A 72,089-nucleotide genomic window follows, 5' to 3' on the forward strand; every position below is an offset into this window, starting at 1 on the left:
CCAGCTCTTGCTTCTAATTTGGCTGTGCACCGGTCTCCCACGCATTCGATATCTGCTTTCAACCATTATCACCTAGCATACAGTGCTTCCACTGCAGCAAGGGAAGCACTGTATGCTGTGATAATGGATAAAGGAATTCCCTTGCTGCAGTGGAAGCACTGTATGCTGTGATAATGGATAAAGGAATTCCCTTGCTGCAGTGGAAGCACTGTATGCTGTGATAATGGTTGAAAGGCAGGGTTGCAGACCTGTCTAAGGCCTTGGTCCCGCTGCATCCGGCGGCGCTCGTGGCCGCATGCGCGTCACTTACCAGACCGAAGTTCCTCCCGAGTTGGCCCCAGTCTCTCCCCGCTGCAAGCAGGCAAAGATAGGAAAGAATTCCAAAAACCGATGCGCAACTGTAGAGAATCATTGTAATATAATAGTGTCTTAAGTGATACAAGGGTTAAAATGATATTGGAGGAACCACATAAATCCACCCTTTAGCGTGTATCAAAAATCCTGTGTGTCTGTATGAGTCTCCTAGAATGTGGGGGACCTGTAGTGCATAATATCAAATCTTCGAGTCAGCAGTATTTGCATAACACCATGAAGAACACCACTGTATACAACCGTGTCCCTGGAGAATAACACACATATGAGTATCATGGGAGTCCACTCCATGTCTGAAGGAGAGGAGGTCCTCACAGTTGGAGAGTGGTTGGTCCGTCAGCGTGCATCACGCATAGTAAACGAGATAGTGAAGAGCTTCCACGAAGGAGTGAAGCGGAGCACAGCCATGAAGTTGGGGGCTAGACACCGGTAAGTGAAATGTTAAAAGTCCTTTAATCTATGGTTGACGTCATGTTACAGGGGTGGGTAAAACTCTAACGCGTTTCGGGCCGTCGCCCTTTGACTAATTAAGCCATGAAACGCGGCTTGGGGACGATGATTCAGTCCTCCTCCTCAGGATCGTCTCTGATGGAATAGTCAGGTACTGTATACTGTAACATGGAAACCCTTTGCTGCCACTGGGCATTTTAACCTCTTGACCGTTGTGCTTATTAACAAAACAAAAAAAAGATCCAGTGTCTATCACCTTCTATTTCATACAGTGATACATACAATAGCCTTTGTCTTTTTTGAAAAGCAATAGTCATTCTCTGATTGAGATCTGTAGCAAACACAATGGTGGAATATGTATCGGGTGTCGCAAACTGGAGCATTGCTCGAAACACAGGTGCAAATTGCATCATTTTGACTCGCTTTGTAGCAATGTATCAAGATGCTTTTGCGACAATTTTGCTCCGTTTGTGTCATGGTCATTTTGTGGTGTGCTTACATGAAGAGCCAGGGGAGGCGACTGTTAGTGTAATTGTTGATGATGCATGCAGAGGTAACGGACAAGAGACTTGCATTTGGAAAAGTAAACAGGTTTTTATTCAGCAAAAGTTCAGCAATACAAAATACAGCTTTTCCTCAGCCAAAGTCCAGCAGCAACAAAAAAAAACCACAGCTTTAGCAAGCAAAAGTTCATACAGTATATACAAACTATAACACAGACCTAATGTCTCTCTGCAAACCAGGAACTGGCAACCGTGAGCTGTATGCTACCTGCCTTTTAAACTTTAGCAGCCCAGTTGAGCTCATTAATCCTCCGGCCTCCTCCAGGCAGAGATTAACCCCTTGCTGGCTGACATCCAACAGTCCAAGCTTTTGATAACAGCCTGCGCCATGTTACAGTAATATTATAAGGAGATTTTAGCAAATGTTGCGCCCATATCTGGTGCCTTTTTTCTCTCTCTCTCTCTCTCTTAGCGTCAAATAAATCCGCCAGGCTTGGGTTTCGTCGATCTCTGCTCTTAAGAAGGGTGATTAACCAGCTTCAGAACTCTGCTGCTGGTGCCAACTAACACAAATGTAAAGTTTTGCTCCACTGTTTTAGAGTAAAGTGCTTGCTCTTAATAAATATCTTCCTATTTAAGTAAGGCCAACAATTCTTCAACAAGCTTATTTTAGGGAGATTTGTGATGAAATTGCATGAGTTTTCTAAAAGGTATCTAGGCCGTCATTGGGCTGAGGGGATTATTTTCAGGATTTCAGCTTCAAATCGGGGAGCTTCCTTTAACGACTATAGAGTGTAGTGCAGAAATAATTAGATTGCAAGCTCTTCGGGGCAGGGACTCCTTTTCCTAAATGTCACTTTTATGTCTGAAGCGCTACTTCCCATTACGTGTTATTTGTATTATTAGTTGTTTATATGATTGTGTCACGTGTATTCCTGCTGTGAAACGCTGTGTACAATAATGGGGCTGTATTAATAAAGGTATACATACACACACAGAACCAAAAAACTGCAGGGCAGGAAAAGTGACAGGCCCTGGCGTGAGAAGTCCACTTACTGGGGCACACCACAAAGTGGACTTCTCATTCCATTAAGTGGACTTCTCATTCCATTAAGTGGACTTCTCACTCCATTAAGTGGACTTCTCACTCCATTAAGTGAACTTCTCACTCCCTGCAGTTTTTTGGTTTGTTTACAATTATTAGGTGCACAAGGAAGTACCCTAACCTATTCATCAATATTCCTTTCTGCTTAATATCGGCAGGCTACATGTGGCGCGGTTTCATCTCTCGCATATATAGCACTTCTGAGTGTTGCGCCAATAACTGTAATATTGCAAATTTGCTACTGAAAAACTGCCAAAGACTAATCATCTCTAATTTTGCGGGGTTGGGAGGGGGAGGGAGATCTAATCTTAACCCTAAAAACCACCTTGCCTGCCTCATATATTCTTGTATTTGTCTACAACAAATGTGAGTTGATAAAGCAAAGAGAGCAGAGGTGGTGTGTGTATTTCTGCTTCATATTAAACGGCTTTGTAGAGGAATGCAACGAAGATCAGGACTATTTATTCCGACCTGACACACACTGTCGTGTTTCTTTACATTCACAGACTTGAGTTATTATGCTATATTCACTGCTTATATCTCTCCTTCCTGGACTTGCTGACTTCAGCACTGATGGTTTGGGTGGATGTTAATGGGCTCTGGCTGAACCCGTCAATGTATTTGATTGTTTTGGCTCAGCACGCCGTTCTTTTTCGTGTAGTTTCCTATCTCTTTTGTATATCACTTATATTACTGGCACTTTCTCCAGTCTGACTCAACGAGCCTGGACCCTCTGCAGAGACTGCGGTTAGAGTTAGAGGATTCTGCTAGGAGATGTTGTTTCTTATTCCTTCCAATCTCGCACATCCATCTCGTCTTAGCATCATGGGAATGTCAGTAGTGTTGACAGAGTTCATTGTTCGATTCTGCTTATACACACCTATCTCTCTATCTCTCTATCTATCTATCTATCTATCTATCCATGCGCATTAGAATAAATATACATGTTTGAGAAATAATGAATTTATATTAAAAAAATAAAGATCTAAGTAAGGAAAAGTGGCAGGAAAATCATAGATATAAATATAGAGATAGTTTTAGAAACATGAACGGGAGGACACTCCTAAGTTGGAATAACTGAGTGCTCAGGTCAGCAAGAACTGGATACACTCGGATGGAAGAGACCAGCAAACCTGGATGCATCGATTTTTATATTTATTGACAAGACTATCAATGTTGCTGTCCCCTTTGGGACCTTTCTTAAGATGAATATATGTAACCCGTGTTCCCCTACCCTAAGGGAGATTTCCTGTGATTACCTGGTGTTGGTGCTACATGTATGGCTCACAGGAAGCTCTGAGCACCCGCCGGTGGTAGTGGGGATTATCAGGACAGGCTTTAGGTGCGTGGGTGATGGTACAGCGCCTCCATTCCCACAGGCCCTATCATGGATAGTTGCAGTCCTTTGGGGAAAACACTCTCACTCCCTCCCTGAAAAATTGCAGTCTCAGGCCGGAGTACAAAACAGTAACTGGGGTCTTTATTCCTCCACATCAGTACACAGCAACACAATCCATTACAGCTTTCATCTTCCTCAGCAAGAGAGACTCACTCCCACTGGACCCTACATAACCCAGCAGAAGATCAACTCGCAGCTTGCTGCTTTCTTTGTTCCTGGACTCAACCCCCAACTGAGGCCCCACAGGTCTATCCCTGACTCCCACACTCCCTGGTGGAATATGGGGTAGTTGTTACCACTCCCCTGAGGGAGGGGAAGGAAGGTAAACCAGAGCCCTGGCTCCACACTTCCAACACAACAGAACAATTTGGCTGAGCCCCTTTTTGTGCCCAGGGGAGGGTCCCAGGTTGCCGCCCCTATTATGGGCAATACTTGGCCTTGGACCACCCCCTGTCACTTCTAGGGAGTTGTTTACTGCAGATGCCCAAGATTAACCCTAACACTGCCTGCACTGATACCAGGGCTTATGTGTTAGGCAGGGCAGATTAGTAGCCCATGGGTTACCTGGCTACACGCTCCCCCTGGTGGACTCTCATGCCCCCGCTGAGACATCCAATTCTCACCATCCCTAAATTGGATAACAGAGAAACATAACATTTTATGACATAACATTTCATGACATAACATTTCAAAGAAATGGAGTACACCCGAATCCCTCCCTAACATGAAGAATCTGTACCCATTTTAATAATAATGTTTGGGGTCAGGTTTCTTAACCAACCTACCCTCCTGGTCAGGAACGTTGACAAAATAAATCCTCTTTGGCCCCCGCTCAGAGATGTATTCCACTCTGTCTATATATATGTTCCTGCCCACCTTCCATACTCGGGATGTGGCAACATACTTTTTCATCATTATAGTACCGGGATATACTGCACCTGGATGCCAGATAATCTAGGAAAGCATCCCTCACCCACTCCTCTCTATGGGCCCTGCTTCCATCATTAAAGTTTCAGGAACATAAGGATAGTCAAACCCATGGGACTGGTGGTACCTTTGAACTATTATTCAGTCAGCCCGGCGGATCTTAGTTAATTTCCGGCCACAGGCCTGGCAGCACCCAAAATAATGGCTCATGAGGGATCTTTCCCTGGAACATTATCTTTAGACTTGCGGGTAACATAAGCCCTTGTCTAATGTCCCTATTGCTGAGAGCCTCGGCTGTCCCTTCCACCGAAAACTCTCTTTCCTCCCACCAATGATCCACCGTAAACCATGGTGAATAATAAGAACCGGGTCCGGTGCATATGGGGAACATACCCTTGAAACATGGGGTCCCACCACGACAATACTTTCCCCACATTTGATACAGACCCATCAGACATGGAAACTGCCCAAGAGGGTGTTCCTGATCTCTCTGACCGATATGACCCCTCTCTGGAGAAAGCGGTATACTCAGCCATTCCTCCCCCTGAAGGATCATCATCAAACCCAGCCCAGCTTCTCCAGTCCTGGGAAGATTTAACTACACCTTTTGAGCCCTGTGCAATATATATGGAGGCCTTAGGCTCTGCAATGTCTCTGGGTGTATCAGTCATGTTACGCCTTCCACGGCCCATTACTGCAAGCACTTTATGAGTGTCAGGGTCCGTAGGGGCCTTACGTCCTCAGCCCTTGGCTCGGTCGCGGTGCTGCTGCAAAAATAAATATCGGCCTTACTCACTGGAGCGGGTATCTCAATGTCCTCATCCGCTCTGGCGGTCAGCTCCCTGATGACGACATCCGGTTGCACCGGATGGGTGTTGGCATTTGCGGACATTTGGATTTCCCCTCCCTGGGGGGAAGCTTGTCGCATAAGTCTCTGCAACTCACATATTGTGTTGTAGAAGGCCCGCACCTCCATCTGGCCCGGCATGGGTGGTGGCAACACCTTGGGCTTAAGGTGGGGAGTCCCACATCGCTGGTATTTGGACTTCAGGCTCACGTCTCCGCCTCGGCAATCACAGTTGGGGCAAATGCACTGGAGAAAGTCTTCTCCATTCACGTGTACTACCAGGAAGCCTCCTGGCAGTGTATACTGTGATATCGCGAACTCAGCCATGTTCATAGTTTAAAGCGAGAACAGTATTGACTAGCTCCTGCTCCGTTGACTCACCATGCGCAACTGAGGGTGCGGTAGCTCACATCCGGCTACGCCCCTAGTGGTGACACGTAATCTTCTTGCAAAGCTTACTAAGCGGTTTTGGCGGGAACCGCTATAGTATTGCTGCAGCTCCTCAAACGTAAGTTCTGGCCTCCTGAATGTCAAGAGCCCCTCCTTGGATGCCAAGCACTGTATATACAGTATATATATATACTGTATATACTACGTGTCGCCGAAGACAAAGTAAGGGACATTGCAGAGGTCTCACGCGATCCCCCAGCATTAATTTAAATGCCTTGAGGGAAGAGCGCGGGGCCTCTGTAACTGCCACGCCCCCCCACCCCTGAAAAATCTTGCGCGCCCACCAGTTTGCGCACCCCTAGTCCAATACGTTTATCATCTCTTGGTCACTATTTCAATCCAATTCCTAATTATTATCTTGCACTCATTCACAGATGTAGTAAGCCTTACGGTCACATGACAGCGGTAGTCCTGGCACCAAAGCATTAACGCTGCGAGTGGTCCTCTTCGGAAGCACGGACCCTCCCGCAGCTCAATCGGACCCAGCACGCGGACATTTGCTTGTTAGTCCGCGGCACCAGCGACAGTGAGTCTTACTACATCTGTAACGCATAACTCTCGTATTATGAGGTCCATGTGTCTGGGCAAAAGTGGTGCTCTAGATGTAACGAGCAACAGAATGCTATTGCTTTCCACGGGATGCGCTTATCTTGCTCTACATTTGCCTTGATGCGAATATATGATGTAGAGCCTTATATTTATTTATGTATGTGGTTATACTCATTATACAAAAGCAGTGGTGATAAAATCCCTGTGATGAAAACATTTGATCTAGCTTTCATATGACATGCAATGAATGGGGCTGAACACTCCCCAGTCTCCCTAATCTAATGATCTTATCTTAATTATCTTAAGGTCCTGATCTTCAACCAATGGGTGCAGATAGACAAACTCTCCTATGCTCACATATTGTCAGAAATAGGTCCAGCTTGAATGGAGCAATCCCGCCTACATTTACTGTGCCTGTTCATCATTGTTCATCCAAAGTCCGGAACCCCCCAATTCCAGAGGGGATCCACCGGGCACATAGGAAAACATTATGACCGCTGGGGTCAGTGCTTGCTCTGGCGGTCGATAAAAAAGACGGGAGGACACATTGCAGCTTTGTCTTGGTGGCCCAGATGGCTATGTTTGTAGACTGACACCATTTTGATTTTGTTTGTATGTATGTCTTTATTTATATAGCGCCATTAGTGTACATAGCGCTTCACATTAGTACTACACTTTTGTGGGGCAAAACTGGCACCAACAAACTACACATTTCCGTAATTGGGCGTTCCTGCACATCGGGGGAACGCTGAAATGCTCCAAGGGACCCCCACCCCCCAGGGTGCTGGGGCTCTACCGCCACTCATGATCACGTGACCAATTTTTTCCATAGAAGGTCACGTGATCGCTCCATCGCGGATGATGGAACGGAAGGAGAGTTTTTGGGGCTTCCTCATTTATCACAGGAGCACAGATCCCGATCTCCCCCAGAAAAACAAGCGGTATATTATGAGGTAGCTACTACATCATTGGGTCCCTGGAGTGTCAGACACCATGATGTAGTAGCAACATCGATGGGCACCCAAAATGTAAACAGTTACAACAACCAGACACAGCTGGAGGGTTCAGCATGAGTCCCGTGTTATATCTCTGTAGCAATGAGTTCTGCAAGTGTGTAGGCAACATTTTCTGGGGAAATTGACACCACGTCTGCTCTTTATCATATGTAGCAGAACCATATATTTTAAAAGAGTTGAGATAAACCCCAGAATAGCAGATGTAGGGGGGGAAGTAAGGTTGCCATCATTTCGCTGGAGATTTACAGTGCTTTCTGCCATTAGTCGTTGTTCATTCGTGTTTAACATTCAGCTATTTAATGATTCAGCCCTGTCTCACTATTGTAATTTACACATGAACTCTTGAACATGTCAAGTTGCAGCGTTTGTGATAATTACATGCTTAGGCTGGATCTGTAGGCAGAAAGGGTGCACTAATTTCTCAGCACAGAAATGTTTTAGCTGCCGCAGTCGTGGGGAAAAATACAGAGGTCTTATATCTGTATTGTTCTTAGACAAGAGTTTATTTCAGTATGAGATATTGCCTCATGGCCCAGCATGGCCCTTCTTCATACATATAGCTGGACATGGATTTCAAAGGTTTCTGCTCAAACTCCCCTGGGAAAAATTGATACTCTGTCTAATAAATTTGGACCCTGGTTCAATTCCCGGTGTCGGTTCCTTGTGACCTTGGGCAAGTCACTTTATCTCCCTTTGCCTCAGGCACCAAAAACATAGATTGTAAGCTCCACGGGGCAGGGACCTGTGCCTGCAAAATGTCTCTGTAAAGCGCTATGTATAACTAGCAGTGCTGTACAAAAACATGCTATTATTATTATTATAATAAAACATTTAGAAAACATGTATTCTTTGTGATGCATTTATACTTGCAATGATACACTGTAAAAGGAAAAGGGACAATCACTGTGGAAAACATAAACAAGATTGTTAACCCCTGGAAAGAATTTTCGAGGTCTCAGGCAGTGTAAGGGTTAAATCTAACACGTGTGTGTGTGTGTGTATGTGTGCGTATTTATATATGTATATTTTCCCTCTCTCTCCCTCCCTCTCTCCCTCTCTCCCTCTCTCCCTCCCGTCGATAAATGAAAAATGTTGTGATATTGGTGTCTAACAGCAATTTTATTTATCAACCTATGCACTTAAGCCATAGAGCCCATAGTAAATCAGTGATTATCAGGCCTTTTACCGCGGCGATAGATCAGTGTTATATTTAACGCTATCTATGCAAATGACTAATTAACGCCACATTACTTATTCACAAGCTGTTCACTAAACTCCGATATCTGGCGATATTGCCATAAAATATCTGCTATTTTTATCACCCACCCTGGACTGGTGTGAAGACAACTTTTCCTATGTAATTAATGGCCTCTATGTACCTAGGCAAAACAAGACTAGCCAACCTAAAATAGGGGATACAAATACATGATATTAACATCGTAGGACATATTCATTTATTAACCACTTTGAAGCCCAACCTTAATGGGTAATATTTGCATTTATGGATGTTATGTTTGTTTATCCCCTTGAGACACATGGGGCAGTAGATTTGCACAATTTTTGCCTTAATACACACTGTATATCCCATTAACTCTACAGAGTCTCCTGGCTTCAAAATCATGGCAAAACCAGTGCAAAAAACCATCACCATATGAAAAAAAAGAAAGCAATTATGTTGCAATTGTTTCCTTTGATATATCTTGCCCTGGTTTTGCAGCTGGGAGAACTTAGTAAACTTTCCCCTTCATACTATTTCTGTATATAATTTTCTGTGTGTATCTGGGTTCTTTCCCATTGCTGTGCATATCATGCATGGCCCAACACAGCACAGACAGACACCACGTTATTATTACCCTCTGCAGTGTCTCAGGGCCTCTCGTTTTCTGTTACAAGTTACGGCAACTTTGGCTCTTTTTAGATCCCTTATGTATTCGAATAGCCAGGATGTTTAGGATGTTTAGCCTAAATGTACTGCATGTATCAATAGAACATTACACAAAATAATAATAGAATTGTAGGGAATGTGGATACTTTCAATTCATTGCGGTTCTAATACATGTTCCTTAGTGATACTACAGCTTTAAATCTGCACCCCAAGCAATATCCTACGTGTGTGTTTTTTTAATAAATCAGTTCTGTACTATGAGAAAATGCTTGTAGCATTTTTTTTAAACAGCTTTGAATTACATTTTTTATGTATTATAATGTAACATTTTACATTTCTATAGCAACCATTTACAAAGCTTCTCTTCTGAAACAGGCTCTGGCACACCCCTTTTTGAGCCCTGCCCTCTCTCTAGCAGTGCACCAATTGTATGTAGTGACTGCCTGGTCACATTACCTTCCCCTCAGAACTTTGCCTCTTTGGTCCTCTTTTGCTGCACTGACAGTGATTTAGTGAACCACCCAAGCCGAATCTTCGCCGGCCGATCACAGTAGAACGGATAGAACGGCAACTTGGCTAATTACTTTTCATTGTATGGATTGTATTGATGCTCATATTAAAGGGAAATCAAATATATATATTATTATTATTATTATTATTTTTTTAAACAGCAGCTTGAACTGTTGCTTTAAAAGTCAGGATCCTCGTTTAACACAACAGAGCTGCCCAATGCCAGACGTTTTCCGTTTGGACTTGTTAAGTTGAGCTTGGTTACCAATTCCAAGTGGATGTAACGTTTCTCTTTCCACCCTATGCAATACAGAGAGGTGCGGGGCAATGCACAGTTAACTTAACAATACTCCAACTTCCACTCACTTGTAGCAGATTCATCATGTGCATTGCCACACTTCCACCATATTGAGTGGGGGGCTTTGAGTGGCTGCACTAGCGGAGTAGCGCAACCCAAAATGGTTAGGAAGCAAAAGAACTTGCCGGAAGAACCCTTCATATGCCAGAAGATGCTTTACAGCCCATTCAGATAGATACTAAGAAGGGGTCTTATGGAATAGCACCATTTAGTAAATATGGCACTAAATTACATAGTTACATAGTAGATGAGGTTGAAAAAAGACATACGTCAATCAAGTTCAATCTATGCTAAATTTAGACAACAGATACTTTATCCTATATCTATACTTCCTTATTGATCCAGAGGAAGGCAAACAAAAAAAACCAGTGTCATATCATGCAGGGATATCTCATAAGGGGAAAAATAAATTCCTTCCTGACGCCAAGAATTGGCAATCGGATTAATCCCTGGATCAACATCCTTCCCATGTTTACTTATTTGGTATATCCCTGTATACCTTTCCTTTCTAAAAAGATGTCCAACCTTTTTTTGAACACATCTATTGTATCTGCCATCACAGTCTCTATGGCGAATTCCACATTTTAATGTTGCAAATGTTCTCATTTGCATGTCATGACGGTGGAGCCCGTGCACTAAGAGTTTTTTTTTTTAAATTGTGTGTCAAAATGTCCCTCATAAAATGTGCCTCGTATGTGTGAAGACTTCCTACATATGGCGGATAATTTTTAGAAATGATATTTGATGCATCTGGCCATGCGGAATACTTTATTCATAAAATTAATATTAAAACAGAAATATGTGTATTTTTATTTGTAACTAGCACTAGTGAGTATACATTATTAGTGTAAAATGATTTATAATAACACTGTGTTACCTTATATAATAAAACATCAGAGACAAATAAATGTTTCGCTTGATACATAGCAACTGCATTCTGGGCTAACACAATATCAACAGGCTTTTTAGTGTTCGTGCCAAATTGTACTTGGCGGGCAATTTTGACGCTCTTCATCCTTTATTTCGCGTTCAGAAACATTTATTTTGGAATACAAACCATATACATCTGTAGACTTAGCGCAGTCCAAAAGCGGGATTTTTTTTTGACCTAAATGGCGCAGTTTGAACATTTTTGGGTGCACTCAAGCGGAATTAAAAAACACATTTTCCATGGACCAATTTTGTAAGTATGCCCCTATGTGTGTAATTTGGGGGGTTGTTAAAACTTTTAACACATACACTGCCTCAAGGCAAGCAAATTACTATAATGAGTGGCAGCCTCCGCCTCATAAAAAAAAAAAGCCGTGTCCAGAAGGATTTTATACACAATTATCATAACAGGTTATGACTGACTCATTTTGGGGAGGAAGTTATGATGAAACTAATAATTTCGTTTTGAATTAACCCTTTGCTATTCGAGGGGTGAGCGACACATTTCTCTGCCATACATCGCTGGCCACTCTAACAAAAACATGCTAAGAAGACTATATGAGGTGTTTTATGAGCCTGCTGTTAAACTTTAATATTGCAAATCCAGTCCAACCGTGCATGCTTATTACACAGGCATATCTTTACAGGCATATTCTGTGTCCTAAATTCCCTAGGAGTGGAAACCATTATATAATTACATAGTTACATAGTAGATGAGGTTGTAAAAAAAGACATATGTCCATCAACTTCAAATTTAGAGGACAGATACTTATCCTATATTTGTATTTACAGTATATTGATCCAGAGGGAAACTAACAACAACAAAAAAAAAAAACAGTGACACAATATCCCAACAATGGGAAAAAATTAATTCCTTCCTGACTCAAATATTGGCAATCAGATTTCTCTCTGGACCAACATTCTTCCCATGTTTACTTATTTAGTATATCCCTGTATACTTTCCGTTCTAAAAAGATGTCCAACCTTTTTTTTCCCAGATATCTATTGTATCTGCCATCACAGTCTCCATGGGTAATGAATTCCACATTTTAACTGCCTTTGCTGTAAAGCAGGGGTGGGCAAATTAGCGTCTCCTTTTGTCAGATTTTCTAACCCCTTTATTAATGTGGTGGCTCTTCTCTGCACTTTTTCTAGTTTCATAATGTATTTTTTATGGAGTGATGAAACTATGCACTGAACACTTAGCGCACGCAACGCCCACTTAGCGCACACACCGCACACTGCGCGTGCACCGCACACAGCGCGCGCGCACTCACACACTGCGCGCGCACACTAGCACACTGCGCGCACGCACACTCGCACCGCACACTGCGCGCGCACGCACCACACACTACACACTACACCACACCACACTCTACACCACACACTACACCACACACTACACCACACCACACACTACACCACACCGCAGAGTCCGATTGAACCGTTCAGGCAAGGTATCACCTTCAGGGTAGTACGGGGTCGTCCAAGATTTCTCAATCTGTAGCAACTTCAATAGCTCCTTGATGAGTCTGATCTCAAAATCGCGGCCCTGGTCAGAGTGCATCGGTTAGGCAATCTGTAGTGGATAAAGTACTTTTCCCACGACACTTTAGTCACCGTTATCGCCTTCTGATCTTTAGTGGGGAAAGCCTGTGTGTACCAGATATAGTGATCAGTTACCACTAGAACATTCCAATGCCTCTGGAATCTGGCTCGATACACAGAAAGTCCATACACACTAAGTCCATGGGACCAGAACTTTCAGATGACCCATTGGGGCTGCTTGTGTAGGCAGTGTTTTCCTCTGAATGCACCTCAAGCATCTTCAGCAATGTTATTCCTCAGACTCTCTCATTTTCAGCCAGTAGAAACGGTCTCTTGGGAGCCTGAAAGTTTTGTCCATGCCCAAGTGTCCATGGTCATCATGCAATGATCTCAACACCATATATTGCAGTCTCCTTGGTAGCACAAGCTGTCTCCTATCCGTACGGTTATGGTAGGGGACCACTCGGTATAGCAACCCATTGTCCAGTTGGAATTTGTCCCATTCCTTCATGAGAAGGGCGACTGTATTCCCGGGAGCACACTTGAGTAACACAGGGTTCTTCTTTTATACCGCCCGACACATCAGACCACCACTGGATCAGCCGTCTGGGCTTCAATGATATCCTTCCATCTTATTTTGGATCCTTCACCACTGACAGGACTTCAGGGTAGCAATATGTCGCTGGGAGCGCAGTGAATTGACATCCCAGATAATCCACCATGCAGCGTAGAGATGGCCACTTTCCCTTCAAAGTTGGCCACAGTAGAGCACATGGCCCGAATCCCAGGACCAGGTATTTCTTCCCATTCTTCATCTTCAGAAACTAGGCTCAATCCGGGCCTTCTAGATACGGCGTTGGTTCCAATGTTCTTGGGCCCAGGCTTGTACTTTAAGGTGAAACTGTAGTTGGACAAGGCAGCGAACCACCTGTGACCGGTGGCATCCAATTTGGCGGAGGTCAGTATATATGTAAGCATATTATTGTCCGTCCTTACTTCAAAAGATACCACGTAGAGGTACTCATGTAGCTTATCCACAATGGCCCACTTCAATGCCAGAAACTCTCATTTATGGACTGGGTAGTTCTTCTCACTTAGTCAGGCTGCGACTCACGTAGGCAACAGGACGTAGCCCTGTAGGATATTTCTGGTGAAGTACCGCTCCCAGTCCATGAAAGCTGGCATCCACATGCAACACGTAACGTTGATCTTGGTCGGCATAGGCCAGAACAGGAGCTTTGGTAAGAGTTTTCTTTAGTTTCAAGAAAGCCTCCTCGCAGGCGGGGGTCCACTTTGCGCCAAATGGTGTTTTGGGGTTCATAGCTTTCTGACGGTGATCCTCAGGATAGATTATTCAGTGTTAGTAAGTTATTCAGTGCTTAGGAGATACAAGCATATCCTTCGACAAATCTCTTGTAGTATCCGCAGAACCCTAAGAAGGAGCGGAGCTCCACCATGTTCTCAGGGCAAGGCCAGTTTACCACCGCTTCTACCTTGGTAGGGTCGGTTGCTACCCCGTCGCCGGATACAATATGACCCATGTAAGTGACTGAGGATCGTCAGAATTTGCATTTATCGAGGGACAACTTCAAGCCCTCCTGCTGCAATTGGTCCAGACCTTCAGGAGACGTTCCTCATGCTCCTCCAGTGTCCGCCCAAACATGATAATGTCATTCAAGTAGACTACAGAGTTGTCCAGGATTCAAAGGAAGCGTAATTATCCGGATTTCCTCAAAAAGGAAAGGGACAATATAGTGTACTATTGTCGTACAATCTTGGTAGAAATAAAATCTTGGCTCTTACGAAATGCCTACTTACAGTGTAGTCAAGTAATATTTAAGGAGAAGGATGGTATCCGAATAACTGGATCGGGATGTATAGTTGGTAGCAAATCTCAGGGAAACAGGAAAAAGGAAAAGACCGATTGGTGCAGGCCAATATACATTTTTATCTTAAAAATAAGTAAAACAATATATGTACTCACATTGTGTACATATATAATGGACACATAAATGGGGTTGGGCGCCCGAGGACATCTCGCGCCGTGGAGGTGATGGTACATGCCGCTTCCCAGTCTCTGGAGTCTCTCCCCACGTTGGCTTGTGGTTTTCCGGTTCCTCTGGCGGACCTGCCTGTATCCTCTTGGCGTTTGGAATCCCGGTTCTTCTTAGGCGTATGGAACCGCAAGGAGACTTCTTGATCCTGCACTCGATCAGTTAATTCGTCCAACCTAGGGGGGTTCTCTGTGGAGAGAGTACATTTTAGCATAATTACCGTGCACCTCACAACTGGAACAATCTACCGTAGACTTTCACAGCTGCCACCATTCTAAGTTCTTTCAAAACTAAAGCTGTTTTATGACAATTTAATCTGGTCTGTACTCTACTCCTATCCACATTTCTTCATCTGTCCTTCCCTCCACCTATGCTTGTGCCTAAATACTGCACCACTATGTACACAGCTTTCACAACAAATTCTACACCCCTCAATAAAAAGCACCCCACACATCCTCTTCTCACCTCCTCTCTCTTCTCTCTACTCCTCCACCTTCTTGCTGCTGGGGATATCTCTCATAATCCTGGACCCAGCCATAAATACACCTGTTCTCACCCACGCCTCCCCGCCACCTCTTTCACTGCTAATGGTGTTAACCCATCTAATTTAATACCGACCAACCTTAAAACTCACCTCTCAAAAGAAGCCTCCCAATATCCTGCACTCATGGCTACTGTCCCACACCCACAGTCACTCCTACCATCCATTGTGGCCAAGCACTGCCATCTACTGCACTTATTCCCTCACCTGCTGCCTCTGTAAGTCTCCCAACATACCACTTAGGGCTGTTATATAGTGGCTCCGCGTGCTCCGCCGCGCGCGCGCGTGGCACTTATAATTGGCTGAGGTTAGTCAGCCTTTCTATAATAGGGCCACGAGCGTGCACGGCAGTGAGCGTGGAGCCAGCCAACAGGGGAGAAGATGGGGAAAAGAATGAATTTGTGCCGCTACCGGCGCTGTAATGTGTGTGTGTGTATATATAGTGTGTGTGTGTGTGTGTGTGTGTGTGTGTGTGTGTGTGTGTGTGTGTGTGTGTAAGTTAAATAAATAAAAATTATTTTTATTGTGCAACTTTTTATTTTAAAAATATTATTTAATTCATAATTAACTCACACAATCTCTACCCCCCCCCCACATACACATACACACACAGTACCTTCGCTCACAGCATACACACATAAAGCGCCTACTATAGGACAAGCCTTAGATTCTAGCTCTCCTTTAAAGGATTTCCTTTCCTATTGTCTGACTTTGCTTATTGTAGTATTATAATTCCCTGTACTGTATTGTCTTTGTAAAGTGCTGAGCACACTGTCAGTGCTATATAACTATAAATATACATACATACATTCTTCCCCTCTGTGATAGACTGGGCGGTCTCTCACTCACCCAGGGAGTAAGAGGAGCAGGGCATGGTGGAGAGGAGGAAACGGAGCAAGGAGGGGAGAGGCGACAGAGAGAGAGAGCAAGGAGAGGGGGAGACAGAGGGAGAACAAGGAGAAGGGAATGGAGCAGTGTGCACATCGGGCAGCAGGGAGTGCAAAGAGAGGGGAGGAGAGACAGCATGGTCAGTAGGAGAAGGAAACAGAGAGACAGCAAGGAGAGGAGTCTAAGATAAGTAGGAGAGCAGGGAGTGTAGTGTGCACAAAGAGGCTCAGACACTGTAAGGCTAGGGCCCCGCTCCCTCAGTCAGCGCGCCCGCACTGCAGACAGGCGGGGCACTGACAGACACAGATCGCGATATGCGGTCTGTAGGGAGCGGGAGCCGGGGCTGGAGTGGGAGGGAGGGGCGTGGTTTAAGCAGAGAGGGGCGTGGTTTAAGCGGAGGGACCCGCTACCCCTCTCCCCCTCCACGGGCTCGGGCTCCTGGGCTGCAGAAGGGAGCTGCTGCAGGCTGCCCTACTCACACGGCACTCGGGCACACACACACACACTCAGGCACACACACACACTCAGGCACACACACTCAGGCACACACAGACACACACATACACACAGGCAGGCACTCAGACACACACATACACACACACAGACAGGCACTCAGACACACACATACACACACACAGACAGGCACTCAGACACACACATACACACACACAGACAGGCACTCACGCTGCTTTCCCTCCACACTCTCCTCCCCGCTCCCCGAAGCCTCCCCTCCTCCCGAAGCCTCCCCTCCTCATTGGCTCACAGCCACACCACGTGACGCGCCGACGCTTGGGATTACAATTCTCTTGAATCCACTAGCGGCTGACGCGTCACAGCGTGTAGTGAGCTGTGCCGTGAGGGGGGACTGGGACCGGCTCGGGAGGATTCCCCTGCTGGTGGGGAACGCTCGTGCGGCCGCCCGCGCCACCGGGCGCAGCGGGTCCGAGGCCTAAGGCTGGGAGTGCAAAGAGGAGCAGGGCGTGATGGAGAAGAGTGTAAAGTGGGGAAGAGGGGACAAGAGACATCCCAGGCATTACAGGGAGGGGTGAAAAACAAAGAGTAATGTTTAATTAACAACCTTTCAGATCTCCTAGATCGCTGTATGTTACACTGGGTACTGCTAGTATTATTTAAGAGCAGTTTAAGAAAGTTCAAGGCTGTAAATCCTGCAGCCTCATTTTACATTTATAAAATTTGGATGGAGGTGAGGACCTGACTTGTTATTTTCACCTTAAAACAGGACCCGTAGAAATAACAAAACTCTTTAATATCTACAGTGCTTTGTATTGCTTCCTGCACGTAGACTCCACCAGTACACATGGAAAGGTTCTGAAAGTGGTCGTACCTCCATCCCTTCACTGCAAGACCATGGCAGCACTTCACTTGCTTGGTGGTTGTTAGCTGGGGCGAAGAAAGAGTGCTTCAGTCATTCCAAACCTGTGAGGGTCAAGGCGAAGATACGAATCGGTGAGGATATTTAACTTTTGCCACAGAGGTTATTTCACGTCAACATTTTTCAGAACAGAAAACTACTGGAGGATTTCACAATGAAGTATGTGATCATCATGGTAAACTTAAGAGAAATGCAACCAAATAACAGTAAAATAACATATTCCAGAAGTCTAAGTGGAAATGGCGTTTTAGCCTTATTGCAGAACAATACATTTTGCAGACACCTCCGTCAGCAAAGGGGTTAAGTGAATCCTGGAAAAAAGAATGGCCTTGCTCTTCTACATCAATCAACAGAGTTTAGCTAGGCAAAAATGACACAAATTGCATCATTTTGTCATTTGCATGGCCCTTGATTAATGAGCCACTCGTTGTGCGTCTGTGGACTGTGTGGAATCAGGGTCAGACTGGAAGCCTGTAGGAGTACAGATTGAGAGGCATGTCTGGGTGAATGTCTGTGTGGATTAGGGGCGTAGGACAAAAGCATGAACTGGGGTCAGGAGATAAATGTGCAAGAAAGAGAGAGGCGGACTGTCTGCCTGCTGGAGGGTGTGAGAGGAAGGCTACCCAGCTGGAAGATTCAACAGATAAGGGAAGACAGGGTGGGGAGGGGAAAGATAGCTGCCTAGAGAAGAACCAGACAAGGTTTGATACCAGCCAGGAACATGGGAGAGAGATAGGACAAGCACATGCAAGCTACCAGATAATAAATGGTTTGGGATTCTTCCCATCTCACTTACTAATAGCAGACAACACAGCGCATCGCAATGTTATGACAACTTGTTCTCAGTGATATATCTTCAAATAACTTAAGTGTAAGTATGTTCTGCAAGTGAACTTTCAAGGTTGCATAAGAGGAGCATTGCAAAAGAGGCTGAAGATCCTGGGAAGGGCATAATAATACAGTATATGGTTGACTAGATTAGAGGTGAACTGAAAATCTAGCATTATCTTGGACTGTTATTCCTGCACTGAAAGCTACATTCTAAGCAAACCGGGGGGGGGGGGGGGGGGCAGAAGACTTTATTGGGGGACGCAGCATTTACAGGGGTCCCGCGCTAAGTGCTTACCCGGCTCCAATCGCGCGTCTCTATTTGATTACTGAGGTTTACAAACATGAACCTTTAATTCATATGATTTAATTCAATGATAATTTATGGAGAGAAATCTCTGATGTATTGTCCATTACTTGTATATAATTGTTACTTGTTGTTTGTAATTTTTTTTGTAGTGTACAAGGCTTATTTCAATGCATCACATTTTATAAAAAAAAAAAATTAACAAGGCGTTTTCATGCATGACATAGTGTATATATATATATATATATATATTATGTTTGCAGAATACTTCGGTAAATTGCATGGCATTATGCATTTTATTATTTGCTAAAGGCGTGTTCTCATGCATGACCACTCCCACCCCTTGCTCGCTTTCCAGAAACCTACAGTCCACAGAGTGCGGGGGGTGGGAGGGGGCTCATGATGGGGGGGGCGTGGCCATGACGGGGCATATCTGCCCTGCCATTGGCTGCGCGCAGCCACGTGACCTCGTCATGGCACGGGAAGACAACATTTTTGTCTTCCCTGCTAGCGGACGCATCACAGCGCTTTGCGTGCCCACATACACACAGCCACTGGGGCCTGCCCCATAGAGGGCTGTGCTGTGGTGTGTGGCCCGAACGCCCGAACGCCATAGCGTGCGCTGCTGTGACTTCCGGGGACTCAACCTTATGCAAGCAGCATGTTACAGGCGGATGCCAGCAACAACTGCAGCCACGGTGCTTTGATAGACCCAGATGTTCAATAGTGTAGTAAGTCAAGCAGTTAAAAAAAACAGGTAGTCACTGATTTCTAGCAATAAATAATAGTCTGACCGAGCAAGTGCAACATATATATTGACGTTGCACTCAGGTAACAATGGATTCAATTTTTGTTAGGCAGCCATATGAAATACTACATATATCTTCATTAGACATTGAATATTAGTGACAATTTGTGAATACCCACAGCAGCAGTCGTCTCTGGTAGCCATTATGATAGTACCTCATATGACACATGTTTTGTGCAAAATCACAAAAAAAGTAAATTTAGCAAATACAAGCAACATGTCACGCACTTGTTTGATTTATGATATTAACACGAGGCCAGCAATGTCTTGGTAACTGGTTCTCATCAGTTGCAACAGGTGGATGAGCGAGTAAAAGGAATTAACACATCAAATAGAATTTGTGGACACTTTGGGTGTTTGTCTTTTTGTCTATTTTTTGTTTGTGGGTTCTCTTCCCACAGGCCAAACGCCTTGACCAATTCTGATGACATTTTCAGGGTACCTTTATGCCATCCCAACTTAGACCTGCCAGGAGTTTAAACCAAGTTGGTGTAGCCCTCATCATGGAATTATTTTTTTTGGTTTTTGAAATGATATAAAAACAATTAAACGGTCCATGTCTGTAATGTATATGGCAGAAGATAGTGAGTATTTAAATCAATCTAGCACACAAGGGTTTAATGTTGGTTACAAATTGTTTAAAAAAAATACAAGAACTATTATTATGACAGGTCAAGAGCTGTCCTGTTGCTATGTTGATCTAGAAAGGGAGTGCAACCTGGGTGTTATCACTGATAGCCCACTAAAAGTGAAAAATGTATACAGTAGTTAGGAAGTCTATAGACGATATCCAGATCAAGGGCTGTCAGCCTCAATGAAAACCTTACATTCTTGAAATATCTCCTGTGCATCGCAGAGAGAGGGGACAAGCAGGTCACCACTTAGTTTGAGGGCTTTATTATTTCTTTATAAAATGTTTTACCAGGAAGTAATACATTGAGAGTTACCTCTCGTTTCCAAGTATGTCCTGGGCACAGAGTTATAATGATAAAAACATGATTACAAATACATAGCTGTGTTAAGTGAACAGAGTTATACATTATATACAAGACATTGCATGCACAGTTAGAGATAATATATGTTATAGGCGTATGTAACAATTACAGACCAGATTGAAATGAGAGACAGCTTTAGTTTTGAAAGAACTTAGACTGGTGGTGGCTGTGAGAGTCTCCAGTAGATTGTTCCAGTTTTGGGGTGCACGGTAAGAGAAGGAGGTATGGCCAGATACTTTGCTGAACCTTGAGACCATGAACAGTCTTTTGGAGTCAGATCTCAGATGATAGGTGTGGCATGTGGTAGGTATTAAATGTGAAGATACCATGGGCTTGACAGCATTGGTAAGAATAACAAATAGATATTTGTAACTGTTGCGATTAGATGAATCAAATGATGCCACATATTTCATGATTAATAGGTGAAAAAAGGGGGAGTGGTACCACGCTAACTACTAATTGGATACAAAGTGTTTGAGAAGTACACACAAACAGATTAATAAAATATAAAACTTAAATAACACAATTGATACCTGGTGGCTGCCTAACAGATAATCTGACTACACCAGTCAAACATGGAAATTTGGCAACAAAGGGATACTGTAACGGCACCTGACAGAAAGTCTCAGGATAGTGATACTATATGGATGTACTATATACAACCGTCAAGAGTCCTGAGTGAAAAATATCCTGGCCACACCAAAATTCGTGGTGCAAAGGGTGATGGTCTCAGCACACGAAAAGAAAAAAGTGAGAAAAACATAGCATAATACTGTATGGTATAAGGAATATATAGCCTTAGGATGTTTTTATACGTCGATACCTCAGAGGTGAGGTGAAAAAAAGATACATTTAATAAAATACTTTAAAAACAATGTGACAATATGTCAAAATACAATTGGTGATCAGGTGTCCGTACAGTCTGCAAAAATTGAAATCCTACTTACAGGAAGCAGGTATAATATGTGCCTTTGGATATAGGTGTATAATTGGGAGATGTCATCTCTCGTCTCTAGCTACTACCGAAATGAAATCCCCGGTGATGAGCCGTGTTCCAAAACAGCTGGCTCCTACGGACCCTCTCCACAGGGATCAAGTGGTTTGGTAGACTGGTATCCAAAGCTCCTGCTTCTGCCTTGCTGACTCATTCTACTCCTGCTCGAAATCTCGCGAGCTTAGGTGGTAAGGAAAGCCGGTTTCGGCTTATGGAAAGTCAGCTGGAGTATGTGTTCGAGTGACTGCTGTCAAGTCTCGTGTGTGTGCTGATGTCGGCTCTCTTGGGGCGGGTGCCGTTTGACCCTATGAGTTTCGTGATGGTCTCTCTAAGCTGAAGCGGCTTGGCTCCAAGTTCCCTGCTCCCTACGCTGACACGGCTTAGGGCTGTTATATAGTGTGTGCGGCCATGCGCGCGCGTGCCTGTTCGAAGTCGCGTGCATGTGCCGCATGCTTTTTGCACGTATACTGAGAGCTGAAGGTACTGTGTGTTTGTGTGTTTGTGTGTGTTTGTATGTGTATGTATGTGTATTTACAGTCATGTGAAAAAGAAAGTACACCCTCTTTAAATTCTATGGTTTTACATATCAGGACATAATAACAATCATCTGTTCCTTAGCAGGTCTAAAAATTAGGTAAAAACAACCTCAGATGAACAAGAACACATGACATATTAAACCGTGTCATAATTTATTTAACAAAAATAAAGCCAAAATGGAGAAGCCATGTGTGAAAAAACTAAGTACACCCTTACTGCTTCCATAGGAATTAAGATGCTAAGTAGCAGACAAGTGCTGCTAATCAAATGCCCTTGATTAATTGATCGTCAGCAAGCGTGGCCACCTCTATAAAAGCCAACGTTTTAGCAGTTTGCTGGTCTGGAGCATTCAGGTGTGTGTTAACACAATGCCAAGGAGGAAAGACATCAGCAATGATCTTAGAGAAGCAATTGTTGCTGCCCATCAATTCCAAACAATTTAAAGTCCATCATTCTACAGTGAGAAAGATTATTCAAAAGTGGAAAACATTCAAGACAGTTGCCAATCTTCCCAGGAGTGGACATCTCAGCAAATTCACCCCAAGGTCAGACCGTGGAATGCTAAGAGAAATTGCAAAATACCCAAGAGTTACATCTCAGACTCTACAGGCCTCAGTTAGCATGTTAAATATTAAAGTTCATGACAGTACAATTAGAAAAAGACTGAACAAGTATGGTTTGTTTGGAAGGGTTGCCAGGAGAAAGCCTGTTCTCTCTAAAAAGAACATGACAGCACGGCTTAGGTTTGCAAAGTTGCATCTGAACAAACTACAAGACTTCTGGAACAATTTCCTTTGGACAGACGAGACCAAAGTGGAGATGTTTGGCCATAATGCACAGCGCTACGTTTGGCAAAAACTAAACACAGCATATCAGCACAAACACCTCATACCAACTGTCAAGCATGGTGGTGGAGCGGTGATGATTTGGGCTTGTTTTTGCAGCCACAGGACCTGGGAACCTTGCAGTCATTGAGTCGACCATGAACTCCTCTGTATACCAAAGTATTCTAGAGTCACATATGAGGCCATCTGTCCGACAGCTAAAGCTTGGCCACAATTGGGTCATGCAACAGGACAATGATCCCAAGCACACCAACAAATCTACAACAGAATGGCTGAAAAAGAAAAAAATCAAAGTGTTGCAATGGCCCAGTCAAAGTCCAGACCTCAACCCGATTGAAATGCTGTGGCTGGACCATAAGAGAGCTGTGCATAAACAAATGCCCACAAATCTCAATGAACTGAAGCAACATTGTAAAGAAGAGTGGGCCAAAATTCCTCCACAATGATGTGAGAGACTGATAAAGTCATACAGAAAACGATTACTTAAAGTTATTGCTGCTAAAGGTGGTTCTACAAGCTATTGAATCATAAGGTATACTTAGTTTTTCACACATGGCTTCTCCATTTTGGCTTTATTTTTGTTAAATAAATCATGACACGGTGTAATATGTCATGTGTTGTTGTTCATCTGATGTTGTATTAACCTAATTTTAAGACCTGCTAAGGAACAGATGATTGTTATTATGTCCTGATATGTAAAACCATAGAATTCAAAGAGGGTGTACTTTCTTTTTCACATGACTGTATATGTGTGTGTATGTATGTGTAATTTATTATTTATTAAAAACATTGGTAAAAATAAAATATTTATTAAATTTGTGCAGACACACACACACACACACACACACACACACACACACACACACACACACACACACACACACACACACACACACACACACACACACACACACACACACACACACACACACACACATACACACACACACACACACATACACACACACACACACACACACACACACATACATTCAGCGCCGGTAGATATTTTCCCGTCTTCGCCGCTGTCTGTCGGCTCCACGCTCCCTGCCATGCGCGCGCGGCCCTTGTAAAGAAGGGCTGACTAACCTCAGCCATCTATAACTGCCGTGCGCACCCACGGCGTAGCACGCCCCGCCACTATAGAACGGCCCTCAGTTCCAGTTTCCTGCTTTCTACGCTGAAGCGGCGTCGCTCCAAGTTTCTTACTTTCTATGCTGAAGCAACTTCACCCAAAATTTCCTGATGACGACCTCGGCTTGTGACCGCGACCTCCACTCCTGTGCCGCCTACCCCGACCCCGGCTTGTCTATGAATTACCCTGCACTCTCCAACCCTGACCCGACTATGCTTGACTACGGACTGCGCAACCCAGAACCGGCTGTGTGGTCTAAGGTCGGTGTTTTCATATCCCCCCCTCAGCCCCGCGGCCCGGTGCCTGTTTGTGGCGAGCACGATTGTTACATTCTTATTGTAGGTACTTCCTTTAAATATTGAATGGAAATGTATAACCATAGTTTATCACAATCTGTTTGGCATTAGTGTACTGAATGTTGATTAGCCAATCAATGACTAATGTTATATCTCAGTACCCACAATTTGAATGTAGAGTAAACACATATATTATGACTGTTCTACATGCATTATGACTATTGTACAATCATATCAAACAGTATTTTACATGAGAGACATAAACTTTCCATGACATTACAAAACATGGCTCTCTCTGTAAATAGTGTTAGTGACTTCGCTGGGATGGGATATTTTTTAGCTAGAATTGAATGTTATTCTTTTCCTTTTTAACCCAATTGCATATGTTGTATAAATGTAAACAATTGAAATTAAAGCACATAGTTGTTTACATTGCTACTTCTCACTTCAGCAAATAATCCGAATCGTTTAATATGTATCATAGAGGATAGTCATTTGACACTTTGTCTCATAGGGAACCAATTCCCACTAGAGCCATTTAGTTTGTATGTTCTAACATTTATGTACACACTAGCTGAGAGCCCCGGCGTTGCCCGGGATGTTTGTGGTGTGGGTGTGGCATTTGGGTGGGGAGTGGTCCACACGGCCCATGTGCGGTGGTAGTGCTGCTGTGGCTGTACTGATGGTGATTGTATCGGTGTGCTGATTTGGGAGGGTTTGGTGCTGATGTGGGGGTGCGGATGTGGGTGTGCCGATGGGGGAGGTGCAAAGGTGGCGATGTGTGGGTGCTGATGGGGGCTGAGAATGACGGGGAGCCGAGAATGCCAGTGTGCTGGGGGGGCATGAGATACCGGTGTGCTGATGTGCTGGTGCTGGGGATAGTGTGTGTGTGTACATGTTTGTGTGTATACATTGTATGTGTGTGTGTGTGTGTGTGTATATACATGTGTGTGTGTATGTGTACATGTGTGTGTGTGTATACATGTGTGTGTATGTATACATGTGTGTATGTATACATTGTGTGTATGTATATATTGTGTGTATACAACATGTTTGTGTGTGTATACACGTGTGTATACACATGTGTGTATACACATGTGTGTGTGTGTATACATGTGTGTGTATACACATGTGTGTGTATACATGTGTGTGTATACATGTGTGTGTAGGTATAAATGTGTGTGTATGTATACATTGTGTGTATGTATATATTGTGTGTATACAACATGTTTGTGTGTGTATAGACGTGTGTATACACGTGTGTGTGTGTGTATACACGTGTGTGTGTGTGTGTGTATACACATGTGTGTGTATACACGTGTGTGTATACACGTGTGTGTATACATGTGTGTGTGTATACACGTGTGTGTGTATACACGTGTGTGTGTATACACGTGTGTGTGTATACACGTGTGTGTGTATACACGTGTGTGTGTATACACGTGTGTGTGTATACACGTGTGTGTGTATACGTGTGTGTGTATACGAGTGTGTGTATACATGTGTGTGTGTATACATTATGTGTATGTATACCTGTGTGTGTATACGTGTGTGAGTGTATGTCTCCATGTGTGTGTGTACGTGTACATGTGTGTGAGTATACGTGTACATGTGTGTGTGTGTGTACGTGTCTACGTGTACATGTGTGTGTGTGTGCACGTGTACATGTGTGTGTGTACGTGTGTGTACGTGTGTGTGTGTCTATGTGTGTGTGTGTACGTGTGTGTGTGTGTCTACGTGTGTGTGTGTGTCTACGTGTGTGTGTCTACGTGTGTGTGTGTGTGTGTCTGTGTGTGTGTGTGTGTCTACGTGTGTGTGTTTGTGTATACGTGTGTGTGTTTGTGTATACATGTGTGTGTGTATACGTGTGTGTGTTTGTGTACGTGTGTGTGTGTGTGTATACGTGTGTGTGTGTGTGTATACGTGTGTGTGTGTATACGTGTGTGTGTGTCTATGTGTGTGTGTGTGTGTGTGTCTACGTGTGTGTGTGTCTACGTGTGTGTGTGTGTCCCTGTGTGTGTGTTTGTGTCCCTGTGTGTCCTTTGGCCCGTCACTCCGCCTCAGGCCAATGAGAGATGTGCGGGGGCGGGCCAAGGGACCAATGAGGTGGGAAGGGGGGGGGGGAGGAGGTGGGAAGGGGGGGGGGGGAGGAGGTGGGAAGGGGGGGGGAGGAGGTGGGAAGGGGGGGGGGGAGGAGGTGGGAAGGGGGGGGGAGGAGGTGAGATGGGGGGAAGGTGGTGAGGAGGGGGGAAGGGGGGGAGGGTAAGGGGGGAGAGGGTAAGGGGGGGGAGGGGAAGGGAGGGGGGGGAGGGGAAGGGGGGGAGGGGAAGGGGGGGGGAAGGAAGGGAGGGGGGGGCGGGGAGGGAGGGGGAGGGGGGGAGGTGGTGGGAAGGGGGGGTGGAGGTGGTGGGAAGGGGGGGTGGATGTGGTGGGAAGGGGGGTTGGAGGGGGGAGGTGGTGGGAAGGGGGGGGAGGTGGTGGGGAGGAAGGGGGAAGGGGGGGAGGAAGGGGGAAGGGGGGGAGGAAGGGGGAAGGGGAAGGGGGGGAGGTGGTGGAGGGGAAGGTGGGGAGGTGGTGGGGGGGAAGGGGGGGAGGTGGTGGGGAGGAGGGGGGAAGGGGGGGGGGGTGGGGGGAAGGGGGGGAGGTGGGGGGAAGGGGGGATGTGGTGGGGAGGAGGGGGGAAGTGGTGGGAAGGGGGGGAGGTGGGGGGAGGATGGGGGGAGGAGGGGGGAGGTGGTGGGGAGGAAGGGGGGAGTTGGTGGGGAGGAAGAGGGAAGGGGGGAGGAGGGGGGAAGGGGAGGGGGGAAGGGGGGGGGAGGAGTGGAAGGGGGGGGAGGTGGTGGGGGGGAAGGGGGAAGGTGGCGGGAAGGGGGGGGTGAGGTGGTGGGAAGGGGGGAGGAGGGGGGATGTGGTGGGGAGGAGGGGGGAGGTGGTGGGGAGGAGGGGGGAAGTGGTGGGAAGGGGGGGAGGTGGTGGAAGGGGGGGTGGGTGGTGGGAAGGGGGGGGTGGTGGGAAGGGGGTGGAGGTGGTGGGGGGGGGTGGGAAGGGGGGGGAGGTGGTGGGAAGGGGGGGTAGGTGGTGCGAAGGGGGGGGAGGTGGAGGGGGTGGGGGGTGGAGGGGAGGTGAAGGGGGGTGGAGGGGAGGTGAAGGGGGGGTGGAGGGGAGGTGAAGGGGGGGGTGGAGGGGAGGTGAAGGGGGGGGTGGAGGAGAGGTGAAGGGGGGGTGGAGGGGAGGTGAAGGGGGTGGAGGGGAGGTGAAGGGGGATGGTGGAGGGGAGGTGAAGGGGGAGGGTGGAGGGGAGGTGAAGGGGGGGTGGAGGGGAGGTGAAGGGGGTGGGGGGAGGTGAAGGGGGGGTGGAGGGGAGGTGAAGGGGGGGGGGTGGAGGGGAGGTGAAGGGGGGGTGGAGGGGAGGTGAAGGGGGGTGGGGTGGAGGAGAGGTGAAGGGGGGGTGGAGGGGGGTGAAGGGGAGGTGGGGGGGGGTGGAGGGGAGGTGAAGGGGGGTGGGGTGGAGGAGAGGATAAGGGGGGGTGGAGGGGGGTGAAGGGGAGGTGGAGGGGGGTGGAGGGGAGGTGAAGGGGGGGTGGAGGGAGGTGAGGGGTGGGTGAGGGGAGGTGAAGGGGGGTGAGGGGAGGTGAAGGGCGCTCACTCACCCGTCCGGAAGCTCCCACGTGGATCTGAGGCGGGAGGCAGCTTGTTGTGGCCGCTCCCCCGCTGTGTCCCGGGCGCTCGCTCCTCCGCTGACTGTAGCGGCGCCGGGGGGGGGGAGGGGGTGGAGGGGGGTGAGGGGGGGTGAAGGCCGCTCACTCACCCGTCCGGAAGGACCCACATGGATCTGAGGCGGGAGGCAGCTTGTTGTGGCCGCTCCCCCGCTGTCTGTAGCGGCGCCGGGGGGGGGGGGGGGGCTGAAAGCGCGGGAAACAGGGAAACACGGGGAGAGGAGGATGTGCGCGCGGGTGTGGAGGCTGATGTTCGGGGAGGAAGAGGCGGAGGCTCCGGGACCGGCGGGTATGTGAGCCCCACCCCCCGGGTTATACATGCTGCTAATGTACACCCCCCCCCCTACTGTGTGTGTGTGTGTGTGTGTGTGTGTGTGTGTCCCTGTGTGTGTGTGTGTGTGTGTGTTCCTGTGTGTGTGTGTCCCTGTGTGTGTGTGTGTGTGTGTCCCTGTGTGTGTCCCTGTGTGTGTCCCTGTGTGTGTCCCTGTGTGTGTGTGTGTGTTTGTGTCCCTGTGTGTCCTTTGGCCCGTCACTCCGCCTTAGGCCAATGAGAGGTGTGCGGGGGCGGGCCAAGGGACCAATCAGATTTCCCCTAGGGACACCGGACATCCAGGCAGGCAGGCAGGCAGGCAGGCAGGCAAACATACAGTGCTTTCACTAATATAGTATAAGATTGATCTATTTCAGCAACTTTGTTGCACATGTAAGAATATATTGTTATAGAATTGTATCGTTATATAATATGGTACAGAGGAAAGAAACTGAGGAGAGACCCCCAGGCAAGGTTCATTGCCTATGTAAAGAATAAGATTTACTCTTCCGTGAGAAATGCATGTAGGTCAAACTCAATATTCAGACCTTTAGGGGCTAAGGGTTTGAGCTCGTATATCCAGTATGACTCTCGTCTAGCCAACTGGTTGACTCTATCTCCTCCTCTCCAATGGCGTGAGGGGGCTTCAATGGCTTTACATAGGAGTCCACGTGGATTCTGATTATGTTGGAGCAAAAAAAAAATGACGTGATACACTATTTGGAGTGATTAGAACCCTTTTGATGTTATAGATACCCTGGTATAGCCTTCGCTTGATGGGCCTTGTGGTCATTCCCACATACTGCAGACCGCAGGGACATTCCAGGAGATAGATGACAATTGTGCTGCTGCAATTCATGAAAGTGAAGATATTATAAACTTGGGACGTAACATAAGATTTGAAAGTTAATCCTGGTACTGGTGCTGAATTGGCATGCAGTGCATTGGGTGCAAATGTGGTAACCTTTGTTATTTTGAGATTTGGTCCTGTCCATATGTGTTATTGGACATCTAGGGGACAGTCTTGTTTTAAGATTAGAGATGAAGAAAGAGCAATCAGGGCACTTTGAGTGATCACTCCTTGAGAAAGCGCAACACTTGCGTGAAACGCGTGGGAGGACTGTTCCCTACTGAACACCTTTTTGTATGTTCTAATAAAGCCTTTTTTGTTCCTAAATTACCTGGTTACCCCATCTTTACTCTACTGTGACAGCATGTGAGTGCCCTGACTGCTCTTTGTTCATCTCTATCTGCTGTTTTCACCGGCGGCACCCAGAAGAAGGAGAGGAGAGAGAAGGAGGATTTACCGACAACACAGATGAGCAGCTTGGATCGAGACAGCCAACAAAGGGACTTAGAGTTGAATGTGAGGCTACACATATGAGGTAAGAAGACTTTGTTTAAACCTCTAGTACCTCACACTCTGCCCCTATATGCTGTGTCTATTGGCGTGATCCAGCCCCAGTTCTCACGGAGCGTAGCTACAACACTGCAATCCCGAAGATATACATCTCACCAACGGAGTATATATCCTCCCCCCGCTCCCTCCTCCCTGATTCACATCAAGCTAGCAAGCTTATAATCACGCATTCCAGAGTGCAAGACGGCGTCTTTTTACATTTGTTTTAAGATTAGCTGCTTTAGTGAAAATTATTTTAGGTGCCTTTGGAAGTATAGAAGCCAAAGTTGTATCTTTCTTCAATATTGTCCAATACTTTTGAAATGTTTTCCGTAGTTATATTGTGTGATAAATGGTATCAAGAGGCACAATGTTGGAACATTTACAGTAGTGGCTTATGCACACAAGATAGCTTATTCCTCATGGTACCTACTCTCATAATACCTTCTGCGTCCCTGCATGGGCAACCCCTATATCCAAGTCCAACTTTGCTCGTTCTTTACCCTGTTTGCGTTAAATTCTGCCCTTAAGTGGGATGTACTAAGCTACGTAACCTTAGCATACGCGAAAGTTGCGTTCAACAGAACACGTCAGCTCAAGGTAGACGCAAAAAAAGCTGGACTTTGAAAAATTTCTTGCTTTACATTTTTGCATGCGCAACACCCATACAACAGGCTGGCGGGGGTCCCCGAGGGAGGCCGGGGGTCGCGTGGGTGTCCCCGGCTGACCCCGCGGATGTCCCGGGGTACCCGCGGGCCTGCGGTACCAATGTTGTGCCTACAAAAATACTAAACATTATTTCGAACTAAATACACCCCCCTAACACATACAGTACAATAATGTGCAAAATAACTATTATCCAGATATGGATAATAGATTATTTGCCCATTATTAAACACTGCATTAGCATACCTAAATAAAAACAGTAGCCAGCTAATCCAATGAATACAAGCAGTAACAACATCAACAATGAATTAATTAAACCATTAACCAATGAAACCAATTAATTCCTAAACCAACTCAAAATGAATAGTAACACTAACCAATCAAACCAATGAATTACTGCAACATTAATGAATGTAACCATTAAAAGACAAAGAAATAAATTCAAACAATATCTGAAATAACCATAAAATGCATTAGCTAACATAATACAACATTAACTACAAACGAACACCAATCGCAAACAGTTTATTACCATTAAGCAGGAAAAAAAAACAATCACATCCACATAAGAAATTGAAATTAAAAAAACCAACAACAATACCAAGCCACAAATGCCCCCCAAATATTGTCACAATAAGTGGTACAGATTAATATATTATCAGTCAATGTACCTCCCCCAAAAAATCAAAAAACACATCCAATGAAGAAACCTGTAAAAAGAGACATTTACAAACATTCAATATATTACTTACCATTAGAAGCGGTGGCCCTCCGACTCCCGGGGTAACAGGAAGCTCACGTACCTTGAAGGCCTCCAACAGCATCCGATGCCATCCGTCATGGAGATCCGGATCAGGTACCCAAATCTTCTTTTTTCTTTCTTTAATCACCTTCTTCTATCTTCATCTGTCACCATTTCTTGATCTTCTTTATCTTCTATCTTCATCTGTCAATCCAAAAAAACCCCATGGTAAATCCCAACCGATGTTGTCTCGTCGTCTTCTTGGGCTCAAATGAGGCGTCACGGCCTTAAATAGGGCTTGTGACGTCACATTTAGCCTCAAAATGGCTAACAGCCACCTGATTGGCTGTTCAAACCATGTTCCGACTTTAATTTTTTTTTTTACATGACGTCACTTAAAGGGAATGATGCCAGCCAATCAGAATGGCTGTGCTTCATTTGCCTTTAAGATGATGTGACGAAGCCGGCGTCACATGGTATTTCAGCCAATCAGATCGTGAGAACCAATTCCACACTCTGGCTGAAATACCATGTGACGCCGGCCATCTTGGATTTAGTGAAGTCATCCAGATATGTTGGAGTCAAGTACCTGTTATATGAGGGCACTCACATAAGCCCATGTGAGTGATTATATATATTTTCTATATCCATACCAAGTCATTTCCCAGTATTTTGTTCTGGGACCAACCCCCACTGTTTCTACTTATTTGTCTAAGGTACCATTGGATGAAACACGAGGCAGAAGCATCAAAGATTGTCTGCAAAATTCTTTCTACAAGGGCTCTCACACATGCCCGTGTGAGTGATTAATATAATATTTTATTTCATACTTATATTCCCTATCAGCTATTTATTATTTGGTTGTTTGGGATCAATTCTTGCCACTCTCACCTTCTCTCTGAGGTACCATTGGACGACTTTTGCAGTGAGGAGACCCTAGAAGATTCGCAGACACAGTCTACAGGAGTATCCACACTGATTTTAGCATCCCAGGAAGAAGATTTGATGTTCAAGAGTCGTGAGTACAGCAGTGACGATATCAGAGACAATCATACTCTGCAACAGATGTGACTGTCACTCACATTTGGCCGTGTGAGTGTATATTTGTATGATCCTTTTCCAACACCCTATTCTAACATTTCATTTGTTTTATCACCATCTAATTCATTATCATTATTATCATTCTATTTTTTATGTGCGCTCGCTGTTATCTTGTGTACATCTTTCATTCGAGGATCCAGGGAAGGTTCTCCTTCAGCTTAGCAGCAGCGACAGTTTGGGCCAGTATAATTTCTAATACTTTCGGCCTCTCACTGCCGTTCACCCATTATCATATAACTGCGTATCTCACGCCCTGTTATATTTTATTTGCACATCTAGGTAGCGCCCCAGTGTCCCCACTTCGTAGTCATGTAGCCAGGTTAGAGTAGGAGAAGTCGGGTAGTAAGTATACTAGCCAGGGTTGGAGATAGTAGAGGTCATGTAGCCGAGGTCGAGGACAGGAGATGGTAGAATAGTGGATGAATCCGTGGTCCAGGTTCAGATGAAACTGCAAGGCAGAACAGACAGGGCAAAGCAAGGCAGAACTAGAAATAACCGAGTGCTTGCGACCAGCACAAGAAACAAAGTGTTATGCTCAGCCAAATTGCAGAGGCAAAGACTGAGCATATAATGGTGAATCAGCCAATCGGAGAACTGCTGGTCAGCAGAGCCTGAAAGTGCAACCAGAGTGTTGATTTGTAGGTGTGCAGAGTGCACACAGAAGGAGCTGATGAGGAAAGCTTGCAAATCAGAATCAAACTCTGGAGCAGAGCTTGCGCCCAATCTTCACAGTACCCATCCTCTACGGGAGCGACCTCCGGACGCTCCAGGGATGGTTTCGAGGGGTGTCTCCAGTAGAATGCCAGAACCAGGCGAGAGGCGTGAAGTCGATCCCTGGGGATCCAGGAATGTTCCTCAGGGCCAAAGTCCTTCCAATGGACCAGGTACTGGATAGTTTCCTGGATAGTCAGGAGTCCAATATCATCTGAACGTCGAACTCCTGTTGTCCCTCCAACAGGACAGGTTCCGGAGGAGATACAGGAACAGGAGACCTGGGTTCTTGTACAAATGGTTTCAGTAGGGACATATGGAACAGAGACAGGATCTTCATGGAGGCTGGGAGGAGTAGCCGGTATGCCACCTTATTGACCCTCTCAATGATAGGAAAAGGGCCAATAAATCTAGGAGATAGATGTGCCGTAGGTGCTTTTAACGTGATGTTTTTGGTAGAAAGCCATACCTTGTCACCAGGATTATATGCTGCTACCTCATGATGATGCTGGTCTGCTTGCCTTTTTTGCATGGTCACTGCTCTCTGAAGGTTGTTCTGGATCTCCCCCTATAACTCCAGTAATTGCTGGATCTGGTTATCCACGGCTGGGACTCTGGATGCGGCTCCTGAAGAGGGAAGAGCTGAGGGATGAAAGACATAATTAGCGAAGAATGGAGATTCTTGCAACGAGTTGCTCCGTAGATTATTATGGGAGAGTTCTTCCCAAGGTAAGAGGTCTGCCCAATCGTCTTGAATGTTCGAGACGAAACAACGGATATATTGTTCCAAGGACTGAATAGTCTACTCTGTTTGTCCATTATACTGGGGGTGGTAAGCGGATGAAAGTGTAAGGACACTCCAAGTTGTTGGCAGAAGGCCCTCCAGAATTTGGAGTTGAGTTGACAGCCCCGATCAGACACGATTACTTGAGGAGTTCCATGGAGTTGGAATATCTCGCGAATGAAAATTTCAGAAAGTTTAGCCGCATTAGGTAATCCCTTCAGAGGAATGAAATAAGCTTGTTTGGAGAACCTGTACACAACCACCAGGATCATGGTCATGCCCTTGGGTAAGGGCAACTCCATCACAAAATCCATAGAAATGTGAGTCCATGGCCATCTGGGATCGGAAGAGGTTGTAGTAACCCCGTACGGCGATTCCTGGGTGTTTTAGTCCAGGCGCAGACAAGACAAGACGTCACAAAGTTCTTACCATCATTCCGGAACCCTGGCAACCAGAATTTCCATTCCAATAAATCGATGATCCTCCTTTCTCCAGGATGACCCAAAGTTTTGGAACTATGACCCCACTCCAAGACCTTTTGCTGAAAGGCTAGCAAAACGAAAAGGCGACCGTCCGGAACTTTAAGGCCCTCTGGAATTAAGGATTGGTTCAGAATGATGTCGTTTAGAGAGTCAAAAGTGGCGGCCGAGATGATGCGTGATGGAGAAAGAATGGGTTCTTCGCGGTCATCTGCAGTGTCAACCAGGAATTGTCGAGAAAGGGCATCTGCTTTTATATTCTTGGACCCTGGCAGGTAAGAAATAATAAAGTGTAAATGAGAGTAGAATAATGCCCACCGCGCTTGTCGTGAACATAATCGACGGGCACCCTCAATGTACAAGAGGTTTTTGTGATCTGTGAGTATAGTTACCAGATTTACGGTGCCCTCCAGCAAATATCTCCATTCCTGCAAGGCCATATTTATGGCCAAAAGTTCTCGGTTGCCGATGTCATAGATCCGTTCAGCTGGGGAGAATATTTTGGACAAGAATGCAAAAGGGTGCAATTTGGCCTTTGGGTTTTCCTGCTGAGATAGTACCGCTCCTGCCGCCACATCAGGTGCATCTACCTCTAGGGTGAAGGGTAAAGCGGGATCTGGGTGCACCAGAATTGGAGCCGAAGCGAAGGCTGTTTTTAATCTGTCAAATGCATCTGCTATGTCAGCAGACCATTAAGAAGGGTCCGCTCCCTTCTTGGTGAAGGCGGTGAGAGGCGTCAGGATGAATGAAAAGTTCTGGATAAATCGGCAGTAATAATTTGCAAATCCTAGAAACCGTTGAACAGCTTTCAGTCTGAGGGGACGTGGCCACTGTAGAATGGCTTTGACTTTGGCTGGATCCATGGCTAATTCAGTATCTGAGATGATATATCCCAGAAAAGAGGTACTGGATTGATGGAAATGGCATTTCTCTAACTTAACGAACAGATGATTCTCCCGCAAGCGTTTTAGAACCTGCATCCCGTGGCCTGGATGTTCTTGTGCAGATTTAGAGAAGATCAGGATATCATCACAGTATACGATTACATATTTGTCGAGGAGATCCCTAAATATCTTGTTCACAAAGTTCTGGAATACTGCCGGAGCGTTACAGAGCACACGCCTAACAGAGACCTTTTTACCCACTGCCCCTGCAGTGAGGCGCCGCCCCCAAGCACCACATGATTCCATGCAAATCACTGACTACACCCAGCTGGGCTGTAACACCTCCCTCCTATCAGGGAGGACTCCTTGCAGTCCTACAGGCCTGCCCCCTCTTCCCATTGGTCTGCCCAGCTTTATTATGCCTGTGCTTCCCATCACTCGTCGCTCAACATAGTTCTGTAGGGAAGCATTTGACTACTCTCTCAGTGACTCCTCAGGTATCGACGCGGCTTGGACGACTAACCCCTCTGGCTCTCGGCTTTGGCTCTACCTGGATTTCGTGATTTCCCTTATCTCTGACCTTGGCAACGGCCATAACTACTCTACTACCGGTACCGGCAAGTATTGTCTTCTTTACTATACCTGGCCTGGCAACACTAACACCACACTCCGGGCGCGCTCCCCTTGCTGCGGGTACGTGTATCCCTACATCCCACCTCAGCACAGGGGACAGGTCTGGTCTGCGGGCAGCACCGGCGTAACACCGAGGTCAGGAGCAGAGTAGTAGTTTGCCGTAACCGAGGTCTGATGCCAGGAGTAAGGAGTAGTCGTGGAGGAAGCCGGTCGGTACACGGGAGAGCACTGGAAAGCAAGACAGGACTAGGGAGGCAGAGAGTGATGAGAACAGCAACTGGTTCTATGCTCAGCCAAAGTGCCAGTGGTACAGCTGAGCATAAGTAGGTGAGAGAGTCCAATGGTAGAACAGCAGCGTGGAGGTATATGCAGAAGTGAGCCTGCGATAGGGTAAGCAGGTGCAGGTGAGCTCCCTGGGGTGGAGCTTGAGAGGGAGGTGCGTGCATCTGTGCGTGATTTGCGCGTGCCTGCCATCCTCGAGAGGATATGCCTTTAAGAGGCTGGGGTGGGTGCGTGCGCGCGCCAGAGCCATGACGGCCGCCGGCGGGACCTGAGGAGGTAGGAGCGGGACCGGGGAGAGCTCTGGGTGCCGGAGCAGCTGAGCGGGGAGCGCGCCGAGGGTTGCGTGACTCCCCGGACCTTGTACCGTGATTTTGTTGTGTCCTCAGTAGTCAATGCATGGCCGTAGCGTTCCATCCTTCTTTTTAACGAAGAAAAACCCTGCGCCAGCAGGAGAAGAAGACTTACAAATGAATCCCCTCTGAAGGTTTTCCTGAATGTACTCCTTCATGGAGCAGTTCTCCGGAGGTGACAATGGATATGACCCTCCTCTGGGAGGAACTGAGCCAGGCAAAAGATCAATGGGACAGCCGAACAACCGATGTGGTGGTAACTCTTCGGACTGAACTTTGTCGAATACATCCCGAAAGGTGGAGTGGATGGTGGGTAAGCCAGGGTTCACCTCGGACAGTACTGAAACACCTGCCAGCATTTGGCAAGGAACAGAACATTTCTCCACCCAATCCACGAAAGGGTTAGAAGTTGAAGCCATGGTAAGCCCAGAATTACGGCAATATTGGAGCAGTGGATTACGTCCAGTCGAATCTTCTCTGTATGGTCCGTACCTGTCTCCAACTGTAGTAGAGTCGTCTCTAAGGAAATGAACGCTGGCTGTAACAGTCTGCCATCGATTGCCTCCAATCCTATCTGAGATTTTTTCTGTACAAACGGAATTCCATGTTTCTCCGCAAACTCTGGTTCATGAAGTTACCGCCTGACCAGGAATCCAGAAAGGCACGTGTCTTGACCGTGAAGGATTTCCCGTTCAATTTTATAGATAGCAGCAACCTATTAGGTAGACTAAAGGGAGAAGTATGTAATGTTCCCAGCGTGATTCTCCCTTCTCTCACTGGGATTTTGGCATTTCCCGACTTATTGGGATAAAGGAGGGCCTGAGGTCCGGCAACATTGCAAAACATACAGAGACAGTCTCTACGCTGCTTCTCACTGTTCGATAGGCTATTACCCCTGGCTGCATTACCTCCTCTGGATCCAGGAAATAGTCATCAATGGGAGATGCTGAAGACGTATGAAGAGATCGTGTACCTGCTTTACGCTGAACCCACTCAGCTCTTCTCTCCTGTAGGTGCAGGTCCATGTGGATATATAGGGTGATGAGAGCCTCTAAACCTGTAGGGCGTTCCAGCACGGCGAGTTCGTCCCTGAGGTTCTCCATAAGGCCTTGCCAAAATACTGCTTCCAGCGCTTCGTCGTTCCATCCGGTTTCTGCGGTAAGGGTCCAGAATGTATGTTTGTCTTTATTTATATAGCACCATTAATGTACATAGCGCATTTTTACTGTTTACATTTTTCCTGCGTAGCGGGCCACAGTTCGACTACCTTGGGAAATATGCAGGAGGGAAGAGGAAGCCGTTACCTTACGTCCTGGAGTGTCAAAGACCCTTCTGAACTCCCGGGGGAAGAGAGATATGTCATTTGTGAGGTCCGATCTTTGCTCCCAGATAGGAGATGCCCACGCCAAGGCTTCATCAGTTAACAGGGGCATGATGTATGCGACTTTTGAATGCCGAGACACAAAACGAGAAGGGGTAAGTTCAAATTGAATAAAACATTGGTTGAGAAACCCCCGACAGATGAGGGGGTCCCGCCATAGCGATGCAGTGTAGGGAGTCGTGGTTCAGCGGTGGCATGGCTAGAAGTCTGTGTCGGGACAGGCCCTGTTTTGGAAGTAGGATTGAACGCTGCACGCTGTAGCTGATCTATGGTAGATTGCATCTGATGCATACGTTTGTTATTCAGATCTGTGTACTGTTCCCAGTTTTACACTTAATTTGATGTAGTGACTTTTTTCTCATAGAGTCACAATAATCCCGTAAGATACGGTGTTTTGCAGAAACATTTTTTTTCGCAATAATTCACCATTCACAGAGTGATTCCACTTTTGTACTCAATATACAAGTTTTGTGTGCATTGACATCCTTTGCTGTTTATATAGCATGAGTGAATGCCAAGATTGAGGGGATAACATGCGATGTCATCTTGGATGGTGGATCGCAGGTATCTATCATTTTCAAACCCTGGTACGATAGATACTTAAAACATCTGCCGCTACATTCTCTGGAGGGATTGGTTGTGTGGGGCAATGTCAGTTACCCTTATCTAGGATATGTCGTAGTAAAATTGGAATTCCCCAAGCGAGTAACTGGAGTGTCGGGACCATTGATGGTTGTTGCTCTTATATGCCCAGAGGTCCGCAGCAGTGAAGAGACAGGAGCTATAATAGGGAACAACGCTAATATATTTGGACAGCTAGCCCAGTGGTGCCAGGCTGTGGGAGGGAGCGATTATGACTGAATGCTGACCCATTGTGCTTGAAGGTATACCGACAGATGGAAGAGAAAAACATACCCCAAGATGGGGGACCCATAGGGGAAGTTACATGGATGGGCCCACACCCAATCCGTGTGCCCCCCCAATAGTATACAGATGATAACAGGAACAGTGAATATATTGTGGAAGACACCCTAATGATATATAGCCCTCTCCAGGAAGGATATCCAGGAGAACACTTAGTGAAGAGCGGAGTATTAACTGTGCCAACAGGAAAGGTGGAGACAGTGAAAGTGGAAGTGAGGAACGAGACTGCCCATGATGTGTTGGTACGAAGGGGCACAAAATAGCCCAATTATATAGCTTTGAAATGATGGGCCAAGCTGGAATAAGGAAGACTAATGAAAGAAGACTGACGCCAGACAAGTTCATCTTTGGCGATAGCCCCGCTCCCGAATACTGGAAGACATGCCTCCGGGAAAAGATGGCACGCAGGCCAGAAGTTTTTTCCACGAGGGAGTGGGATGTAGGGAGAGCAAAGGCAGGAGAGCATCAGATACGCATGCACGACACTCGCCTGTTTAGAGAATGGTTGCGAAGGTTGGCGCTAGCCGACATAGACGATGTGAGGCGACATCTTCAAGAATTGATGGTAGTCGGAATAATCTCTGAATCTTGTAGTCCTTATGCTTCCCCCAAATGTAGTGGCCCGGAAGAAAAATTGTGCCGTCAGAATTTGCATAGATTACCGCACCTTGAACAAGAGAATCATTCTAGATCAGTACACTATCCCCCGTATAGAAGACTGTAAGAGACATTTGGAGAGGTATGACCAAGGAGACAATTTGGGGAAATTAAACAATGGCTTTATTCAGCCTGACACTTTTAACAATGCAGAAAACACAACATAAATAAATAGCATACCCCTTTTTAAGGGCTAACTCACTTCATCAGTCCCTATTTGCTGGGCTGGGAGGATAAGCCTCTTTCCAACCTACAATCCCCAAAAGTTCCAAGAGGTTCTTGTATGCAGGGGCCCTTTGTGGCAGTCTCTGAGTCTGGTTGGTGTCCTTTGAGGGGCCAGCCTCTGGCGGGTTCCAGGGTCCTCTGTGCCCAGGAATAGAGTTCTGGTTCCTGGTGTCTTGATATCAGTACAGCCTTGTGCACAAGACATCATCTCCTTTGGGAGCACAGTTGTGACTGTGCTCAGGAGTCTCTCTGTTGCAGTTTGAGCAGGAGCTTTTCAACATGTCTAATTAGCCAGGTGGAGACTGGTTAATTACTTTGGCTGCAATTAACCAGCTCCTTGCTGGATTCCTCAGCCCACTACAGGCTTTCTATTGAAGCCTCCTTTAGACAGGGTTAAGTCCCTGTTACAAAGACGCTTTGAACTGTCTCACATGAAGCAAATGGTTTTCAGTCCTGGACGTCCATATAGTACTGGATTCCCATGTGCAAACAGGACAAAGAAAATACTGCCTTCATATGTCCACTAGCTTGCTATAAATTTGAACGTATGCTTCAAGTAGTGTCAGGGGCACCAGCCAGGTTCCAGAGACTAATGGAACGTGTAGAAGGAGATATGAACTTGCTGGAGGTGCTAGTGTATCTGGACGACATTATAGTTTTTAGAAGAACATGAAGCTTGACTAATGAAGGTACTGGATCGACTAAGTGAAGGTGGATTAAAATTCTCATTGGATGTGTAAATTTTGCCGAACATCTGTCATGTATGTGGGACACATCATGTCCAAAGAGAGGGTGGTTATAGACCCTTCTAAATTAGAAGCTATTGCATCCTGGCCTAGGCCCAGACAAGTACCTGAACTACGGTCCTTCCTAAGATTTTGCGGGTACTATAGACGATTTGTGAAACATTTCTCGGCTGTAGTGCAGCCTTTGACGCAACTAACCAAAGGATACTCACCACCGCGGGGCGCAGCATGCTCACAGGTGCCACTAGTCAGAGCTACTTCAAAATGAACTGGCCTTTTGGAGATGAGTGTCCACCTAAGTGTGAAGAGGCATTCAAACTTGTAAAAACTTTCTCACTAACGCCCCAGTACTAGCAGTCTCTGATCCATAAAAACCATACATCTTACATGTGGATGCAAGCATGGATGGATTGGGGGCAGTATTGTACCAGGATCATCTTAAAGGGTTTCGACCGGTAGCATTCAGTATTCGAGTACTGGAAACCTTTGAGAGGAACTATCCTGTGCACAAACTTGAATTCTTGGTTTTGAAATGGGCAGTAGTGGCAAATTACATGGCTAACTACACGGAGCAATGTTCGGAGTTAACAACCCACTGACTTACATCTTAACCTCGGCTAAATTGGATGCCACAGGTCACAGGAGGTTGGCTGCGTTGGCTATCTATAACTTCAGCCTGAAGTACTCACCAGGATGGCATTACACGGATGTGTTATTTCGAATTCCCAGAGATGGCCAGGAAATAGACAAACAATGGGAAGAAATCCCTGCGTCCACAGTGAGGGCGCTGTGTAAACAGGTTGAGACTCCCAGGTGGGTCACGACTGCAAATTCGGACCGAGTGGAAGATAGTATGGGAATCTCCCCCACAGCTGTGCCCTTGGTGTATTCCCACCCTGCAGAATTAACCATGGAAGGATTGCCCATGTTAAACTGACGAGATCTACAGAAAGCGCAACAGACAGACCCAGGCATCAAAGAAGTGTGGCTAGCCCTAAAACATAGACCAGAACAGATATGGCTTCCGATCAAATCCCGCATCTCACACTCAATTCTCCTACTCACTTTTAAAGCTTTACACTCTTCTGGCCCTCCTTACATCTCAGCCCTAATTTCTCGCAATGCACATCCCGAATCTTGCGTTCTTCTCAAGGATGTCTTCTCTCTACCCCCTTTGTATCTAAAGCCCTCTCCCATCTTAAACCTTTCTCACTTACTGCCCCGCACCTCTGGAATGCCCTTCCCCTCAATACCCGACTAGCACCCTCTTTATCCACCTTTAAGACCCACCTTAAGACCCACTTGTTTAAAGAAGCATATGAGTAGCACAGTGGCTAATACTATACGCATGATACCTCAAGCTTGGCCCCCTACAGACGCACTTACCAGAATGCCCTCCAACTGTCTCTGTACGTTCTTCCTACCTACCAATTAGATTGTAAGGTTCTCAGAGCAGGGACTCCTCTTCCTAAATGTTATATATATATAGCTTGTTATAGTTATAGTTCACTAGTATTGTGTTGTGTACAGTTGCTACGGCCCCACGCTATGTGTATCGCACTCTACAAAACCTATCCACAGATCCATAGGACTCAGGCCCCCACCTCAGCAACAGACCCTATAGTCTGAGGGAAAAGAGGGGTTACATAAGCTCATCTGGGCAAAGACTGTGTCTGTGACAATCCTTAAAAAAAAAATCACAAAATACAATACATTACAATTAAATAAATACAATTTGCCAAAAAATGTATTGATTGTCACTGTGCTTATCTATACCCATAAAGGGGCATAGATAAGCACATTGGCAGTCAATGGGCAACCGAACAAAAACAAAATTAAATAAAAGACAATCAATGTATTTCTTGCGAAGAAGTCTGTGATCACATCTTGATTGAAGAGACATCTCCCCAGGGAGTTCTTCATTCTTTTCCACCTTCTTTTCTCCTTTCTTTTCTTCAGTTTTCTCTTCTTCCATTGTAATCCAATGGGGCGGGTGCTGTCCCGTCGGCATCTTGGGCTCAAATGAGACGGGAAAGGCTTTATATATGGCCTGTGATGTCACATTTGAGTGTCAAATGGTACGCCCTCAATCTGATTGGCTGGTGTACCATGTGACAGAATATTTTTTTTTAAAGCATGTGACGTCAACAAAAGTGAGGGAAGCCAACCAATCAGGAAGGCTATGCTTCCCTCCCTTTAAGATGACATCACAAAAAAATGGCTGCCATCACGTTACTCCAACCAATTGTATTGGGAGATATACCATCACATGGTAAACCCCCAATCTGATTGGTTGAAGTACCATGTGACAGCTTCCATTTCTTTTTCAAAGGATGTGATGTCATCTTAAAGGGAGGGATGTTAATTGGATTACAAGTAACAAAGAGCAGACTGAAGAAAAGAAAGAAGAAAAAAAGGAAGACAAAAGAAAATAATGAAGAACTCACCAGGGATACGTCTCTTCAATCATCTTCAATCAAGGTACGATCACGGACTTCTTCGCATCGGCTGTTGAGGAGCGGTGCGTCGAGGATCAAGAGTTGGTGCTCGTGTTGGACAGGGGTAAAGACACCAAAAGGTAAGAAAAACATTGATTGTATGTTATTTTTGTATTTTTTGTACTTTTATTGCATTTTTATTGTATTTTTTTAAGTTGTCCATTGACTGCCAATGTGTTTATCTATGCCCTTTCCGGGCTTTAGATAAGCACAGTGAACAGCAATGCATGTTTTGGCAAATGTTCTTTTTTATCATTTAATTGGTATGTTTTGTATTTTTGGGGCTTGTTTTTATTTAATTGTTATGTATTGTAATTTTTGATTTTTCTTTTTTAGATTGCCCATTCATTGCCATATATTGTGGGCATGGTTTACTACAGTCACAATTAATGGCTTTATTGTGAAATGGTTGTTTTCTTTAAATGGTATGTTTTTATTTTGTACCATTTTTTTTTTAGCTTTCTCCTTCATTGCCACAGTGGCAAGCCATGCTCATATTATATGGGCATGGTGTACCACTGTGCCAATCAATTGGTTTATTGGCATTTTTTTGTATTGCTATGTAATTTATTTTATTCAGTGCTTGTTTTTTTTTTTTTTTTTTTTCAACTTTCATTTTTATTTGTGGAAATCCGATCTACAGACACGCACCGCCCATGGGCGTACATTATGGTCAAACCACATTTTTATGAGAAAACAGCTGTCGACACTGACAGCACCAAACGAACCCCAATTAGGGATTTAAGACAGGACGTACTTGACTTACAGGACTGGGGAGGAGACGTATGGTGGAGGGGGAAGAGGGGGGGGGGCGTTCTTGCGATATTCTGGCGAGGGGTTGAAGCGACTACAAGTAGCTGGAGATTCACTTTGATAGGCCTGTTGCTCACTGTAGTGTGTGGGTGGCCCTAAATAACGTCTCCCTACGTCTATGTCCCGTCTGTCCCATCCAAGGAGAACGCATTTTTCATACTATTAGTGCAAAATTGAGGCGGCGTCCACCCCTGGGATGTTGGTTTGTTCCAGCCACGGGCCCCAGACTTTTAGAAATTTAGCGCCAGAGTCGTTGACCCAACTCGTCAACTGCTCCATCTGGCAGACGTGCCAAATTCGGTTCCTGATTTTGGGGATAATTGGGATCTCATTCTGCTTCCACAGTGCTGCGATCTCGCATCGGGTGGCGGTCGCAAAATGCATGACCAGTTTATGTGTTGTTCTAGACATGCCCTGGGGCCGCCTGCCCACAAGGAACAGCCACGGGTCCAGGGGGATCTCTAAGTCGAGCATCCCTTCCAGCCAGTTTCGAATTTTTTCCCAAATCGGGACCACCCTTGGGCAAGACCACAGCATGTGTTTAAGGTCAGCCAATTCTCCGCACTGTTTAGGGCAGAGCGGCGAATAACCTTTGACAAATTTAGATAATTTGACTGGGGTGTGGTACCACCTCATGAGGACTTTATATGCGTTTTCCTTTAATGTGACACATATTGAACTTTTCGCTGCAGTTTGCAATATGTATTTCCAGTCGTCGTCCTCTAATGTCTCCCCTAGCTCTGTCTCCCACTGTCGCATGTATCGTGGCGGGGGGAGTCCTTACCAGCCGGACAGACTACCTCCCTGTACATCCGAGATGTCAGTCCCCGTGTGTCCGTTGGTCTGGAGCACAGCTGTTCAAAATTAGTTCGTGCAGGACGAACAGGAAATTTGTTATAAAATGCCCTGACCTGGAGGAATCTAAATAATTCTGAATTTGGGAAATTTGATGCCTCTTTAAACCAATCGAACGTCTTGATAGATCCCTTACCCCCCAGGTCCTTTAATCGGTTGTACCCTGCCTGCGTCCACTTTACAAATTTATCACTCGACAGCCCCGGAGCAAAGTCCGGGTTGCCCCATAGGGGGGACATTAATGTGTGGGGGGTGGTTAAGTTAGCTTTAAATTTAGATGTCTCCCAGACCGCTAAGGAGTTCGCCACTGCGCAGAGCGGCGTTCCAATGCCTTTCTTGCATTGTTTTGGTAGCCAGATCAAATCTTGAAGTGCCACTGGGGCACAACATTCCCTTTCTAGCTCTGTCCATCTTCTGTTTGTGGGGTCCGTGTGCCATTGAATGATTTGGCCTAATTGTGCCGCTTTATAATACGCCATCAAGCAAGGTACCGAAAGTCCTCCTTTTACTACTGGTTTTGTCAGTAGGCTTTTTGCAATTCGTGGGCGTTTTTTGTTCCAAATAAATTGGATGATGTGAGCTTGAAGGGCTTGGATCTCAGATTTAATTAAAGGTATTGGTAGGGTCTGAAACAGATATAACATTTTGGGCAGTAAATTCATCTTGACACTATGAATTCTGCCGAACCATGATATCCCGTACCCCGCCCATACCCTGAGATCTTCCTTGAGCTTCTTCATCATCTTGGGGAAATTTGCCTTATATAAAGTATTATAATCCCTAGTGATGTATACCCCTAAATATTTGATAGCGGAGGATTGCCACTTAAAATTGAAATTTAATTCTAATAATTTTTCGATTGGTTTAGGTAGATTGATGTTGAGCGCCTCAGACTTGGCCTGATTAATCTTGAACCCTGAAATCCTGCCAAAGGCGCCCAAGATCTCAAAGACATTGGGCAGGGTTATCAGCGGTTTAGAGATGGTCAGGATCACGTCGTCTGCATATAGCGCAGCTTTGTGATGCTGTCCCCCCAATTGGATTCCTGATATATTAGGGCTTAATCTAATGTGGGCTGCAAGGGGTTCGATACAAAGGGCAAAAAGTAAAGGGGACAGCGGGCAACCCTGGCGAGTTCCACTTCGAATGTTAAATAGCTCGGAAGGGAAGCCCTGATGCCGCACTTTCGCTGTGGGGCCTGCGTATAGGGCCATTATTGCTTCAAGAAGGCGGCCCCCAAACCCAAACACCCCCAGCGTCTCTCGGAGGTAGGACCAATCGATACGGTCAAATGCCTTCTCGGCATCCAGACTCAACACCATGGACGGAATGTGTTTTTGTCTTGCCAAATCTATTAGATCAATTATCCGTCTGGTGTTATCTGCCGCCTGTCTACCTGCAATAAAGCCTACTTGATCCGGATGTATCAGGCCTGGAAGGACACTACCCACCCTGTTTGCTAATAGTTTGGAGAAGATTTTTATGTCCGAATTAATCAGGGAGATTGGCCGGTAGCTCTTGAAGTCTGCCGGGTCCTTACCAGGCTTGTGGATCACCGAGATAGACGCCTGGAGCATCTGGGTCGGGAAGGGCTCTCCCTCTAGGATCCCGTTAAATAACTTCAGAAGATGAGGGGCTAGGGTCTTACAAAAATTTTTATAGTATAAATTTGAGTATCCGTCAGGGCCTGGGGCCTTAGCTGGTTTGAGGGACTTAATTACCTCTGTGATCTCTTCCAGGGTGAAATCACCCTGCAGGGCCTCCTTCTCAACCCTGCCCAAGGTCGGAAGCTGTGCCTCAGACAGAAACCTCTTGAGGGCAGCCGATGTTTTTTGGTTATGGGTGACCTTATCTCCATCATACAGTGTAGCATAGTATTTCCGGAATGTTTCCACTATTTGTTTCGGATCAGAGGCAAGATCACCCTGCTGGGTTCTAATTGCTGCTATCCGAAAGTTTGGAAGCTTGTTTCGGAGCTTGTTGGCTAGTAAGGTATCTGGCTTGTTGGCTTTTTCATAAAATCTGCGTTTGGACCAAGCTAACTCCTTCTCGGCCTGGGATGATAACACCAAATTAAGGGCCGCCTTGATATCTAACAATTCTTGCCACGTGTTCTGGTTTTTATCCGCGGAGTGTTGTGCAGTGAGAAGTGTCAATCTCGCCTGCAGCTCATGTATTTTAGAAGCTTTCTCTCGTCTCCGCTTACCAGCGATATTCATAAGGAACCCCCTAAGAGTAGCCTTATGGGCTTCCCAAAGCGTGGCCTGCGACTGTACGCTTCCCTCGTTTTCTCTAAAGAAATCTTTTATCCGGTCCCGTATCGCCCTTTCGGTGGCCGGGGCCTTGAGAAGAAGCTCATTGAGCTTCCAGTTTGCTCCGGGTCTGTCTAGCCCTACAATCGTGCACCTCAGCTCTATAGGCGCATGGTCGGACCACGAGATCTCGTGAATCTCTGTGTGGCCCACCACTGGAACCACTCTGTTTGATACCAGGAAGTAGTCTATTCGGCTATATCTGTCATGGGGATGGGAGTAGAAAGTATATTCTCGGGTCACCGGGTGTTGCTCTCTCCAGATATCCGTCAACTGACAGTCTTGAAGGCCCTTGCGGAGGGTTAATATGTCCTGTCTGTGGGTAGTGTTAGGTTGGGTGCATCTGTCAAGGTCAGGGTCCAGTGTGCGGTTCAGGTCCCCAGCGAGGAAGGTATTTCCCTTTGCCATATTATGTAGTATGGAGAAAAACTGTTCAAAGAAAACAGGGTTTTGTTCGCACGGGGCATATACTGACGCTAGTGTTACCTGTTGATTTTGTATCTTGCCCGTTAAGATTAAGAATCTACCCTGTGGGTCAGAGTATTGCTTATCTATGGTCAGGGCAAGCCTGTTGTGCGTGATAATTGCTACGCCCCTCTTTTTGACATTTGCCGATGCCAGGTGGAATGTTTTATAGCTCTTATCTAGAAATTTCGGGTGGTTTACGCGGGAGAAATGAGTTTCCTGTAGGAAAATAATGTCGGCCTTCCGCCGGGTATATTCCCTAAAGGCAATTCTCCGCTTAACGGGACTGTTGAACCCCTTCACATTATGTGAAACCATAATAATCTCATTACTCATCTGAACAGTATATCGTGAACCATCTACGTAACCGCCGTTGTTGGACCGGTAGGTATCCTGTCTCCTGATGTCTTTTTCGCCGATCAGTCTCCCGCTTCTCTCTCTCCGTGCACCAAGCCTTTGTTTCTGGGATTGACATCCAGGGAGGGCTGACACAAAAGGGGGGTGGGGAGGGGAACATATAGACAAATAACAAAGAAAAAACAGATATCAGAACATGGGTCACGTGGCATTGGCACCCGTGCCGCAGGCCCGTGATCCTCGCCCCTGGGTAACCGACGGGGGGGGGTTCCCGCCCTCCCTCTTGGCGTCCCTCCCCCTCCCCCGTCGCCCAACCCAACCAGGGGACTTTGTCGGAATCCACTAGCCTAAACCCAGCCAGTCCCGACTCGGAGCACATGCGGAGATCAGGGCAGGCCTCTACCCCCCCGCCCCTCCCCGTTTGTTTCCCGTTATCTCTAAATGAACGAATAACTACGCTTATAACTTTCACTAATAACCCCGTGTTGCATCTCACCCCCAACCTCTTGTGCTGCCCACTATGTGACCTTCCACATTCTCTCTCACATTCTCTCTCTACCTATGAGGACTTCCTGTCTCCACTTGGCTAATTTCTCCCCCGCTAATTCCCTCCCCTTTTCTTTATATCTTTTTTATGCCAGTCTGCTCCAGCATATGTCGTGCCTCCCACCTCCTAAGTACTCTGCTCCTCTGCAGCTGACTTCCTTGAGCTCCCCATTGTCTTCTAGCTCCCCCTCTCACCTCTTTTTTCCTTCTTACCTCTCCCTAGGTACTCTGCCGCTATTAGGCTTCCTTTCCCCTCACCTCTTTTCTCGCCTCACCTCCTTCTCCTTCACGTGCCCTATAACCTGCCACCGCCCTGCACACTTGCCTATCCCCATCTTGTTCTCACTTACTTTTCTTTCTTGCTCCCGTCACTTGCTACTCCGACTCCTCCCCTTCTGCGTTCACTTCCCCCTGCTTTTCCTTTCACCTATGTTCTTAGCTCTAACCTCTGCCTCTCACTTACAATACTCTCTCTCTATCCGCTCGTGCTTGCCACTTCCCCACACTTTCTACCACTCAATACCATCTACTCTACCTACTCAGCGTCCGGTTTCTCCTATCTCTCTAACTCCCCTAACTAAGCTGCTACCGGGGCTCCTATTGTCCCTTGTTGTCTTCCCTCATCCCCTCCCTCTGTCTAATTGTTGCTATGCCGCTCTTCCCCGCGGCTTGGTTCGGCTGTCCGCTCGGCCTCTGCTCTCCGGTTGCGCTTGTCCCTCCGTTTCTCCTCTTGCGCCTTATGCTGCCTCCCTCCGGTGTAGAATGGCCGTCGCCGCCGGAACCGCGTCGACTTCCGTGCGTCACGTCCTTCCTTGTTCCCCCTTGTTCCGCCCCACTCAAGATGGCCGCCTTTGGGGACGCCCCTTCCTGTGACGTCTTGCTCCCTCCGCCATCTTGGAGTAGGCAGTCGCCCGAGGAAGACGCAGATGAAGCCGCTCCTCCTACCTGGTCCATTTTCCCGCCTGGTGAGCTCTTCCCGCGCTCTCCGCTTCCGTGTTCTGCGTTGCAAGCTGGGGGGCCGCCATTGCAACCTCGGTCGCCATGACTGGACCACGAGGTAAGCAGAAATTTTTGTTCAGTCTCCATTTCCTTCCGTAGGGCTCAGCGCCGTGTGGGAGATTACGGGGGCTATTTCCTCCCCCCCCCCGGTCCTCTATCGTGGGGAGTCCCGCCATATGGAACGTGTGTCAGCATATTCGCTGGGGCTGGTGCAACTTTAATCCAGAACCATTTAAAACTTGTAAAACTTGGTGGTTTATTTTAACAGCGATAAACTAGTAACTTAGACGACCCCTCCTCCGGCTGGGCTCCCGACTGTGTTCCACACGGGGCTGACCGCCGGGGCTTCAGGCTCCTCGTTGCCAGCGCCAGGTGCCGTGCCGAGTCCCAGTTTCTGTAGGAACTTGTTCCCCTCCTCTGGTGCCTTGAGGTGTATGGGTCGCCCGTTACGGATCACCATGAGGCCGAAGGGGAACGTCCACCGGTACCGGACCGCTTTCTCCCTTAGCACCCTGGTAACAGGCCACAGGTCCCTCCGTCTGGCCAGTGTGATGGGTGACAAATCCTGATACACCGCAATCTTAGCTCCCTCAAACGCCATGAAGGGGGTATTTCGTGATTTTTGTAGAATCTCCTCCCGTGTGCGGTAATGATGTAGACGCACTATAACGTCTCTAGGGAGTTCATTGGGCTGGGGGCGAGCGCGCAATGCCCGATGGCAGCGGTCCATCACGAGCCTCTCTTTTGGGGACTCCGGGCAGATATGCTCCATCCAGCGCCCTACAAATTCCTCACAGTCCCCAATGTCCTCAGGGATGCCGCGAAGGCGCACATTATTGCGGCGGTCCCTGTTTTCGGCGTCCTCTTGCCGGTTCCGTATTTCATTAATCTGGGACTGGAGATCCGCCGTGATTTTAGCGCCCTTCTGAATTGCTTTTGCGTTCGCGTCGACCCGCACCTCTAACTCCTGTGTCCGGGCCCCCAGACCTCCTACTTCCTTGGCCAGGGCTCTTATCTCTGCTTGCAGAACGTCTTTTAAATCTTGAAAGAGCCGCTCAATATCCGGCAGCAGCCCCTGGTTGTCTGGGTTCTCTTCTCCTTCTGACTCAGAGCCTGGTCTTGATGCGGGGGCCATTGCTGAGGCCGCTCTGCGGGCTCTGCTCTCGCCGAAATATGCTGGTAAGCCCCGCTTTCCTGGGGTTTTCGCCAGTTTCTTTGACATCCTGGGGTTATTGTGCAGTGTTTGTGCTTTTTTGGTGTAAATCGGTGTAGTTATTCGTCTTTTTTGCTTACTTATGTTGGAGAGGGGCACAGAGCTACAGGATTATGCCTCCATGCTCTCCAATCTCCCAGCATGCACCAGTGCTTGTTTTTTTTATTGGTTGTTTGCCCATTCATTGCTATAGTGGCACACCATGGGCATATTATGGCCATGGTTTACCACTGTGTCAATCAATGGGTTGCAGGGGTTGGGTAGTTTCTCTGGGGAGGGTAATTAGACCTTCCTGGGTGGGTAGTGGGGGAGGAGGGCTAACCCCTTAAGTACTATAGCGGTTACTAACCGCTAAGGGGATTAAGGGGTTAGTGGCCATTAGTTTGTTTTTTAATTGTACTGTTGATGCCCACGGAGGACAGGGATGCAGAGGATGATGATGAGAACAGCCTTAATCTTGACAGAGGTAAGGCCAACTTTAATTTACTTTATGCTGGCTGGATAATGTTGTATTTTTAATGGGGAAATTAGCTATTATCCAAATCTGGATAATAGTAATTTTGCCCATTACTATACTATACTATATGTTGGGGAGGTGAGGTGGGTTTGTTGGAGGTAGAGGGGGTGGGTGCCCATTCATTGCCATTGTGGTTATCTTTGCTCCAAATGAGAGCATAGGTAACCACACTGGCAATCAATTGGTGTATTGGCTAGTATTGTGTTTTAATGTTTATTGTGGGTAGCGGGGTTTGGTGAAGGTGGTATTTGGTGTTTATGCCTACCGGGTGGGTAGCGTGAGGGGTTAACTCTTTCAGGTAATGAAGGGTTAACTCCTCCCGCAACCCTCCCGCAAGGCCTAAACACCCACTATGGGCCAAATACCACTTCATCCACCCCCCGCTACCCACAATAAACTGGGCACTGGTATGTAACCCCTTCATTTTCTAATAATGAAGCTGCCTGTAAATGTATTTTTATTACATAGGATGGAAGCCGGGGGTCTCCCTGGAGCTGATAGTAATGCGAGTCAGTTCCGGAGACTCCCGGCTTCAATCCGATGCAGTAAAAATAGAAAAAAAATGTAAATCTACCTCAAATTCCATTTTGCCAGCCTTGAGGTGACGAGATGAGATCTGTGAAAAGCTCACGAGTTCAGAGCCTGGATGATCTCATCGGTGGTACTACAATAGGGTGATTTTATACAAAAAATGCGAGTTGGAGCTGTTTTTCAGCTTCCGCTCGGTGTGTTTGAGCAAGAGCGAGACCGCTCGGGGAGATGCCCTTCCCGAACGAGTTTGGCAGGTCATCGGAGCTTTCTGACCAGCAAACTGGCCAAATTATTCAGGAACTGCTCAAAAAGCTTGATGAGTTACAGTAGTTGTCGAAACTCCTAGAATAGGCCCCTGTGACTTCAGTTGTTGTCACTAGATGTCCAGTTTGACCGAGACATGTCCCTTTTTTTTATAACAACCACAGTTGGCTTCATGAACGGAATTATTGCAGGTCACCTGAAATTCCACCCCTCATTTCTGACCCCATTATCAACAACTATATTAAAGTAATCAGTGTGTTTGAATGGGATATACAAATTCTGCCTCGAGATTTAAACAGGGTCAGGCATTCTCCCTCCCCCACCCCCCCTTCCCTTCTCCCAGTTTTGCTGTTATCTGCTGGCTATAAATGTCATTTGAAAGGAGTTTGTACTATGTTACAATTCAGAGTGGAGCCGTGGAGATGCCGCTGATAAAATGACCCACTGTTTCCTGGAAATGAGGCGAGGATTCAGTGTAACAGCGACACAGGCACACTGAGCAGTGTTATTAGGGAGATAAAACCTTAGCGTGCAGACCAGCTCTAAATATGTTTCAAACCGAACTCCCCTCCCCAAATAAAAATCAATATCATCCTGGACTGTCTCCAACAGATAATGAAATCTCTAGCAGACAAAGTAGAGTATGCAGAGGTGAACATTGCCAGCTATAGTGGCACAGTTACTGTAAATGTTATGCAGATTTGCAGGTGAAGTTGTTTTCGAAGGCAGCCGTATTCCCCGTCACACAAATGACAGAGTACCCTTATGAAACACCTGGTATGTCACAGGACCTGGCATGCCAGAGGCCCTATTAATGTACCAGTCTCGGCAAAAATGGCTCATTTTCAATGGGATGATCGGACAGACCACTCCAACCTCCTCCACTTTCGCACCCCTGGAGCAATCACATGACCGCAGATGCTGGAGATATGGTGGCGCTCTGCAGCAAAAGAGGTTGTTATTAATAATAATAATAATAATAATAATAATAATAATAAAAACTTCCATGAGTCAGAGGATCTCAAATATGCTCAAATTTTGGGGAGGATGAAACTGCAGCTGGCGACATCAGTGACAGCGTTTTATTGATGAATGGACATACTAAAGGAGGCACCCGTAATCAGCAGTCTGCTGAATAGAAAAAAAACTTGCTCGTCTTCGAAAAATAAATATTTTCCTTTTTTTGACACTAAATGAAAAAAATTACCTGAGAAAGATAATGAACTCTGATTTTTGGAGACTTTTTAGATTTTCTTGGGACATACTTGCTTAAGGAGTGTAAGAAATCCAGTTCTCATTTTAATCTAGTCTGTAGCTGTTACATACGCCTATAACATACAGTATATTATCTCTTACGGTGCATGCAATGCATTTATATATACTACTAGCTGATATACCCGGCGCTGCCCGGGATGTAATTTTGGGGGGGCGGGCGACAGGGTTGAGCTTCCCCCCCCTTGACAGCTAGGTGGGTGACTGAGTGGGTGGGTGGATGGGTGACTGAGTGGATGGGTGACTGAGTGGGTGGGTGACTGAGTGGGTGGGTGACTGAGTGGGTGGGTGACACGACTGAGTGGGTGGGTGGGTCGGTGACTGGGTGGGTGACTTTGGGTCGTTGGTTGGTTCGGTGACTGTGTGACTTTTTTTGGGTCGGTGACTTGGTCGGTGACTTTTTCTGGGTCAGTGACTGGGTGGGTCAGTGACTTGGATGGGTGACTGAGTGGGTGGGTGGGTGGATGGGTGACTGAGTGGGTGGGTGACTGAGTGGGTAGGTGACACTTGACTGAGTGGGTGGATGGCTCGGTGACTGGGTGGGTGACTTTGGGTCGGTGGGTGACTTTGGGTCGGTGGGTGGGTCGGTGACTGTGTGACTTTTTTTGGGTCGGTGACTTGGTCGGTGACTTTTTCTGGGTCAGTGACTGGGTGAGTGGGTTAGTGACTGGGTTGGGTGGGTCAGTGACTGGGTTGGGTGGGTGAGTGGGTTGTGTGGGTGAGTGGGTTGGGTAGGTGAGTGGGTGGGTTTTGGTCGGTGGGTGAGTGGGTCGGTGAGTGGGTGGGTGGGTGGGGTCGGTGAGTGGGTGGGTGGGGTCGGTGAGTGGGTGGATGGGGTCAGTGAGTGACTGAATGGGTGGGTGGTTTTGGGTGACTGACTGGGTGGGTGACTGAATGGGTGGGTGGGTGAGTGGGTGACTGAATGGGTGGGTGACTGAATGGGTGGGTGACTGACTGGGTGGATGGGTTACTGACTGGGTGACTGGGTGGATGACTGGGTGACTGGGTGGGTGGGTGACTGACTGTGGGTGAGTAGGTTGACTGAGTGAGTGGGTTGACTGAGTGAGTGGGTGACTGAGTGAGTGGGTGACTGAGTGAGTGGGTGACTGAATGAGTGGGTGACTGAGTGAGTGGGTGACTGAGTGGGTGGGTGAAAGTGGGTGGGTGAGTGAGTGACTGGGTGGGTGAGTGAGTGACAGGTTGGGTGAGTGAGTGATTGGGTGAGTGAGTGACTGGGTGGGTGAATGAGTGACTGGGTGAGTGAGTGACTGGGTGAGTGATTGGTTGGGTGAGTGACTGGGTGGGTGAGTGACTTAGTGGGTGAGTGACTGGGTGAGTGACTGGGTAGGTGAGTGATTGGGTGAGTGACTGGGTGGGTGAGAGACTGGGTGGGTGAGTGAGTGACTGGGTGGGTGAGTGACTGGGTGAGTGAGTGACTGGGTGAGTGAGTGACTGGGTGGGTGAGTGACTGGGTGGGTGAGTGACTGGGTGGGTGAGTGACTGGGTGAGTGAGTGACTGGGTGGTTGAGTGACTGGGTGGATGAGTGAGTGACTGGGTGGGTGAGTGACTGGATGAGTGAGTGACTGGGTGGGTGAGTGACTGGGTGGGTGAGTGACTGGGTGAGTGAGTGACTGGGTGAGTGAGTGACTGGGTGAGTGAGTGACTGGGTGGGTGAGTGACTGGGTGGGTGAGTGACTGGGTGGGTGAGTGACTGGGTGGGTGAGTGAGTGACTGAGTGGGTGAGTGAGTGACTGGGTGGGTGAGTGAGTGACAGGGTGGGTGAGTGAGTGAGTGACAGGGTGACTGGGTGGATGTGTGGGTGACTGGGTGGGTGTGTGGGTGACTGGGTGGGTGTGTGGGTGGGTGGTTGACTTTGACTGGGTGACAGTAGGTGGGTGGGAGATGGTGGGTAACTGGGTGACAGTGCGTGGGTGGGAGACGGTGGGTGACTTACCTTGACCGGGTGGTGGTTCCTGGCGGCAGACGGTTCCCTTCCTGGCACTGATATCCTCGTGGCATCTGACTGGGGCAGGAGGTGGGTTCGGGAAGTTGGCGGGGGGGGCAAGAGTGGCAGGCTGGGGCAGGAGACCAGCGCCGCGCATCCCCTCAGTTCCTCGTTTGGAGCGAGGGGGGAGGAGCCTGGAGTTTGCGGCTGAGGCAGGAGGGCCGCGCCGCGCTTCCCCTCCGTCCGGGAGCCGGTGCAGGGCGGCGCACGTGAGTGTGATGGTGCGGCTGGGGATGTTGCGGAGCGTCCGGGTTTGGGTGAGGTGAGGCGAGGCAGGGTGGGAAGGAAGTGTGAAGTGTCCGTGAATCTGGACATTGTCGTGTAGCAGGCAACATGGTGAGGCGGAAAATTTTATTGCGGAGCCACCGGGAAGCTTGCAGCAGGGAAGGTGCGGGCCTGAGTGGGGGAGAGTGACGGCCACCAGGAGGGGGGAAGGTGAGCTGCGGTCCGGCAGAGGGGTGAGAGTGAGGCCACCAGGAGGGTGTGTGTGTGTGTGTGTGGAAGGTGAGCTGCAGTCCGGCTGACGGGGGAGAGTGACGGGCACCGGGAGAGAGGTGTGTGTGTGTTTGGTGTTGGTCAGAGGCGCATGTGGTCACGGTGTGAGGAGAGTGTGCGTGTGTGTCTCTTCTCCCAGCCTGGCTCCTCCCTGCCTGGCTCGCAGGCCAATGAGCTGTCCAGCAGACATACACACACAAACATTATTTGAGACTTATATATAACTTAATATAGCTCACTTAATGTAACTATGTATTTGTAACCATGTATTATTTGTCATCATAACTCTATGCATAGGACATATTTGAAAACGAGAACTAATGCTCAATGTATTACTTCCTGGTAAAAACATTTTATAAATAAATAAATACGTTCAGGGATATTATTATATTGTAATATGTATGCATCTGGTGGGAAGACAAAATGCCAAGCATACAGTATATTTGCAACGGTTCTTTTTTTACTTACATATTATATCGCATATGATACTCTAATATTGAAATTGGTATTTTCTGATAGATTCAGTTACATTGGGATTATGTACGTATGTATGTATATCTTTATTTATGTATGATATCTTTATATAGCGCCATTCATGTACATACTGTAGCGCTTCCCAGCAGTAATACACGTGACACTCATGTAAATAACAAATACAAATAACACACAATGGGAAGAAGCGCTTTCAGACATAAAAGGGACATTTAGGAAAAGGAGTCCCTGCCCCGAAGAGCTTACAATCTAATGATATATTTATATTGTGCAGCTTCCACATCATGATACTAAGATCAAATACAAGGATGCCACCCAGAAACAGGAAACTATGCAACCATTTTTAAGAAGATTGTGACTTATTTGGAACGTCACCGCCATTTTGCACTATTTTTGTATGCGAGTATTTATCTTCAAAATAAACGTTTCTTTTTATGTGATGAGACCAGACTGACCGAGTACTGTGGTGCTGGGATAATCGAAGAAAGCGAAATAAGGACATTTTACAAGGAGCAAATAGGTCTAAGTGCAACGTGACACCAAATCCAATGTAGCACATATGTCGCAGTCTATAGCATAGGCATCGGTATCGGATATAACATACCGGTCACTCGCCCAGTCCGAGAGGTAAAGTGTGTTTAGAGGTACACTTCCTCCTCTTCCTCACTGGGGATGATGAAGCAACGTATGGGTGTATCCCGGCTCAAAAGCAATATAAAGTATCCCGAAATAGAGAGAGGCTCTGGGACACACGACATTACATATAATACGTGACTTTATTTGACTGCAATTAAAAATATTTTTTTAAATGCCCATCGTAGTGACATAAGCAAAAGATGTCGGGCGACCTTGCTATCCAACCGCTGTTTTGTGCCTGTCTGCATTTTGTGTAGGTTTGGGGCCCCAGAGCCGAGGGTACTGGTGCTTTAAAGTCCAATCCTGTCTACATACAATGGAGACACAATAATGTCAACACCTTAGTCCATGGAACACCTCTTCCATATGTTGCTTAATTCCAACGCTTAAAACCTTAGCAAATTTAGCTTAACTGTCAATAGGTGAGACGCACCACCAAAAGAAATCTTACAGAATAAACAATAGGTACTAATGATGAGAGCAGTTCAGAGCTCATGTCTGACTAAAGAAGAGCCCTAAGTGACGGGCAATCATTACCGGGGGTCAGGATCCCCTCTCATCTCCTGGTGCCCCCTGGCCTTTCTCCTTCCTGCCAGTGGGAGCGGGGGTGTCGCGGTCAGGGGGTGGGAGGGGCGGGGGAGGGCACAAAGTTCAGTTACCTCCTGCTAACAGGTTACATATCTAGTCTTTTGACCCCCTTTGTGCTCCTCCTTTGATGGACAGGAGTGTGGTGATGACTCATGGCCTATGTGCAGCCTATCAGGGATAGGTACAGTCCATGAACCCGCCCCTGCTTCCTGAGGAAGAGGTAGAGCCAAAACTTATTCAGTCCTGCTTGAGCTCTTGAAGAGAGAAGAAGCAGAGAGCTGTGAGTCTCTCCTATGGCAGGATGAGCGTGCTCACCCCCAGCCTCTGAGTGGGGGGAACAACAGATTCAGCCTGATGCCCTATACTACCAGGGGCAAAGCACCATCCAGAGGAATGGAACCTCTGATACCATGCACCCCTGTGAGGAAGAACTGCAGTGAGTGCCACCCAATAAAGATCATGTGCTAATATACCTCAGTCTGAGTATTGGTCCTTGGGCTGAGGGGGAAAGAGTGCAGTAGTGGGGGCTGATTTCTGGATACCCTGGAACCCACTACTGCTGGAGGCGCTGAACACCAAAGAGAAAGAACCAGAGAAAGAAGCTAAGCCTGTCCTGAACTCCACACTACCGCAGATCAGCTCAGCTCTCATGACCCTAACAGGTATCGCACACATACAAGGTAGCGTAGGCTGTGTAATCTCCCAGAGAGGAGGGGGGGGGGGGGGAACAATACTAAATATACTTTTACAAAGAGATATGAAAATAAAGACTGATGGAGGGGAGATAAATCTCAATTTTTCTTACCCCTATGGGGTCGAATTTGATGGGTTGGCTCTGTCGTGGCGGCAGTTTGGGGGTAAGTTCTTGTCCTTGCCACATGGGGCTCCATGCTGGGTTAAGCCTGGTGGGGCTGAGAGTGGTGAGTGGGAGGGGGTCATTTAAACATGACTTCCGGGAGCTCACTCGCATCAACGGCTTGGGTTACGGGGGCCCGGCTACGGGGTCATTGCTTCAAGGACCTTTGACCTTTCACCCGTTGAGCGAGCACTGGTAGGGGGTGGCATTTACTCGATTATTTCATGTTTAAATAAAAAGCCGTGGTCTGGTACCTCCAGACCTGTTTCCTCTTGTTATTTATTTGTTATTTATGTGGGGTCCCGGATATTGGGGCGAGGGGAGCTCTCTTCCAGTCTCCCTGGTCATGCATGTACGTTCTAAAGTTACCGTGATGAAAGCCCCGTTTTTAAGTAATATTTCTCCAAAACAGAAACTACTGGAGGAATTTACAATGAAGTGTGTGATCTGGATGCAAATATAGAAAGCGGGCTGCCTCCCCCAACCCCCTCCTGCTGAAGGGGAGAACAGAGGAGGCAACACACAAAATCACCATTTAGATCATCTGCACATTTTGGGCTTCTTTAAACCTGTTGCTGCCAGACCGTTCAGTCTAGGTGTGTTGTGTTTATGCATTGCTTTACTGACTGCAGTACACATGATGATAGCATCTGTGTAATGCTTAGTCTTTGATGTCTCCCACCCTGTCTGCTGCTTGACTGGTGACCTCCTTGACTCTTGCCGGCATCAAGGAAACCATTCTGCAAGATGCCTCATGAGCAAATTACATTTTTTTTTTGCAACCGGCAACGAAAGGGTTAACATCAATGTATTTTCTCAGAGCCGAAGGTCATGTAGAAGGTTGTAAATATACAGAACAGCAGCTACCAGCAGCATTGTGTGTTGCAGCACCATCATAGAAGACTTTCCATACCAGTGTCATATCAATGTTAACTTTTCCTCCCTAGCTTTAGCTGATTGAGTGCAATCAGACCCTAAAAATAGCTTCTGAGTAAATATTGAGCTTATTTTCTATTTTCTTCTATCTTTGTTTTCTGTCTAACAGGCTTCCCTAAGCCCGCTGGTCAGAAAGCGCATCGCACAGCAGATGCTAATGCCAATTATAGACTATGGAGACATGGCATATGGCACGGCACCCAAAACTCACCTTAGCAAACCAGACACCCTCTACAACTCAATATGCCGCGTTGTCCTCCAATGTAACCACACCACACATCACTGCGAAATGCTCAAATAACTAGATTGGCCGTCACTTGAGGCTAGACACAAAGTACATTTTTCAAGCAGCACTGGGCCCTAAGCGAGGGCCCATCGTGACCGGGAGGCCAGGCTCGCCTCTCATCTCCTGGTGCCCCCTGGCCTCTATCCTTGCTGCCATCGGGAGCCGGGGATGATGTGGTCAGAGGGCAGGTGTGGGAGTGGCAGGGGAGAGCATCAGTCCAGCTGGCAGGGCACGGGGTCAGTCGGCTCCCTGCAAGCAATTTAGCAGTTTACCTGGAAGATGTTCATTGCAGAACTCTTTGACCGGCTCCAGGCAGAGGCGCTGAGTCGTGAGGAGGACTGGTTGGAGCGGCAGCTGTCCGGGTTGCTTGGTGCGGCGGTTCCAGATGCGGGGAGCAGAGGATGCTGGGATGTCGTTGTCGGTTCGCCAGGCTGAGGCGGGTGAGTTGTAGGATGATAAGAGCGGCCCCAGCCTGGTATGGCAGCTGCAGGGCGTAGAGGTGGTGAGGAAATGCTGCAGGGTATGCGGCAGCTGCCTGAAGCGGGTGCAGGCAGCAGGAAGGTGCTTCAGGGTGTTCAGCAGTCACCTGCAGCAGGTGCAGGTGGTGGGAGGGTTCTGCAGGGTGTGCAGCAGTCACCTGCAGTGGGTGCAGGCGGCAGTGCAGTGCGGCAGGGTGTATGGTGGATGTCTGCAGCGATTGCAGGTGGCCGGGCTGTGTGGCAGGTTGTGGGGCAGTCACCTGCATCGGTTGCAGACGGTGTGGCAGGTTGTGGGGCGGTTGCCTGCAGCGGTTGCAGGAGGCCAGGCCGTGTGGCAGGTTGTGGGGCGGTCACCTGCATCGGTTGCAGACGGTGTGGCAGGTTGTGGGGCGGTCGCCTGCAGCAGTTGCAGACGGTGTGGCAGGTTGTGGAGCGGTTGCCTGCAGCGGTTGCAGAGGCCATGCCATGTGGCAGGTTGTGGGGTGGTCGCCTGCAGCAGTTGCAGGAGACAGGGCGGTGTGGCAGGTTGTGGACCGGTCGCCTGCAGCAGTTGCAGGTGGCAGGTTGTGGGGCAGTCGCCTGCAGCAGATGCAGGAGGTAGGACGGTGCGGCAGGTTGTGAGGCGGTTGCCTGCAGCGGTTGCAGGAGACAGGATGGTGCGGCAGGATGTGAGGCGGCACCTGCAGCATCTGCAGGCGGTGTGGCAGGTTTTGAAGCGTTCTGGTTTCGGGGAACAGGGCAGCACGTTGGTCAGGAGTGCCGATTCCCCAGAAATCTTGGAAAGCATAGAGCCATAGCTGGGAAGATACCCCAATAGGGAATCGGCCGGTTACTGCTGGCCGGGTTTACAGAGTCCTCTTTGAGAATCAGGCGGGATCGCTGGGTGGGCGCAACTTAAAATCAGTAAGAGACCACTGGGACATTGCTAGGAATAAAGTGCATGAGGACGTTGAATTAAGCAGGATAGCAGGCCCGTTTTCTGCCCCTCACCCCGTTGCCTGGCCTGAGGATTTCCCCATTAGGGGTGGTTCCCAAGAAAGAGGCGGGGGCGTTCGAGTTAATCCAGCACCTGTCCTATCCGGAGGGTTCATCGGTCAATGACGGTATTGATTGGGATTTGTGTTCAGTCAGTTATGCGAATTTCGACCAGGTGGCATTGGTAGGTAGGACGAGGCAAGGGGTGTTGTTGGCAAAAGCCGACATAAAATCCACGTTCCAGATGTTGCCAGTGCACCCGGAGTGTTTACATCTGTTAGGTTGCATGCTGGGGGGGGAAATACTTTGTTGACTTGCGCGTGCTGTCTTGTTTTTATTTTGAAACCTTTACCACTTGTCTCGAGTGGATAGTACGGAAGAGGGTGCAGACGGCAGGGTCATGCACTATCTGGACGTGTGTCCGATGACGGTTCTCAGTTTTCTGGGGATTGAGATTGATTCAGTAAGGATGGAGTATAGGCTCCTGCAGGAGAAGCTGGTCGCGCTGGGGAAGTTGTTGGCAGAATTCATGGCGGTAGGAAAGACCTTGCTGTAGTATTTTCAATGATTTGGCGGTTTCGCTGGAGTTTTTGGGGTCGTATAACGGTTGGACGTTGTGGTGGGGAGCAGCCGTCTGTTAATGTGGAGTTGCAGCTGTTCACTGATGCAGCGGAGTCGGTAGTTTTCGGGGGATACTTTAATAGGGCATGGTGCGTGGAGCGATGGCTGGACCACTGAATGGAGACTCATCTCCTTAAGAACCTGACAGAATTATTCCCTTTGGTGGTGGCGGTGAAGCTGTGGTGACATTTGTTTGCAAACAGGGAGGCAATTTTCTGGTCGGATAACAGGATAACGGTGGAAGCGGTGAATAACTTCTGGTCGCGTTCCCCCTGTTTTAGGTTTACCGCTCAGCTTTGTGCTTTCCTGCCTTCAATTGAACATAGCGTTTAAGACACGACATGTTCCCGGCGTTGCGAATAACATTGCCAATGCTTTATTCCGGTTACAGATTACGGAGCAAGTCAGGCTGCGGTGCCCGGTGGAATTGTGGGATTTGGGGACGGTCCAGTAATGGAGCTGGTACGAGCTTCCATGGCTCCAGTTACTTGGGGCGCTTATGCGACTGCCTAGCACGAATTAGCAGGGTTTAGCGGGGGAACTGTGGTTGGAGGTGTCAGAGGTGGGGGTCGTATTGACTTACATTTTGACCTTAAAGGACAGGGGTTTGGCAGGTGAGTCGATAGGGAAAATGTTGACGGGGTTTCCTTTTTCTTGAGATTGGGAAGAGGGGAGGATCCTGCAAAGGCGTTCGTAGTTAAGTGGGTTGTAGCAGCTTTGATGAGGGGTGCGGTGATGATAGACAGCAGAAGGCGAGTGACGCTGTTGATTTTGGACGGTTAGGTTCAGGTTACAGGGAAGGTGTGTTACTCAGTTTTCAAGTCCAAGCTCTTTAATCTAGCCTTTACCCAGGCCTTCTTCACAGCGTTGCGGTTGGATTAGCTGGGCCAGAGAGCTTGGGTTTCGCTCCGAGGTTTCTCAGGGAGTAGGATATGCCCAGCAAGGTCTTTGGGCGAATACTTGGGCGTTAGGTCTGTGTCGGGTCCACTACTGGTGCACGTGGGCGGGGAACCTTTATCCAGGTTAAAGTACAAGAGGGTCTTTGAGGCGTGCCTTAAGCAACTGGGTTTGGATGGAGCGCAGTTTGTAAGGCATTCGTTCCGGATCGGGGAGGAAGCGGCAGGCGCAGGGCTTGCGGCTGAGGTCATTTGGCAAATCAGGCGTTGGAGTCAGATCGGTATCGGTCTTATATCAGGCCAGCATCAGCATAAAAAGTGGTTTAGTTGGTATGATGCTTGTTGTGCCTTTACAGATTTGGCAGCTATGGACGTATGGATTGTCGGAGATTCGCTCGTACATTGGGCAGAGAAGCGAGCGGTCATGCGTCAGTACGGGAAAAATCTTGGATTGTGTGTGAAGCAGGTAGAGGTGTTCTGGTGGGGGGGAGGGGTCTGCGGTGGGTTCAACTCTATAACAATATACTGTATAATAGAGACAACTGGCGAGATTGCCTTAAGTATTATCACTGCAGGGTATCCTAAAATCTCACCGGGGAGGCTTTTTAATCCTAGTCTGAGGTGTTCTATCTCCATTGCTGTCGAAAGGTCGTGCAGGGACACTGTGAGAACCACATACAGGCTATCCCTCTATCGCGACCAAACTCAGCAAGGAGCTCATGTACTATAGTAAAAATAATGGACTGAATTGCCTCAAGTATTGCAATTCCAAGGCGTCCTGAAACTGCAGCGGGGATTCCTTTTGCCCCAAACATGATGTGTGTATACTAACATGCACCTTACTTACCTGGAGATAGGACTATTTGCCGCCTCTATTAACTAGCAAGATCCTGGGAACAGGGATACTGTGATTGCGACTCCAGCAATCACTTAATCCCGACTATTATTCTTTTTATAAAACATACCTGGGCGATGATCAGACACATTGCTCATTTATCTGTGTGCGGGGACATTTTGAGTGCTGTGCACAGGCAACTCATTAGCCCAGTTGTAACACAGTAAGGACATCAACGGCCTATATATCACTAGTAGGCGTAAATATTTATCATTTATGACAGCCAGCTAGTTTGATACTGCTGTCTTACCAAGGGACGGCATACACACAGCGATTTGGGTTATTATTGAACCAATGAACCCACTATCCGTGGTACACCCCGGCAAACTAAGCTATCGTAGGCTATTAGATCCTCGCTGCGGTAGCCCGGGGCATGAAATAATGGTTCATTATGTACCTTATCTTTATTGCTCCAGATGTGTACCCGGACATTTATCAGGACCCTACTTACCCTATTGGATATATATATATATATATATATATATATATATATATACATGTAGAGGTATCAGTACCGTGTTACCTGCATCGCCACAGCATCACACGCGGAACAAGAGACAGTCCTGTTGGCGAACATTTCTCTGACTCTGGCCATAAGATGAACGATCTGAGAGTTGCCATACTCAAAGGTAATCTTAAAACCCCGAAAGAGAGACGGTTGCATGAATACAAATTTATGCAACTGTTCGGGACACTTAGCAGTGGCCTAAACAGAGATCGAAATTTTATGAGTCATTACTGACACTAGCGAACTCTCTTCCCATGAGCGCTAAAGGCCATGTCTGTACATACTGTGCTATATGTATGCACACACAGCTGTCTCTCACACATACCAATACTCCTTATTTTTCCATCCCTATACACCAATAGGGACCACATAGTATCCACACACACTTTTAGTTGTGCTACAAACTCTCACATTTCCACACCCACCCACACCATTTATATCCCCTCCCACTCCACACACACCTTGTGTAGAGCACTGTTTATACTGTGGGCTCTCCATTCATTCTTATTCACACTGATACACATACACACTCTTTCTTCACTTGCTTTCAGTTACCCTTTGACACCTCTAGCCATATAACACATCCACACCGGGGGAAGGACCAGCACAGATAACATTCCAAGAGACACTGTTTTTAAGTAATCCTTGCTTCATTCATTGTAACATCGCCGGAAGAAGAGATCAGTGTATCTCGAAAGCTCGCACAAATAAAAGCATTTCGTTAGCCACAGAACGGTATCATCTATTTATTTTTTGATTTTATATATATATATATATATATATATATATATATATATATATATATATATATATATATATATACCATAATACTGAGTTAAGTTATGGTGAGTAAAAAACGTGACAAAAACCCTCCACAGGAAAGCAAATATGCAAATACAACTGTATGCTCATCTGCATGTCTTAGGCAGGTCTGCAACCCGCCTTTCCCCATTATCACCCAGCACTTCCACTGCAGCAAGGGATTCTGGGAAATGACAATATATATATATATATATATATTTATATATATATATATTTTTTTCTCTTGTACTCAATGGGGTCCTCACAATATAATGTGATTTTATTTGTTATATATGTTTTCAATTGTTATATATGTTACCACCATGTGTGTATTATCAATCACTGATTCAATTATATATTGGTTAATTATGTGTAATTACCTCCCTATAAATATCATGGACTGACGTTTGGAGGGTATCCCCTGAAGAAGTCATCATCGATGACGAAACGCGTAGGGCGTGGTTAGATTGCGGCCGCCATTTCGCCCACGAACACTGTTGCTGCTTGCAGTCAGATTTTGGCTCTTGTGTGTGTTTCACGGCCGTTTTCAAAGAACTTTCAAGGCATTGTTCCCTGGAGGGACCTCTCTCGTTGAACATTGAATGCGAGGAGTTCCGTTTCCGGTTTCGGCTGCACGAGGGAAGGTCACGTGACGACGTCCCTAAACCTGAACCGGACACTGATGATCGAGCTGTTGGCACATGAGAGCCTATCTCATACATGCTATTGATTGCTGTACTTTTGTGAGTGGGCATTTTATAGATTTTATGTTCCTCTAATACAATTTTTAGTATGGTAATGCACTAGGTGTGCGCCTGTTTCTTTTTCTTTCCTTTTTTCCAGATATCATTAGGGACTGGTGATCCCTTTGAAGCGGGCTGCAGGAACCTGATGTCATTGCCATTGGAACAGGACTTTGTGTATTAAAGGTTTTTTCATTTTTTTGTTTTTTACTTTTCAATTGTTGGTACACCATATATTTTTTACATATATGTATTTTTTCATTTTTTATTAAATAAATTTAGATTTTTATACATTCATTTTTTTAGGGATCAATTGTTGAGTAATTGCATTTTATATTGTATTAACATTGTCTTATCATAGTGTATCAGCCATATCTAGCCGCCCCACCAAACGCTTCCATGATTAGCTATTATTTCTTCTAGAATTCATTCTAGTCAGGATACTATAGAGGCGCTACTTCAATTTTTTCGCTTGTTTTGTTATATATATATATATATATATATATATATATATATACATGTATATATATATATATATATATATTTATATACACTATCTCTGCTATGTGTCCTGTTTTTTAATTCACTACTTTTTTAAGGCTTTGTTTCAGTCAATTATCACACAAGTAATCAATAGTCACATTTTATTTTGTGTCCACAATTTATTTTAGTTTTGAGCATACAGTAGCTCACAATAAAAGTGATTTTAAAGTATACATCATTTCATATTGGGCATCACGTTGGTCTCCCCTGAGGGATCCATACACCCACCCGGTCTGTTCGTCAGGGCTGTCTCTGCGCTATTGACATTTCTTTGAGTGCTCTCGTTTGTTGGGGTTCTTTTGTCTTCAGTTCATTGTCCTTACCTCACCCCAGATTGTAGCACCAATCAACATTATATTGTTTCTAAGAGCTGTGCGCGAGGGTCAATCCCTACCTCCTCCCCTATCTAGTTTGATCTATATTATACTACAGAGACGTGCGTGCAGCCATCGCCGGGTTGGAACCCATTTCTGGCAGCCCTGATTTGCATAGCATTTTCCAAAGGGAATAGAAACAATATTAATATTATATAACTACAGGATTCAGCTACACTTCACAGGTACAGGCACTTTTGGTGTATTTGGAAATTAGAATGAAAATATTTAGGTTTATGTGTTTTATGTGTTCCAGGAGGTTTCCACCCACCTCAATCATTCCAGTGCTGGAGAGGATGGCAACACATTGCAATGCAACACAGTGCAAGCCAGTCCTTCCAGCACTAAACCCTGTGCCATCAAACAAATTGTCCTCTCACTCCCAGAACAAAACCCCACACAGATCAGCAATCTGCCAAAAACACAAATCAACTCCATCGCCAGCGAAATGAAGGCACAGTATCTGACAATGTAGAAAAATAATTTCCAGTGCTCAAAGAAGCAGGAGACCTACCACAGCCTACAGAGAGAATATACCCTGGCACCCCTTCCAGCTGTGCTGCACAAAATACTCTGAAGTGAGGAGTTTCCACTTGGAGAAACGCACAGCTCTTATCCAGAACTTTAATAATACAGAAGAGAACCAAAAAATAGCGATCCTCCTAGGAGAAGACGAGACCTCCACAGGACTGGCTGCACACTATATCTGCCTCAGTCACAGGCTTACTAGACCCCACATCCCTGTATGTAAATGTTACCCATGTATGTAAATGTGTAACCCTGTTTCCCCCACCCAATCTCACATAGGGTCTCCTAGGGGAAATGCTACTCTGGTTACATGGCTTTGAATGGTGCATACCTGCTGGTAACAGGGGGCCCTGGGTCTCCCGCATGATGTTAGAGGGGAATAACAGGACAGCCTTCTGGCGTCTTGCCCAAATTCTACTCACAGGTGCAGCGCCTCCATCTCTTGCAGCCCCCAGCTGTATGGGGTGAAGTCTCTGCAAAAGAATTCTCGTCCCCCCTCCTCCTAATAGACTTCAGTCTTAGGCCAGGAAGGTATAGGTAAAAAGACAGGATCTTTATTTGATCTTCCTTGATTCAGCAGCCACAGATCACAGCAGTCAGTTGTTAGGGTATCCACCCTCAAGATGTCCCTGGCTCACTCCCAGCCAAAGGGCACAGAGAGTGGTCCTTGCTCTTCCCCTATCCCCTTGTGGAATAGGAGGTATGGTTCCCTACCTCTCCCCGGAGGGAGGGCCTCAAGCCTGCCAGGGCCCTGACAGCTTAGTACGGGTGAACCTGGCTCTCTCAAAGGTAGAGACCCACTGGCTAAATCAGGAAGTGCAATGCATTAAGTACAGCTCCAGTAAGCACCCCCCCCCCCCCGTGCCTCTAATTGGACACAAGGCCTGATGACACTACCTTCACTGACTCACTGCACTGCATGTGTGGGGAAAACCCATGATTGCACCTGGCAAACCTGCCCTTACTAGGTATTACTGCCTGTAGGAGGGCAGACATGTAGCCCAAATCTACCCAGGGCTGCACATGTAAACATTATACCCTACCCCCTGTTATTCATGTACTGTGTAATCATTATACCCTACCCCCTGTTATTCATGTACTGTGTAATCATTATACCCTACTGTGACGGTGAAGGTGTAACCAGGCTCACTAATAAAGGTTAAGCCCACTTGGTTGCCCCTGATCTGTGTTTTGGGGTCCTAGAGTGTCAGCTCTTGGACCTGACTGTCGTATATGTATTACTGTGACTGTGTGTAAAATTATGCGACAATAAAAAATGTCTATGTTTTTACCTTTCCAGGGGTGCTGGGACCAGGAGATGGCTAGGCTATGAGTTTCAGAGTGGGTTTGACAGAGAAAGTCTTTGCAGATTGTGGCTATATAGCGGGGTTTATGAGTTACAGAATACCCCAAAGTTGTACCCGGGTAATCAGGTAAGATTCTCGGATACATTGAAGCACACTGCTCCGGTCAAACCCCTACCCTGAAAATGTTCTTGCGACTCACCACTAGGATTCCTGCTGCAGCACAGTCCCGCAAGGTAAATGGGGAATAAGAGGTTAATGTATCCCTGCAACATACCAGGGGTCCCTAGTATAAGGGGGGGGCAGTTCATGCCCAGACCACCCTAACTCTGGTATAGGGGTTCAGGGGTTGCTCCAGTCATGTATGAGACTGTGAGGCTTTTATTAAAATAAAAATAAATCTAAGTCTGCAGAGTATAAGGGATATTGCTAGTGGGGATGGAACAGGTCACATTGTCACTCTATACCTCACACCAAAAGACTTAGGACATTTTAATAAGAAAATGTATAAAGTATATTTTATTAAACTGATGGGTTTTAAAATATAGTGTGCGGGTACATTGATAGCTAAGCTGGGTCTTTCACAGTTTGGACTCTGGGGGGGTGGCTTATGGGCTACCAGAGTGTGGTGCCATTAAGTCTGCCCTAGGCCCGTACATGAAAGTCACACTTCTGTCCAGATGGCGTTCACACTTCTGGCCACGATGGCTGAGGGAAGTACCCACGTCCTCGGATGAATACAGGCCGGTCCGGCCAGTAGTCACCTCCCTAGACGTGGAGGCATCAAGCCCTGCGGGGGGGCTCTGCATGGCAAGTAGGCAAGATGGTGGTTTTTGCACATACCCCTGTGCCTTGTTGAAGCTCCAGGTGCCCGGCTTCACAAGACCGGCAAACAGCAAAGTGGCTAGCAGTAAAGTTCCCACGCTGCGGGGCTGGCTTTGGAAAGGATATAAAAAAGTTAGTAGCCAGCCCAGAGAGTGTCCCAAGTGTTCCCAGTTTTAAGTGAGTTCTAAATAAGTAATTGTAGCCATGCTGTAAAATGGTCTGCAGTTGTCTCCCCTGCTGGCAGTAAACCTGGTAAGTTACAGGGGTGCCAGCAGTAATCATGGAGGTTTGCCCTCACACCCTGGGGAGGTGTCCTATGTATGGATGGGAGTGGCTACATGCTCTGAGTCCACCGTTAGTAACATCAGAGATGTGCCTGTTTCCTGAGGTATATAAGGCACAGCACTCTCCATAGTTATGAAGTTGGAGGAAGGAATAAGTCTGTGTTGAGACTTGGGAATGGAGGGCCTACTAGTGCAGTAACTAGTGGCCCGTTTCTACATCAAGTAGCATCAAGCCTGACAAAGCCACACTGTGTCCAGGGACCTGGCACAGGGGTGATCTCCCTGCGGGGAGAGGGGATCCCACTCCATTGGGAGGGCGTACCTTTTCAAGGGACAGTACGGCAAGATGTGCGGCTGAGCTAATCGCTGCAAGGGTCAGTCTGCCCATACTATCGTCAATAAAGATGCCCTGTTCAAAGACAACCCCACTGTGTGAGTGTGAAGTTACCATCCAGTGGAAGTCACCACCAAGAAGGAGTTCCTCATCAGACCCATCTCCCTGCGGATGCAGAGATCCTGATGAGGTGGAGGCGCTGCACGTGATATAGGTAGGACTCGCACACACTACCTCAGCTGCCTGTCTGGATTGACAATCCCCGAACACCATCATGCGGGAGACTCAGGAGTCCTGTTGCCAACAGGTGCACCACCAGACACGACCATGTAATGGGGGCTGGATAGACCACAGGGGCCAATATGAGATTGGGTGGGTCAGACTAGAGGGAATACCCGTTACATAATCTTAAGATTCTCAAATGCTAAGTGTCCAGTCTGCAGCAAGGAAGAAAATGGGCTTCAGCAGAAAGCTTTCTGAATATTTTCTGCCCTGTTTTGCAACTGTGATCAGGGTAAGGATTCCCTGCACTTAGGAGAGTCTAGTTTTGTATCCCAGGTTCAAGTAAGTGTGTTTTCTTCCTGCTATTTGTAACTCATTGTGTGTGTGGCTGTTTCCACGAAATAAATCACAATTTGTTTTACTCTTTGGTTTTGCTCAATGAAATTATCCTGTTATAAAGGTGTAATGTCCTGGTCTCCCGTGACACCTACCCCCTGTTATTCATGTACTGTTTAATCATTATACACTACCCCCTGTTATTCATGTACCGTGTAATCATTATACCCTACCCCTGTTATTCATGTACTGTGTAATCATTATACCCTGCCCCCTGTTATTCATGTACCGTGTAATCATTATACCCTACCCCTGTTATTCATGTAATGTGTAATCATTATACCCTACCCCCTGTTATTAATCTACTGTGTAATCATTATACCCTACCCCCAGTTATTCATGTACTGTGTAATCATTATACCCTACCCCCAGTTATTCATGTACCGTGTAATCATTGTACCCTACCCCCTGTTATTCATGCACTGTGTAATCATTGTACCCTACCCCCTGTTATTCATGTACTGTATAATCATTATACCCCACCCCCTGTTATTCATGTAATGTGTAATCATTATACCCTACCCCCAGTTATTCATGTACTGTGTAATCATTATACCCTAACCCCTGTTATTCATGTACTGTATAATCATTATACCCTACCACCTATTATTCATGTACTGTGTAATCATTATACCCTACCCCCTGTTATTCATGTACTGTGTAATCATTATGCCCTACCCCCAGTTATTAATGTACCGTGTAATCATTATACCCTACCCCCTGTTATTCATATACTGTGTAATCATTATACCCTACTCCCTGTAATTTATGTACCAAGTAATCATTATACCCTACCCCCTGTTATTAATGTACTGTGTAATCATTATACCCTAACCCCTGTTATTCATGTACTGTGTAATCATTATACCCTACCCCCTGTTATTCATGTACCGTGTAATCATTATACCCTACCCCCTGTTATTAATGTACTGTGTAATCATTATACCCTAACCCCTGTTATTCATTATACCCTAACCCCTGTTAATCATTATAACCTACCCCGTTATTCATGTACTGTGTAATCATTATACCCTACCCCCTGTTATTCATGTACCGTGTAATCATTATACCCTACCCCCTGTTATTAATGTACTGTGTAATCATTATACCCTAACCCCTGTTATTGTTATACCCTAACCCCTGTTAATCATTATAACCTACCCCGTTATTCATGTACCGTGTAATCATTATACCCTACCCCTGTTATTAATGTATTGTGTAATCATTATACCCTAACCCCTGTTATTCATGTACTGTGTAATCATTATACCCTACCCCCTGTTATTCATGTACCGTGTAATCATTATACCTACCCCCTATTATTCATGTACTGTATAATCATTATACCCTATCCCCTGTTATTAATGTACCGTGTAATCATTATACCCTACCCCCTGTTATTCATGTACTGTGTAATCATTATACCCTACCCCCTGTTATTCATGTACCGTGTAATCATTATACCTACCCCCTATTATTCATGTACTGTATAATCATTATACCCTACCCCCTGTTATTCATGTACTGTGTAATCATTATGCCCTACCCCCAGTTATTAATGTACCGTGTAATCATTATACCCTACCCCCTGTTATTCATATACTGTGTAATCATTATACCCTACTCCCTGTAATTTATGTACCAAGTAATCATTATACCCTACCCCCTGTTATTCATGTACTGTGTAATCATTATACCCTAACCCCTGTTATTCATGTACTGTGTAATCATTATAACCTACCCCGTTATTCATGTACCGTGTAATCATTATACCCTACCCCTGTTATTAATGTATTGTGTAATCATTATACCCTAACCCCTGTTATTCATGTACTGTGTAATCATTATACCCTACCCCCTGTTATTCATGCACTGTGTAATCATTATACCCTACCCCCTGTTATTCATGTACTGTATAATCATTATACCCCACCCCCAGTTATTCATGTACTGTGTAATCATTA

The 72,089-nt window shown here is 46.7% G+C and overlaps 1 long non-coding RNA gene across 1 annotated transcript; it reads right to left on the reverse strand.

Annotated features, from left to right (window-relative positions):
• Positions 1 to 14,063: 14,063 nt before the first annotated feature.
• On the reverse strand, positions 14,064 to 43,033 carry LOC142468895 (uncharacterized). Its single transcript, XR_012788899.1, has 3 exons — positions 42,908 to 43,033; positions 17,678 to 17,769; positions 14,064 to 15,092 (listed from the first exon to the last, which is right to left on the reverse strand). It is a non-coding gene; the product is annotated as an uncharacterized LOC142468895 (long non-coding RNA).
• Positions 43,034 to 72,089: the final 29,056 nt, after the last annotated feature.

This window comes from Ascaphus truei, chromosome 1, assembly GCF_040206685.1.
Source record: "Ascaphus truei isolate aAscTru1 chromosome 1, aAscTru1.hap1, whole genome shotgun sequence".
NCBI lineage: Eukaryota > Metazoa > Chordata > Amphibia > Anura > Ascaphidae > Ascaphus > Ascaphus truei.